Here is a 72,089-nt window from a genome sequence, read left to right as displayed (position 1 = left end):
TATTACTTATATAGGCAAGGGTTCATTTTCGTAAATTTAACATTAATTTCCAAAATAAAATTTTCAACCGAACCATACAGCACCAAGATTAAAAATGGCACCTACCTTGATCTCTTGGAGCACTTGGATGGAATAAATGAGTTTCTTCTGGCGGGCCCGCACTTATATTCGGCACAAACACATTAGACTTGGTATTAGTGGTGTGTAATGAAAATTAGATTATATTGTAGAAACTTTTCCCATATGTTTGGGGAAATTATAGAAGCACTTTTTAGACGAAGTCTGGAGCCTCGATCATGGCAACGGCAAAAGCTGAAATTGCCGGTTTGCTTCTTTGTACGCAAACTCTTGATAGACCATTCGACGTCGGCGCCAAGCTTGACTTTGTATGGTTTATGTAAATTTGAAATTACGTAGTTAAAAGACGAAAAATAATTTAATATGTGCAAAAGTTGCGTATACATTTTCCGCCCACTAAAACGCTTGTTTTAAGAAGAAATACTATTCCTACGGAAATTTCCAAAATTCACAAAAAATAAGTGTGAGAAAAAAAAAATAATACTTGAAAGGAAAAAATGTACTAGCGGAGCAAAAAAAAAACTTAAACAAAACTATTCGATTCGCGCAAATGTAATCCTAATTATTTCCCAGTTCCCTTAAGACGCAAACAAGCTTAATTCTGCTATGTACTAATAATGCTATGAACTCCGTATCGGTAGAGGACATAGTTTAACAATTGATCTCTTATAGAGCCCATTTGCAGTTTTTACTGTAACAACCCTTACATGGCCGTCTGGGCCAGGGTGTAACATTACAATTCGTCCCAATAACCAATGAATAGGAGGATGATTTTCATTTTTAATTATGACTAACGTATTTAGCTCAATCTTAGTGGTGGGATTAGTCCACTTTGACCTTTGTTGCAAGGTATTAAGATACTCTAATTGCCATCTTTTCCAAAAATCAACATTTAATCTTTGTATCAATTGCCAGCGGGACAAAGTATTGAGCTTTAAATGGGACAGATCAGGATCAGGAACCGTATTTAGCGGTTCTAGTTTCAAAAAATGACCAGGAGTAAGTGGGGCTAAATCGTTCGGATCGGAACTTTGTGCCCACATAGGCCTGCTATTCAGCAGAGCTTCAATTTGGGTAAGTAAAGTGTAGAGCTCCTCATAAGTTAAAACTTGGTCTCCTACCACTCGAACTAAGTGCGTCTTGACAGATTTGACGCCAGCCTCTGCTAGACCATTAAGGTGAGGCCCAGCAGGTACATTAAAAAACCACGATATTTTTAAATGCTCCGCTGCATGCTTCGAGAGTTCACGAATTTGTTTGTAGGCACCTACATAAGTGGTGGCCGAATCAGAGTAAATATTGAGACAGCTTCCGCATCTGGATACAAAACGCCGAAAAGCGGCTATGAAACTTTCAGAAGTTAGGTCGGAGACTAGTTCGATGTGAATAGCTCGAGAAACAACACACACTATAATTAAAATATATGCCTTGAATATTTTTGCACCGCGATATTTACCCATTGCGATGTTTAAAGGGCCTGCATAGTCGATGCAAACATGCGAAAAGCACTTAAGTTGCGAGATGCGAAATGACGGTAAGTCTCCCATATACGGGGTATAGGGTTTTGGGTTCACGCGAAAGCATTTTAGGCATTTTGAAAGGACCCTTTGTATCACTCTACGAGCGGAAAGTATCCAAAATTGTTGGCGAACAAGATATAAAACTGTATTTAAACCAGGATGCAAGTTAATTTTGTGTATATGGTCAATAATAAGTTCGGTTAGTCTGTTATCTTTTGGCAAGAGAAGAGGGTGTTTCACATCATACGGAAGTGATGAATTTCTTAGTCGTCCGCCCACTCTGACAAAACCCTGTTCGTCCAGAAATGGAGCTAGTTTACGAAATGGTTTAGGTAAAAGTTCATTTGACTTTATTTGAGCAATTATCTCTGAAAAATAAAATTACTGAATGTGTTTCACAAGAATTAGATTTTTGTAGTTCAAAATTCATTATTGGGCCGACTCGTTTTTCATGTTTTGTTTGAGTGTTATTTGAAAATCGAATTAGGTAGGCAATTATTCTTTGAATTTTTGGGAGGAAGGAATAATGGTTCAGAATTTGGTCTAAGATATTTGATGAAATGGTAGCAGCTAGAGTTTAAACTTTTTGCTCTCGAAAAACATCTTGGCTTTTTATATCGGTATCTGAAACAGTCGACAATGCCCAGTCAGAACGAGGCAAATAAATCCATGGAGGACCTGTAAACCATAGGGGATGATTTACCAGATTCTCAGGAGTGAGACCTCGGCTGGCACAATCTGCTGGATTTTCTAGTGAAGGTATATAATACCGTAAAACTTGTGGAATGGTTTCTTGAATGTGACTCACTCGATTTGCCACGAACGTTTTCCATCGGTGTGGAGGGTCAGCAATCCAACTTAGAACCACCTTTGAATCAGAAAAGGCCAAAACTTCATCAATAATGATTAATGGCGAATAAGTATCGAGAACAAATTTCAATAAATCTGCAAGAAGTGTAGCACCAAGTAATTCCATTCGAGGTATTGAGACGGTTTTTAAGGGTGCCACCTTTCCTTTTGCAATAATAAGTGAGGATTTAATTGCGTCCGGTAACTCAATTCGTAAATATATGGCACATGCATAACCACGCTCAGAAGCGTCACAGAATGCAAGAATTTGACAACGTTGTATATTGGCAGCAAAAATGCATCTCGGAAGAGATAGCTTAGAGAGCTCTGAGAAACTAGATTTAAAATAAAACCACTTCTCACAAATATGTTGAGGAGGCTCTGAATCCCAATCTAACTTTTCCTTCCATAACTCCTGCATAAGAGATTTTGCCTTTAGAGTTACCGGAGATAAAAACCCACATGGGTCCCATATTTTGGCAATCATTGAAAGTATTTTTCGTTTGGTAAATTTACAATTTTTATCAGGGTTGCAACAATATGAAAAAGTATCTGATAAAGGAAACCACTGCAAGACCAAAATTTTAATACTAGCGGGAGTTTCTTTATCGAAGGATATAGGAATCTGACAGTCTTCTGGAGATAACGTGGAAAGAAGTGCGGGGTCATTGCTTGCCCACTTCCGAAGTTCAAACCCGCCTGATTTTAGCAGTAAGATCAGTTCCTTTTGAAGAGCTAGTGCTGACTCTAAATCGCAACTTCCCGAGCAGATATCATCCATAAAGGAATCTTCCAAAATAACCTGTGCAGCTCTGGGAAACTTATTTTTCTCTTGTACAGCTAATTCCCTTAATGTTCTGATAGCCAAGTATGGACTGGAAGTTACCCCAAAAGTGACTGTATTCAAGCGATATTCCTGAAGAGGCTCCTCTGGGCTGAAACGCCATAATAAACGTTGGTAATCTCTATGCTCATGAATTAGATTTATTTGTAAAAACATCTTTTGTTTATCACTAATCATTGCGATGGCGTGGAAACGAAATCGCAGTAGAATAGTGACTATGTCAGCATGAAGTTTTGGACCAGGTAGAAGAGTGGAGTTGAGACTGTGGTTTTTTGAATCCTTTGCAGAAGCATTGAACACAACTCTCACCTTGGTAGTGCTGCTGTCTGGTTTAATGACTCCGTGATGGGGAAGATAGCAAACACTCTCTGGCCTGGGTTCAGTGCTTAATACAAGGCTCATATATTTATTGGAAATATATTCGCGCATGAAATCGGAATAAAGTTTATAAAGTTCAGGATTTTTAAGAAGTCTAGCTTCTAAAGACATAAAACAACGATAAGCCAATGAAAAGGTGTCACCAAATATAGGCGAATTTTGTTTAAACGGTAGAGCAACCGTAAAGCGCCCTGTGCAATCACGAGATACTGTGTTTTGATAAATTTCTTCAGCCCGCTTCTCATCAGGAGACAAGAATTTCCTTTGAGGTACGGACTCTAGTTCCCAGAATTTCCGCAAGGTTACATCTAATGGGTTATCAAAGGCAGTAAAGTAGCATCCGAGTTTCGGAGATGACATTGAAAAAGTCGAATTTTGATGAATTCTTCCTAATAAGACCCAGCCAAATTCTGTATCTAATGCAACTGGTTGACCTGGATCTCCGTAAATTCGACCCGATTTCAAAACCTGTGCATAGATTTCTGCGCCAAGAAGCAATTCTACGGAAGCAGGTTTATCAAATTGTGGATCGCTAAGAGGCAAATTTGAAATATGGCTCCAAGTACTGGGATTAATTTGTATAGAGGGCATATTCGAACAAAGGTTTTTCACAACTAACCCATTAAATGAAAATGTAGGTTGTATTTTTCCCACGGGTCGTATAACACAACTGGTTATGCCCTTGGTATAGGAAGAAGACTGATTAACCCCAAAGATTGGAATTGAATAATGTTTACGTGCTAAGCCCAATCTCTGTAAGCAAGATTGACTGATCAAGCAGGCTTCACTTGTCCAAAAGTGCTCTGACAGTTTGGAAATTCCCTCTTGAATCTAAGATCTCCACCTTCGCTGTAGACAATAGGACTGTGGACTGAAGTTGAAAAGAATGTTCAGTTGAAAAGGACGTACAACAATTTAGCCCTGGATTTTCATTTACAAGGTTTTGATGAACGCTAGTGTTCAAGGAAGTGGTAGGGTTGGAGGAAACTAAATTAGAGGGATTTTGCTGATTGGTTTGTAGAGGCAATGATGCGCTATTCTGGATTAAATTAGTTTGCAATGAGTGTTGTTGAAGATTCGATGAAGATGTTTGTAACTGTGTGTGAGAACTGATGACGTCACACAGCAGTGTGTGGTGTCGATTACCGCAGGATCGGCAGTTATGAGGGGATAAACAGTCCTTTAGCAGATAATGATTGGTGCGTAAGCAATTGATACAAACATAATTTTGCTTGACGTATGCAAGGCGTTCAGAGGATGACTTTTGAAGAAAAATGTTACATTGTGAAAGGGGATGTAGTGAAAAATTACATAGTTTGCAATGTCTTGAATTTAAATTTGTAGGTTGCGGAGAAAAAGTTTTAAAAGTTTTATTGTTGTTTTTTGTTTGAATTGAAGTATTAGCCATAAAAGAATTTGTGTGAAGGGATTTAGCCGCTATTTGAATAATTATTTGGTCTGGTAGTAGCATTAAATCCTGCTCCAGAATTTTTTGAAGATTTGTTTAAATTTAAACTTTGTGTTGGCATTAATTGCATTGATTCCAGGCCTCTGCACTGATTCTCTAGGAATGCTACTAGGTCTGAAAATAAGGGTATTTTCTTCTCAGTACGTTTAATTTCAAAGGCTGATCTGGTAGACATATCAATTTTTTGCAACAATATATTAAACAAGGGAAACGACCAATCAGTAGTATTAAATCCTAGAGCATCTAATGCATCAAGGTTTTCATTAAAAGTGTCCAGAATACATCTTAAATCTTTTGAATTATGGTTTGATTTCATACTTGGAACCTGGACTATTAAATTCCAATAAGTTGTGGCTAATAATCTTTTATTTTGATACCTTTTTACTAAATTTTGAAAGGCGATTGTATAATTGCTATCGGTTACTGGCAGAGATTTTATAAGATTTAATGGTTCCCCTTGCAACAAAGTTAATAAGTGTCGAAATTTAGATGCATTGGAAATTGAAGTACTGTTATGTACAAGTGATAAGTATAAATCGTAAAATGTGGGCCATTTAAGCATATTTCCATTAAAAATAGGAACATTTGGTTTTGGAATATCTGAGAATTGATTTACATGAGGCGTTACATAATTTGAAGGCCACTGAATACTATTGGGTTCTGGAAAAAGTTGAAAATAAATATCTTTTGAAGCAAAATAAAATTCTTTACATCCCTTTCTAATAGCATCCTCGCGTCCAAATTCCTCATCTGTAGTAGTTAGGCCGATAATTTCATTATGAAGATGCTTAAAATCATTATAGCATTCTTCCAATGTCTCATATTTAACTTTAAAGAGCGACTTATGCTCTGATCTCTCCACTGCCTTTTTTGCAAGAGTGTATATTTCGGTAATTCTAGCTGTAGCTACTTTTCGTTGTTGACTTAATTTATTCATTGTTAAAAAAAATTAATTTATCCACTGGTTTCTAAGAAAACCAAAATATTAACTATTTTCCTTTTAAATTTTTTCAAAACAAATTATTGATTTAAGTCCAATAACCATTTAAATAAGCCGTTACTTTGTTTTAGTTTTTGCGGATATTTAAATGAGAAAATGTTTAAAATACCTGAATTTATTTAAGTATTGTTTTTATTGGCAAAATGAAATTAATTTACCTTTTTCATTCGTTTATTCCTGAATAACCATCAAAGCTAAATTGCACTAGTACTACTATAATTACTAACACTGCAATATTCTTGTCTTAAAAGACACAAACCACTCTGTAAATTTGCAAAAAAAAGTAGAAATTTCGATATAAATAAGGAAAAAACTACACCGCATTGTTCACGTACCGCACAATAACAATCTTTCGTATTGCTTGTAGTTTTAGAAGAATTTCAACTTAAGAAAAAATTATAAGTAGTTTATTAAAATTTCCCTTTAATATAAATATACGTAAAAATGCAAAAATGAAGAATGTAAACAAGGTTGACAGTCGATGGACTGGTTTATTTTTAAATAGCAATTCGGTGAACCGCTGCGCTCTGATGGATGGCAGGGAATCCTGCGCTGCTGCTAATATGCATGCGCCAAGTAATGTCGCTTATGATTTGCTGAAATACACGGTACTATGGCGGCTGAAAATGGCGAAGAATCGAAGGATTTTATTTTTTAATATAATTTACTATGAATTTTGGAAACTTAAAATTTATTATCCGTGAAGAATGACCAAAAAATGTACGGTTGTTGTTATATTACGGCGATTGAGTGGACTGTATTACTTATATAGGCAAGGGTTCATTTTCGTAAATTTAACATTAATTTCCAAAATAAAATTTACAACCGAACCATACAGCACCAAGATTAAAAATGGCACCTACCTTGATCTCTTGGAGCACTTGGATGGAATAAATGAGTTTCTTCTGGCGGGCCCGCACTTATATTCGGCACAAACACATTAGACTTGGTATTAGTGGTGTGTAATGAAAATTAGATTATATTGTAGAAACTTTCTCCATATGTTTGGGGAAATTATAGAAGCACTTTTTAGACGAAGTCTGGAGCCTCGATCATGGCAACGGCAAAAGCTGAAATTGCCGGTTTGCTTCTTTGTACGCAAACTCTTGATAGACCATTCGACGTCGGCGCCAAGCTTGACTTTGTATGGTTTATGTAAATTTGAAATTACGTAGTTAAAAGACGAAAAATAATTTAATATGTGCAAAAGTTGCGTATACATATTGGAAATAATAATTAATAAATTATTAATAACAAAAAAAAAACATCTGTAATCCGTCACTTAAAGCTAAACTTTTTATTAGGTTAAATGTTAAATATAGGCGTTTTCTTGATTTAATGGCAGCAGATTCTTTTATAACTTCATCAAAATCGATTTTGTCAACCGTCTCTTGCTCTATAGCTAATATTGCTAGCCCAGATAGTCTCTCGTGATGCATAGTTCATCGAAGAAAGTTATTCATTATTTTTAATTTTGAAAATGACCTCTCCCCAGAAGCCGCAGATACCGGTAAAGTTCTCAAACATCTCATCAAACAATCAATATCAATCCCCATCTTTACCGCAGTAAGCTTCTGTTGTAGAGCTTGGCAGTTCTTTAGGAGATCATCGTCACATAATGTAAAAATATTACTAAAAAAACCAAAAACATTGTCATAATTACAGATCATATCCAGTGGCGGCTCGTCAGGGGAGGCAAGGGAGGCTTAGCCTCCCCATCAAATTGTAATGAAATAATAAAAATATTTAACAAAAATAAAAAAAGAAAATATTTTTTTTTTCAAATAATAAGTACCGACTCTATAACTTCTAATACACTAATATAGCGCGAACCATACGTCATACTGTAATTTCGCCGCGACTGGCATCCTTTTTTAAACAGTTGTAAGAAAAGAGAGAAAGCTAACCGGCTTCATCCACATCGACACAGAACTATTAAGACTTTGCCCCATTTAATTTCATTGCGATCTGCAGACAATCACAAAATCGCGGGTTTAATTTGACTTGATACAGCAAATATGATTGTTTGACCGGATCGGTTAAAAGAGAAAACCTTTTTTGCTGAGCTTGTCTGTTATTTTCTGTCCAAACTTAATATTCTACGTGATCGAAAACTGGATATTCTGATTTAAAAAATTTGCCTCGGTCCATTGAAAGACATTTAAAATCAAAGGAGCACATTTCTTCGCCTTGTAAATTAAGACTTTTTGGAAAACAAAATATTGCTTCTGCAATAGAAGCCATTATTTCTTTTAACAATCAAGTACGTGAAAACCAGTCAAATTTAAAGCGGCTTGTTGACATTACTCTTTATTTAGCTTCACAAGAACTAGCTTTTCACGGATCATCTGGGCGGACTGCAGACGATTTATTTAATCTCCTGGTTAATAAATGCGACAAATTTGATTTCAGGCGTAAGCTAATTGCGCAAACATATGATGGGACGGCAGTCATGGCGGGACATTTAAATGGCTTGCAAACTAAAATTAAATCGATAGCGCCCTATGCACTTTTTACGCATTGCCATGCCCATGCACTAAACTTAGTTTTAAGCAAGGCGTCCAATAATATTAAAGACGTCGTATTTTTTCTCCAACTTCTCAGGATTTTCTGCCTTTTTCTCCAAGTCCACCAAGAGAAGTCACATCCTAAATGAAATTTGCGGTAGCCGAATGCCTACTTTTGCTGCTACACGGTGGAATTCTACATCAAGATCTGTGTGTTTTCAGTGCATACACATAAGAAAAAATTAATAGATGTTTTTGATTTTATTCTAAACAGTGAGGATTTTAAAAATGACGACCAAAGTATCAGGGAGGCAAAAGGTTTCAAGTATATTTTAACAGACCATAAATTTTCTTTTTTGCTTGAAACATTTTAAACTAGTTTTTGAGCAAACTGACGTGGTTTTCTCAATTCTTCAAAATAAATCTTCAGACATTAATTTTTCAAAAAATCGATTAAATAATTTGACTCAAATTTTGCAAAAGTTTAGAAATGATGAGCAGTATTTTAATAGCATTTTTGAAAAACCTGATGTTAATGTTGAGCCGCCAGTAAAAAAACGAAAATCTAATTTTGACTTACCCGATTTGCGACAAAATTATAGACAAATCTATATTGAAATAATGGACACAATAATTGAACAAATTAAGGTTAGATTCAGCGATCTTAGTAAATTAAATTACTTTGATCTAATAATGTTCGAAAAATTTCCATCCTACTCCAAAGATTTTCCTCAAAAATTACTGGATAATTAAATTTAGTAAACCAGTATCCGTTTTTTGATCCCATTCAATTAAAAAATGAATTAATTGTAACCTACAGTGACCCTCAGATGTTTCAGAGTTGTAAGTCTCCATCTGAATTATTAAGTTTTATGTTTGAAAATAATTTAAATGAGTGCATGCCAGAGCTGTATAAATTTATTAACATTGCTGTGACTATACCCATAACATCGGCATCTGTAGAAAGAAATGTTTCAGCACTCAAAAGAATTAAAAGTTATAGCCGTAATTCCATGACCCAAATGCGACTAAGTAATATATTATCTCTTCTTTCAATCGAAAAATAGTATATAAAAGAAATGACAAAAAATTACAAATTTTATGACTTCTTTGCTAATATGAAAAACCGAAGAACTCCCTTAATTTTCAAACCAAAGTAGAGTCCACAGAAAAAAATTAAAAAAAAACAACAAAAAAATAACTGATGTATAATGACTATAATGTATACATATATATATGTACATTGTACATAATAAAGTATTATCTTATTCGCTTGGACATCAACATGTATATTATATTTTTATTTTAGAGTTTTAAAACCTATTCCTACTAAGTATTTGTAGTGTATTTAAAGCTTATTTATACTATTTACATTATAAGCTACTTAACCAAAGTTTTTAACAAGGAAAATATTGTTACGTTTTTGTTATATTTTGTATATAAAACCATTACATGGTTTTGCTAGAGTCGAGTTTTTTTTTATTTATAGAATAATTTTGTAAATATGTAATATTATTTTTTATAAACTTTTAGAGCATATTCTGCTATCTGCAATATAAGCAACTAACCAAAGTTTGTACCAAGGCAAATATTTTTACGTTTTGTTTTATTTTTGTATATAAAACCATTATATGGTTTCAGTTGATGATAGAATTCTTCTTTTTATTTATTATCCTATTTTTCTAGTCCCATATAATGTATACCTTATTTTTCTTTATTTCATAAACCATATCCCTATTTCCTTATCCCTTCCTATTCCTGGCAAGACTTAACTCTCACCTCCGCGCTGGTTCTTGCTGGACAATAAAATATACTTTTAGGTCCAATATTAAATATAACAATTTTTTTTAAATCTGCTAATTTTGTATGACCCAAAAAAAGTATGAATTGTTGACTGAGAAGAGTTTACTATATTTCTTGTTTTTTAAAAAAATATTTCAAAAATAATATATAAAAAGTACCTAATAAATAAATATTTAACAATATTAATTATATATATATATAATTATTATTACATTAGGATACCTAAAATAGGCAATATTAAAAGTAAAATCGAACACGACTTGTAAAACCATTTTCAAGACTAACTTTTAACGAGAATTGGGTAAAAAGTGGGCGTGGCATGCAAAATTTTTCGCCTTCGGCGGGGCGGGCTTTCTATCTGCACTTATCCTTTAGCCTCTCATTTCCAAAAACTCACGAGCCGCCACTGATGATATCAAATCTACAATTTAGAGTACTTAATACTTGATCAATTATTCTCAAAAAAAATTAACTTTAAACGCGGTTTTTGGATTTTGAGGTGCTTCATCCCTATGTTCATAATCATAATTATTGAATAATATTTGGAATTGCGTAGCATATTTTAAATATTATTTTTTACTTTAAAAGACATTAATTCTGCAATTTCGTTTTGAATTTGATAGCCTAAATAATGAGTTTTTTTTTAAAGAATTTTCATGGGAGTCCTGCACTATACTAAGATGTTCTTTTATCAAAGGGTCAAATGATGATTGTTTACAATAATAGATAATTTTAACGTTTTTTCGAATTCATCCATGTTTCATATGTATAATTGATGTTTTATGTCTTTTTATAGCCAACGATAAGTGTTGCCAATCAGAAAAACTAGCTCATGGAAATGGTACTGAAAAAGGGGTGCTACCTCGCATAAAATGAGGTAGTTCTTATTTTTTGATATGTTTTATCTAATCAAATGAAAATAAGAAATCCAATTTTTCGACCTCGAAAGCCCTCCGGATCATTGTTAAATATGCCAAAAACCGTTAAATGTTTGCACTTTTTTGCGGTTTTTGTCAATTTTAACCATCAAGGATTTATATTACGGTAAAACTCGTTATATACAATCTAAAAGCTAATAAAATTTGCAAAAAAATTAGACTATTTTGGCTAATGTAAGTAAAATAGTTTTTTAGGTATGGCATATCAAACTTCTGCAAAATTTTCAAAAAAAGAAAAATTTTAGATTTTTTTTTAGTTTTCGTCAATTTTAATTAATAAGAACCTATTCTACCAAAAACTTGTCAATATATTGTGAAGACTGGATTATTTTACTACAAAATGACACTAATTTTGTTTAATTAAACCTAAGATACACCTGAGATACAGCTGTTCAAAGCTGCAGTAGAATATAGATACTATACGTACTATGCACTATTATAAGATAATTTAATTTTGGCATAAATACATCGTCATAAAAAATCCAGATGTAATGGTTTTTTATTATAATAGTATCCCTAATAGTATAATTATAGTATATAGTACAATAGTATTTTTATTCCCAATTTAAGCAGCGAAAAACTGTCAACGGCTTTTTCTTTATATTTAATCAAAGAAATTCCGCCAAGCTTTACGGTTGCCGCAAAGGATATTTGACTTAATATGCCGCTGAATTTTTTTTTCGAATATTAGCGAATTCAGTTGAATGCATCGTACGTAATAATAAATTGTTTTGCTTCGCTACAGCTCAGTTCATCGCGTCGCGTCAGTTCAGTCGTATCGGTCACAACTATAATTTTGTCGAGTTAGATACGTTGTTAAGGTAACATTTTTTAATACTTGTGCGAGATTTCAGTGCACCGTGCTTGTCAAAAACGATACACTAATCCCAAATTAATAAAAGCAGCTGTGCAACGTGAGGAAAACGAAGTAAGATCAGCGAGACCAACAAGAAGCTCAACTCAGCAGTTCAACTTTGGAGAAAACTGTTTTTTATGTGGAGAGCAAATAACTGCTGAATTCATTGAAGCTCAGAAAAAAAACAAGCCCGAAAAAAGGAATAATGTGATTGCCGTGGAAAACTTGCAGTTGGTTTCATCCATATTAAAAGCAGCCAAGAAAAGAGGCGATGAATGGGCACTGAAAATAATCGAACGCATTTCAGAAGATACCGGTTTGCCTGCACTAGATGCCAGATATCATAATTTTTGCCAGAAGAAGCTCTACGGACCTGTTAGAATGGGGCTAGAAAGGGGAGAACACCATCGTAGAACTGTTGATGAAGCCATGGACAAAATTTTTGATTTCCTGGAAGAAAACTCGGAAGAGTGTCAGTTTTCTTTGACGAGGTTGACAGAGTTATTAGGTGAGAATACGCTTGATGTACGAACCATTAAAAGTCGCCTACTTAAAAAGTATGGAGATGACATAACAGTAATTACCACATCAAACAAAACTCCGCTTGTTTGCTTTAAATATACAGGATACAAAATCTTATATGATGCGTGGATACCTAAGGACATCCTAAGACCAGACCAAATGCAACTGGAGCAGAGGAGTTTTGTGCAATTTGCCTTTGACAATGCAGATTTTAATGTTAACACCCTGGATGGATTAGGCACCTTTTACGCTTTAGGAGGTATAATGATGGTTACTCCTAGTGAATCAATTATCCCAGAAGAAAGTTTCGCTCGAGTGGATAGATGCGGTGCATCCCAGCTCATTCGCCAAAGACCACCTATGCAGTTACAAATCTACCAACCAAAAAATAAACAAGGATGTGGATAATTCTCAAGAAAGGCCTGAAAACATTGTGCCATCTTCTTCGGATGTTGCATGGCTGTTTGGTAAGAGTATGAAAAAGCGGTGTATACCTGGATGGAATGGATATATGGAACAGGCCTCCGCTCACTTGCCTTTCGAAACAACAAAAGTTGTCTGCCTACCATTCTTAAATCATCCTTCAACACAGTATGACACTCTATTAACCGCTCTTCGGGCGGCCAATGAAAAATGTGATGCCTATGGTCAAAAAACATCAAACGCCTCGTGACGTTTGATCAACCACTATACAAAAAAGCTAAAGAAATAGTGGAAAACTGTGTAGATTCTGAATTTAATAACGTGGTTGTAAGGTAAGGAGGATTTCACTTACTAATGTCTTTTATGGGAACAATAGGCAAGATAATGGAAGGATCTGGATTAAAGGAAGTCTTTTCAACTATTTTTGCGCCAAACAGTATTGACAAGATAATGTCTGGGCAGCACGTGCTCTTATGCACGTGCTGTGAGGGCTCACACTCTTACTCAGCTAGCATTAGCAACAGAGGTCGTTAAAACTGTAGATCTAACTGACGAAGATAAAGGTTTATTCGATGATGTGTTCTGCAGCTTTGACCATTCTACCATCTTAACGATAGCCGAAAATGGGCAATTCTAACTTATCCAAAACAAATTTACTAGTGCGCTTGATAATCTTGAACTCAACGGTCCAACAGCAAAGCTTTGGGTTCAATATATCCAAATGGTAACTTTAATGAAACAATTTATCGGGGCAGAGAGAATGGGCAACTGGGATATGCATTTAAAACCATTCAAAAAATGCTGCCATTTTTCCATGCAGCTGGCCACTTTTTTTATGCCAAGTGTGCCCACATGTACCTCCAAGACATGTTAACACTGAGAGAAAGAATGGGTCCCGCCGAATACCAACTGTTTACAAAAAGTGGATACTTTACGATTCAACGAACCAACAAATTCTAGTGTGGTATATGGTCAGACATGACAATCGAACAGGTTCTTATGAGGTCAATGAAATCATACGGAGGTTTGACCCGGGGTCGCGGAATGATAGATAGTGTGCTAATCCGATGGACATTAGGAATGATCTACCTCCAAAACATATGCACAGATGTGAAAAGCTTCTGCGGTTTTATGAGTGGTACGTCTGAACATCATATTGATTTACGACAATCCAGAATGACTAGAGACGAAAAAGATGTAGAAAAACTGCTTGCCTTCTTTGATCTTCACGCACCATTTCCCAAGAATGATTCCATAATTTCATTGAGTAGTGGACTTGTTGGAAGTAAAGAGGGAAACTGCCACAATGCGGTAAAGATTGGAAGAGAGATGATGTCAAAAGTTATTGGTGAAAATTTCGAAAATGTAAAGTTTTCTAGAAAAAATACTGTCAACACGCTTGCCTCTGTTGCCTGCTCTGTTTTGATTGGAGAGAGAATGGTGACCGTTAATCCTCTTACTCTGTTCCACAGACTTTGTATTTTTAAAAAGACTGAAGAGGAACTGAAGGAATTTTTTGCACACGAATTGTCGCCATTTCCCATGGCACTTTTTACTGAAAGTGGAATTAGAAAAGGTACGAAGTCAACATTTTATGCAGCCTTTAATTCTGTGAGTCTAAATGAAAATGAGCAGAGAAAAAATACGTACGTATTTTTCCGTAGTGTTATTCATGTTTAAACAAAAATAAACTTAAAACCGAACTAATGGCTATTTATGAAAGACCAGATTTTAGGCAGTTTTCGCAGCAAGTCTTCTCTCACTATTAAATTTTATTTATGATAACAACTTAGATGATTCATTTAGTGAAGTAATGACCTTAGTTTTGATAATAGTTATAACACCAATATCCACTGCAGAAGCAGAACGTTGCTTCTCAACTTTGAAGCGGATAAAAACATTTCTGCGAAACACTATGTCACAAGACCGACTTAATGCTCTGGCAATGCTTTCAGTAGAAAAAGAGCTTCATTCTGTTGAAAAGTTATAGAAAAATTTGTTAGCAACAAAAATAGGCGAATGGAGTTTATATGTATATAAAAAATAATATTAAACGTTCTTTAATTGATTCATTTTAAATCCTTGTTTTGTTAATTATTTTTATTTTTTGCAATCTGCATATAGATTGACCCTATAAATACAGACCCAATTTGTGTATTTAGCTGTTATTGATCAACATTTATTTATTTGTCAAAATTGACTCTCTAAAGTTTCTGTGTTTTAACCAAGAAATTTTATTTTGCCAGCCATCTTCTCCTGTTGTTGGGCTCTAACTTGTTTTCACTTCCAAAATTTTGTGCCAGAAGGTTTTCTCTTCTGTGGTTCCTAGAATTAAGCAAGTGTAAGCTAATATAAGTTAATATGCTAGATCAATATAAAATGTAATAAGATGTACTAGGCTCAAAAAAAATATAAAAAAAAAAAAAATGTGGTGAGATCGTTGGATGATGGACAAATAAAATATTTTGACAGTTTTGGCACTACCGGCGGACGCTGGTAAGAGATGTCAACTTCGGTAATTTGAATGAAACGCCCTGTATATTATTACATATAAAGTACCACGTAAAAGTCTAATTACCTGGATTTTTGTATATTTAATATCCTTAAATATTTAAAAAAAATATTTCAAAAATTACATTTGCATTTTTTTTCCTATAATCAAGACATTTATTATTTTAACTTAAATTATTATAGGCAATGATTTGGCATAACAAAATTTCTATAATATTTTACTTTAACTTTTAATAGTTACAAGCTATATTAGTTGAAGTAATGAAAATTAAAATATCCCAAAAGCCATTAAATCTTAAGAGATTATCCTCGAGTTTTACGTAGTATTTAACTATTGTAATAAAACTAATTGGATTTTATTACTTTATTCGAATATGTCAAATTATAAATATTATTTTTTGTATGATATAATAATAATATATATAATACTTAGCATTTCACTCTGAATTTAATTTCCACACTAAACACAATAACAAAAAATATAAAACACACACGATTTATGAATACTGCATATTATTAGAATTTGGTTTAAAAAATTGAATTTTTCAATTAATTTTTTTTTTAAGTATTAACAACAATTTAAAATAAGCATTTAATTGTTAATAAATGATTTTATTTAATATCGCTCGATCTGTATAGTTGTTTACTGTTTGTTTTTAATTTTGCAATAGTATTTTGAAGTACTTATACTCAATCGATTCTTACAAAACTTTCCGCACATATTTAGTAGGTTTCGGTGAAAATATTATATTATGATTTTTATGTTTATCCCCACAGTATCAACCCCTGAGCTAGGGTGAGAGCTGCCTTCAAATTTTTAAATTAGGAGATCAAGTGATACCTCGTTTTAAAGGTCTTTTTATCCTGAATTTAATGTTGTAATCGTAGAGTAGAGGTAATTCTAGTCAAGTGAAAAACTAAGAACCAAAAAATAGAAAGTATAGGTAAAAATGTGCTTGAGATATCCTGTGAAACATTTAACAATTAAAAATAAAAACATGAGGGCGCAAAATTAAATTAGTTGTTAGTTTTTAAAGAGATAAGAATCTTAAGAAAGTCTCATAATGTGTCCTAATAATTATTTTCACATTTTTAGTGCACCAGATTTTATTTAAAGTAGTAGTTTAACTTCAACCTGCGCGTTATAATTTTTTTTTGGCGCCCCTTTCTAGTGGCGCCCGCGTGCGTTGCACGCCCGGTTACGGGGGCCCTGAGTCTGCCAACCTACAATTTTTTGTTCAGCCTTTCTCAAAAAAGATGACAGATTGGCAATTACTTCCTCATTTAATATTGGTGCTTGGAGACTTTCACAATTTGTTGATAATAGTTCGTACTTTTTCAAAACCTTTATGTAAACTAAAAAGGCACATAGTGGCTACTTCCATCATGTACAAGAAAGTTCTTCTTTGACTCACCTTCGGGAGCCTCACTTAAGCAATCAAAATGACCAAAATTCTGGGGGACAGATGGTCTGGTATTTTCATTATGGGAATTTCGAGACCTGGACTTATAAAGCGGGCTCGTGGATCAATATCTTGCTTGTGTGGAACGTTCACGTCGTCGCCATTCTTGAGTTAGAGCTTGAGGCTCTTAGAGCTTTTACTATCGCTCGAAAACTTTTGATCCCCAGCATGGCCTCTACTTGATCTAGACCGAGTTGAGCTTCTGCTTTTAAAAATTGCTCTGTCTGATAACGCCTGCTTAATACGAGCCTCCAAATCTCAATCTTTCCTTCCCGCATCATTTTTTCTAAAAACTTACCAAGATGCCATAAATAATTTCAGATCAATAAAGTAATACAAAATATACGTAATATGACTGACAAATGATATGCAATAATACAGGGACTTGGAAGATTACTTCTTTAAAATGTTTAGCCCAACGCGCAAGGAGCACTACTACAAGTATAAAGCCGATTTTTAGCATTGAATTGGTAACAACCGCGGTTACTCTATTGGTTGAAATCTTTGACAGGTAAGTGTGACGTATTGTTCCCCCACCACTTAAACATTCTGATCTAAAGAAACCGTTGCTGAAATGAATTGGTTATTAAGATTCAGAGTTTATGTTTTTGTTTTTTCTTTTCTGTTTGATTAAAAAATGAAGTCGCATTTTTTGATTTTTCAGAGCCTTAGCCACTCTTTTCTTTCGAATAAACTATTGTGTTTTTATTGGATCTAAATGGTCATGTAACTTTGCATGGATGAAGCCATAAACACCTTATTGCCGGAATGAATTTTAAATGTTCTTTCCTTTAATTTAACTTATTTTTTTTACTAAGTAGCGTAATAATACTTTGCTATGAAATATTTGAAAAGAATATAAAATATGTCTGCGTAACAAATATAACATAATATAAAATTTCTAAAATAGGTATCAGCAAGCAAATTCCTTGTCGTGTCCAGGTCCTCAACCGTCTACCGAACTACTACCTGTTCTCCTTGATAATTTAAAACTGATTGGTATTTATTTTTCTCAATTTATAAAGGGCGCACACCATATCGTAATCCTCAATCAATTTTTTGCAATTTAAGCATAGCCTTCTTCTGGCCTGTATAACCGAAAGAGTAGCCCAGGTCCAAAACTGGGTAATAATTGGTAAATACGAAACGTCAAACAGCTGATCCGTGACGTCACGTTTCCCCCTATTTACCAAATTAACCATAAAACCAGAATCGCAGAAACGCATTGGTAAATACCGATTAATAACCGTTCCACGCTAAAAATCAGCTTAAGTCATCTCAAGGCCGGGGCGCTGAAATATAATTTTGGTTGTCAATTGTTTATATTTCTTACAGTGTAGTTGTTCGTTGACTAAGTTAATTTATTTTATATTCTATTTCATTTATCGCCGTGTTATGTTCCGTTGGTTTAGCAACAGTTTACTTCGAGTTACTGTGAATGCGACTTTATTTTCACATTTCTGTGTGTCAGACATGACAGGCATCTTTGACAATTTGACATTGGCTTTCTTTCAACCGCGTGGTAGGGCACCCTAGTCGCTTTCCTTCTGATTGCCGGTGGTTGAGTGCCTCCACATTTTCATAACCCGATTTTGGAGGCTCACCACATTTCCACAGGACTGTTATTTTGTTCCTTCGGGTGTACCATTACAGCCCTGTAGAGAACCGCCTTGTGGGATTTATTAGGCAACTATATTAGAGGTAAGTGTTCCTTTGTAAGCCTTTTTTGCACCACGTGCAGTTTTTTTATTGTCATTGTGGACCCTCACAGAAGGCCCCTCCAGAAGGTTTCACTAAAGCCACTGTTGCCAAACACCAGTGCAGACTACTAATTAAAATTTACATTAGGTTATTAAGGAATTAAAACTTCCATGAATAGATTTTTTAAAACATTCCGAACATTTCAGCTACTGATACAACATAATTAAAAATGTTTTTGTCTCAGAAAGAAAGAAAGAAAATGTGCTATATTACCTATGAATAATCTTGTGTACAAGCATCCTACAAGCTAAAAACAACAAAACAAAATTACAATTTCAAAAATTGACAAAACAATGAACAAAATTAAACACAAGAGACAAAACTTTTTGAACATACTTGAATTAAAGATAACTAAATAAAACAATCAATTACTAAATAAAGGTAAACTTGTTGACAAAACCAGAAAAAAAAAACTTTCCAACATGTCCAAGGTTAAAACCTATTATCAAAGAAGTCATCCAGGTTATAATATGCCTTAGCCAATAAAAGCGTCTTTAATTCTCTTTTAAATTTCTTAACATACGATATATATCTAACACATAGAGGAACATGATTGTAAATTTTTTTACTTAAGAAAGAAAGAAAGAAAATGTGCTATATTACGTAAGACAACAAAATCTTGTGTACAAGCATCCTAAAAACTAAAAAATTTCAAATTCACTTTAAATTTCAAATTTCAAACAAACATAACATCTAAAACACTTTACCATAAAATTTACACACATTACCAAAATTAATCATAACAAAACAGATTGAGAAAAAAAAAGCATCTTTTTGATAAATTTCTTCATTTCAAGTTCTAAAATTTGTCTGATACATAGAGGAAAATGGTTGTAAATTTTTTTGCTAAGGTATATAAGTGAGTTCTTGGTGAGGGAGGATGTAGGGATTGGTAAGGGAAAATCGTTAACCTGGCGAGTCATATGACCAGTGTTATAGGGAGGTTTAGGTCATTTACGAATAAGAGTAGCTGTTTCTAAGATAAAAAGAGTTAGGATTTTTTGAGATATAAAGAGAGGTTTACAAGAATCTCTTAACCCAGCGGAACATAGGTATCTAACTGCCTTTTTTTGAATCACAAAAATTATGTTTAATAATCCCTTGTTGCTTAAACCCCAAAAAGGCAAGCCATAACGAAGGTGGGACTCAATAAGAGAAAAGTACACTGAATGTGCAACTACCCTTCCCAGCTCATGCCCCGCCATTCTTACTGCAAAGCATCCAGAGGATAATTTTGATGCAAGATTTAGGATATGATCTTTGAAGCGAAGGCGACCATCAATGGTAATACCAAGGAACTTACAGCTTTCTTTGTTTTGCAAGGGGGAGTTTTCACAACAAACATAAGGCCCTGAATGTCACACTTAAATCCCATAATAAAGGTTTTGCCCACATTAAATACAAGCCTGTTTGCAGCACACCACTCCGATAAAATCTTAAGATCCTTAAAAACCTGGGCTCTAACATTATCAGAACCTCTATGATTCCATAAAATGGTGGTATCATCAGCAAACTGAACCACTTTGCCCTGCAGTTTTAATGAACCCAAATCATTTACATAGAGCAAAAATAATAGTGGTCCTAACACTGAACCCTGAGGTACTCCAGTTTTAAGGGATCTGGAATCGGATAAACATCCAGATACTGTAACTCTTTGGGTACGATTAGACAGATAGGATTCCAGCCATTGCAATGCCACACCTCTAAAGCCATAATTATTGAGCCTAGACAGCAGTATTTCATGATCTACACAATCAAATGCCTTGGATAAATCGCAAAACACTGCCGCCGCGGACTCTCCAGAATTTAAGGACACATAGACACTCTCCAAAAAGCCGAAAACAGCGTCATGAGTCCCTTTTCCCGTTTGAAATCCAAACTGATTTGCAGATAAAATGCAATTATGTTGCAAAAAGACAAAATTCTGATTTTTGCAAGTTTTTCAACTATCTTGAAGAGAGTAGACAATATAGAAATTGCACGGGAATTACAAGGCTCACTCAAATCTCCACCCTTATAAAGAGGGATAACCACTGCCTCTTTCAAACATGCTGGAAAGATGCCATTATGAAAGGAATTGTTCATGGCAGAAGCTAAGGCATTCAATGCTGTGTCAGGCAAAAGGAGTAGTAATTTTGATGATATTCCATCAGCTCCCGCTGAATTACGGTTTTTTAAGCTTTTAATTGCATCTTCAACGTCAGTAAGGCTAACAGGATAAAAGAAAAAAGAATTTTGAACTCACATTTGTTGAATATAATGCAAAGGATCAATATTAGTATTCACATCCTTGAGCAATAAATGAGGAATATTACAGTAATAATCATTTAAACTATTTGGTCTTACTTCTGGTTCTAAAACTTTCTTGTGAGAATGCCTGAAGGCATTTATAATTGACCAACAATCTCTCTGCCTATATCAGGACACATTCAAGCGGTCACTATAATATTTAACCTTTGTTGCTTTTATCATCTTTCTGTATAGACTACGATACTTCTGATGATAAAGAATAATGTTTGCATTAGTTGTATACTTGCACAACTTAGCCAAAAAACTGAGGTTTTTAGCTGAAGTTCTGAGGCCTGCTGTGACCCATGGTTTTCTATTTTTCATTTTAAGCCTCTTTTTAGGAAAACACTGTTTGATCTTGTCACATAGCATGCATACCATGCATCTTTAAGTCATAAGATTCCAATATACTTAAAAGGGATGTATGATATGATAGCAAGTTTACATCAGTGAAGTTAATATTAAAGTCAACAGCCAATATAACTATGGAGTGTAGAGACAATTGGGATAATAGAGAATCAAGTTTGTCCAGGAACATACCAATATCTCCTGTATGGATGAATAGTACAGGTCCAAGCACTGTATCTTGGGGAACACCAAATTGCACAATGCTTGGAGCACTTAGGGAATTGTTGTTTTCTCTCTTAAAGATAGTTTTTAAAGAGCCCTAACACTGCATCCTGAATTCCATTCCACTCATGAATATGTGCTGTTCTGAATCAATCACAGTGTGACAAAGACTGAAACCAGGAATGTGGCCATTCTCATAGAAAGCATATGGACTCGTCTGTTTGGATGTAAAGAGTATGAAAACATCTTTTCAAAGGTCATTTGATGATTTAAAATTAGAAATTTTGTTGATAAAAACTTCTGTCAATGTGCAGCAATCCAATCCTGTCAAGGGTGTTGGTCATAAAAACATGGATGCTATTGTCACAGAGGTCAATGAGAGAAACCTGAGGGCCAACAATATTATTTATTTATTTATTTATTTATTTACTTATTTATTTATTTATACTCTTACAAACACATTTCAAATGTAATTATATGTGGGAGTGCTTACTGGCTTGCAGAAAGAAAAAGGAACACCAATAATAATGATGAAACTAAACCTACACTAAAACTAATAACATTTAATAAAATACACCAACTTACAATTAAAAATCAAAAATCAAAAGAACAGATTAACAAGTAAATGATTAATCAGATAAGGATACAAAATCAGTCTTAATTTGGCGAATACTAATATTAAAGAGATCTATATCATATTTTTGTATATAATTATTATATTCTTGCATCATTCTATTAAATGGCGAACAACTTGAGGGTGAACACTGGAAAAGATTGTTATTTCTTATTCTCAAATTGATTTTAGGAACAGCAAATGATAGATGATTAATTAAAGAACAGTTCTTATATTCCTAGTTAACAATAAATTATGAATTTTGTAATAAAAATTTATAAATTGCATTTTTCTTGTGAAGGTTAGTTCAGAAAAATTAGAAATAAGAGAGGCCCAAGGTTACTGCCCTGAGGCACCCCAGATGTTACTATATATATTTTTGACAATTTTTTACCAACTTTAACTTGCTGAGGCCTTCTGGTAAGATAAGATACCATAAACCTACATGCTTTCAGTGAGAAACCAAATTTACCTAACTTATTCACCAACAGCCCATGGTCAACCCAACCAAAAGCCTTTGCACAATATGTCAAGACAACATCTAGCTGCTCTTGGCTATCTACTGCATTGGCAGCTGCCTCAGTCAAAGTGCTGAGGTTGGTGACAGTTGAGGCATCTGGTAGAAATCCATGTTGTTGCTGAGAGAATTTATTCATGAAAGAGCTCAAAATATCTTGGTATAAAATGTTTTCAAAAATTTTTGTGAGAGAATTAAGAACTCTAATTGGTCTGTAGTTGTCAACCAAAGAATTATCTCCTGATTTGAGGATTGGAGTAACCAAAGCATATTTAAGCACTTCTGGAAATGTGTTTGTTTTTAGACACAAATTAAAAATGGTTTTTAATGGAGTGCACAAGATATCAGAACAACCTTTATAAATGTATAAGGGGATACTATCATTGCCAGTGGCCTTTTTTGATTTTAATCTCTTAATGGCTGCTTGAATTTGCATTTCAGAGATCTTGGAGAATGAAAAGTTGCCACTAGATTTATCAAAGTTAGGTTTTTCAGACTGTTGAAATACTGAGCTAAAATATAATGCATATGTGTCAGCTATTTCCTGAGCACCGCTAACAGTACACTCCCCATAGCATGCCTCAGCCGGAACACCAGGTCTTGAACGCCCAGACCTGACAAAATCCCAAAAGCTATTTGGGTTAGTTTTGACATTTCTCTCGATATTCTCATGATAAGTTTGAAGCTTATGTGCAGTTTGATATTTCACTGTACTTCTAATTTTGCTATATTCATTCCTAATTTGAAAATTGGCAGTGCCTTTTTTAATTTGTTTATGCAGATGTGTCTTTAACTTAATATTTTTCTTTAGTTCTTGAGAGAAGTATTTTGGAATGACCAGCAGAAGAACGGAGATTTGTTGGACATATTAAACAAGAAATCTGCTGCTGAAAAATTGATTAAAGAAATTTGATTGGGTACACATACAAAATTAAAAATGATTTAACCATTAAGCAGAGAGAATGCATAAATATTATTATTAGATTATATGAACTTTGAGGCGAAGTTGTGGCGCATTTCAGGTTTGGATGCCATCAACAGAGTCTCATTCAAATCAGATAGAGAAAGTACAAAAACGGTTTTTACGTTACCTTTATGTCAAAAGTAACAATGCATACCCATATTTGGTCTCATATATGTCAATGCAAAAAATCTTTAATTTCATAAAACTCAAAGAAAGAAGAAATATACAAGCTGTGTTATTTATATATTTTATTGTCAACAAGCTTAAGTATGAAAATTGTTTGCTGATTAATCACATTAGATTTAAAGTTCCTAAAGTGTATTTAAGACATTTACACCAAAACTTCTTTAGGGTAAATCCTGGAAACTTTTCTCCTGTTAACAGAATGATGGATAATTGTAACCAGTATCTAAATAAACTTAATATAGATATTTTAAGTGTCCAGGGCACAGTTTAGGCTGTTACTAAAAACTAGCAATTTAGGTTGTAAATAATTAATTCTTTTTGTTTCTGTTTGATTTTTTATTTTTAATGATGATTTGTCTTTGTATTAATTTTATTGTTCCTTTTCTCCTTTACATGTCCAATCAACCAATCTCCTTTACAACCAATCTAGTGTCTTTGGTGTTTGTAAAGTGTATCATTAAATAAATAAATAAATAACTTAAGAGTGTGGTGAATTAATTAAATAGGAGAAAAGAGGCCAGTGAGGTGAACTAACAAGTTTAAACTTTCGAAACAATGTGCCCTATATTATTGATGCTGGCAATGATAGGGCTAGAAATAGTATAGAATTAAAAAATAGAAATTGACCCCATTACATTTTTGTCATAATATTGATAGTATAAGAACTAGGATTAGTGATCTTCATAAAACAATTTTGTGTTCTGGCTATGATGTTTTAGTGTTTGTTGAAAGTTGGCTCTCAGAGGAGTATTTTGATGCTGAGTTAGGAGTGAAATCTTTTAATTTGTTCCGTTGTGACAGGACATCACAAGCAACAAGAGTTGTGAAGGTGGAGTTTTAATTTATATCACAGACTTTTGCATATGATTCTGTTGAACAGTAATTTTTATTATGTAAATTAGGTGCTAGTAATTTTGTCCTTGGTGGGGTATATATTCCACCAAATTCACAGGGGAGTTTGTATGAAGGACACTCCCACTCAGTTGACATCCTTAGACATCCTTATTCAGGTACTGATTTTCATATTTTGGGCAATTTTACTATACCTGAAGCCAGCTGGAGGAATGGTGAGTCAGGGGTAGCTGTTTGTTGCCCTTTGAATTCACATGGGTTGATATTAGGTCAATGTTACTCATTCCTAAATTTTTATCAGCAGATTACAATTCCTAACAATAGACTGGTCTTTTTAGATTTGATTTTCTCTAATATATCGAATCTCTTGGTTAATGAGGCAACTGATTATCTGTTTAATGAGTCTATTCATCATAAAGCATATTGTTTTTCAATAGTCCCTGGTGGTGCTGATAGGAAGTACATTAAATTTGTTGATTTTTACTATGACTTTAAAATGGCCGCTTATAATGATATCAATAATTAATTAAATTAAAAAAAAACATAATTCACGTAAAAACAACAAATAACTTGCAGGAAGTATCTGATTTTGTAAATGTATTGAATGATGATAGTGTGCTTTTAACTACAGATGTTCGAAAAGACATTGAAAAAATAATTATTTTCATCCTTTGGAACAAAAGTACCCCCTAACTAGATATTCTTTGGTACATCTTAATATCCAATCTATAAGAAAAAAAATGGATGAACTTCTGATATTCTTCGAAGGGCTTAAACATCCAGGTTTTGTTTTATTATGTGAACACTGGATAAAACCTGATGAACTTGTAAATTTAGAGAATTATGTTGTTATTGATAAGTACTGTCGTTCAAATATGTTGCATGGAGGGTCATTAATTTTTTTGCATTCTGAATTGGTTAAGGAAATTAGTTTTGTAAAAGTAAGTAAGTTTGATTATTTAGCTGATGACAGGGTATTTGAATTGTCAATTATATATAGTAGCTCTATTGATCTGTATGTTATATGTTTATATAGAGCTCCTGCGGCCGCTGTAGGTGACTTTTTATTTAGACTAGAAGTGTTATTGTCTGGTTTAAATGTTTTTTCGAAAGTAATTTTGTGCGGAGATTTTAATATTGACTTGTCAAATCTGTCTAATAATTTTACAAACCAATTGACTTACCTTTTAAGGTCTTATAGTTTAAATGTTGTAGTTAATAATCCAACTAGAATAACTTCTAACTCTACCACTCAAATTGACTATGTGTGCACCAACATAGATGCAAATGATTTTAATTGTAATGTTATAAATTCAGGGCTCCCTGACCATGAGGCTATTGCATGTGATTTTGCATAGGTCACAAGAGTCAAATGAGGGGAAAGAGAAGGGGCAGAATTTATAGCAAAAAAAACTATAGTAGCTTCTTGCAACTGGGTAGATCAGAGGATTGGCAGCGCGTTTTGTCTACCGCAAGCCCTTTAGAGTCATTTCACGCAATTATTTGTCAAAATTTTAATAAATATTTTCCGATAAAAACCTTAAAAACGAAAACAAAAAAAAATTGGATTGCCAAGGGTCTTAAGGTGTCTGCTAGAAATCTTAAATCACTGCACTATATTTGGAAATTTTATATAAATAACATTGCTTTTATTAACTATTTTAACAAATAGAGCACTGTACAGACTAACAATTAAGACTGCAAAGCAAAAATACTTTAAAAGTCGCTTAGGTAATTCAAATAATGTTCAGGGGAAGGCTTGGAAGATAGTAAATGAACTAAGAGGTAAACGGGGCAATATTGTAAAGGTAAATATTGAACCTGATAGGCTGAATAACTTCTACTGTATCATAGTAGTCACTGTATCACTGTAGAGTAGTAACATAGCAAGTCAAATTCAGGGTTTTTCTAACTATGAACAGTTTTTTGAGTATAGGGCTGGACCAGATTCTTTCTTCTTTTTGCCAACTGATCTAGTTAAGCTTAAGTCTACTCTAAAGGAGATAAAGAAGAAAAATACGTCTGGCTATGATGAACTTAATGTATGGTTATTTTTCAATTTACCTGATTCAGCACTGGAGGTACTTGTATCTGCAATTAATCATTCTTTCAATAATGGCCAATTTCCCAATTGTCTTAAAGTAGCCAGAATCATGCCTTTATTTAAGGGGGGGAGCTTGAGAATCACCCTCTTCTTACAGACCATTGCTTTTTACCCTCTCAAAAATCATCGAGAAATTGGTTAAAAAGTGACTTATGTCATATTTAGCTGAAAAGCAAATTATAAGATCTGAGCAATTTGGGTTTGAAAGTGCCAAGGGAACATCAGATGCAATCTTTTCATTCTTTGAGTCCTTATTTTTGAGCTTGAACAGTGGTGATATTGCTGCAGCAGTGTTTTGTGACTTGACCAAAGCATTTGACTGTGTTAGTCATGAAATACTGCTGTGGAAGCTTGAGCGGTGTGGATTCAGAGGTCTGGCTCTTCAGTGGTTTCAGTCTTATTTGCATACTAGAATGCAGAGTGTTGTGTGGATGGTGCCCTTTTAAGGGAGCAGCTTGTGACTCATGGTGTTCCTCAGGGTTCAGTTCTTGGGCCACTTCTATTCCTCATTTATATTAATGACATGGCCAATCTTGGGATCTCAGGTAAATTCATTCAGTTTGCGGATGATTCAACAATTTTATGGCATGACATGATTGCGATGAATCTAAATACCACAGTTAACAGAGATATTGTTGAAATCAAGAAATGGTGTTATTCCAACAAACTGTGTTTAAATATTTCAAAAACTAGTGTTATGAATTTTAAATGCAATTTAAATAATGTGTTTTTGGAGAATCACATTCTAAACAACTTAGACGAAAATAAATTTTTAGGTTTATTTATTGATAATAAACTAAAATTTGAGGGTCATATCACGCAATTGTGTAGAAAAATATCAGCAAATTGTTATGCTCTTAAAGTGGTCACAGGAGAGGTTGACTTTGACATGGGGAGAAATGTTTATTTTTCTTTAATTGAGTCCCATTTAAGGTATGGTTTGTGTTTCTGGGGTGCATGTACACATTACTTATTTAATAGTGTTTTTGTTTTGCAAAAGAGCGATCCGATGTCTATGTAATGTGAGTATGAGAGAGTCTTGCAAACAGCTATTTATCACTCATAAAATCCTAACCCTTCCTGCCTTATTTATATTGGAATCTGTTTGCCTCGTTCATAAGAAATTTAGAAATGTGAACACAACTAATAGGCATGCATATAGCAGTCAACGAGCTAATGATGTGCTCTTGCCTATGCCTACAAGTTCACTGATCAAAAGAACTTTTATATTTGATGGTAAAAAACTCTTTATTCATCTTCCTGCAGATTTGAAAGGTATAGGTAGTTGGAAACTCTTTAGAAAATGTGTTAGAAAACTCTTAGTTGCAAAGGGTTATTATGAAATAGCTGAATTTTTGTCAGATAGATTTTAGTAATTTTTACCTTTTTCTTGCAGGACTTTAGGTATATTCTTTTTATTTTTTACACCATATCATTTCGCCTAATTTATTTCTGAGATTCATTTTTTTTCAAGTTTTACATTTAATAAAATTTTATATTTCGGGAGTGAATAATATCTGTTTGTGTTATACATATTGATACTCTTGACATTACATTAGCTTTGTATGTTTTGGTTCAGAGTCTTGGAGGAGTATTTCTGAAGAATGGGGATATTGTTGGTTTTACCGGTATAGGTAAACCATATTCATGGAAGCAGAATGCCTTTAGGATGATGGACCATAGTATGCTAAATAACCTTTTTACATGTTTGTGTATATGTTTTTCTTTTTTACAGCTTTGTCAACAAATTTACATTTATGACAATAAAGCATATATTGATTGATTGATTGATTGATAGGTGCAGTTAATTGGGATACTTTATTGGTGTCAAATGATATTAATGTCTCTTAATTTTACCATATTTTAGGAATGGCTATAGCACTCTTTGTCATTAAAAAGGTATAAAACATCCCAGTTTCCTTATTGGTTTTCAGCAGAATTGAGATCATTGGTTAAAGAAAGGGGCTCATAAGTGTTACAAGGCCAATAAGACATGTAAAACTTTGAGTGATATTTGCTATCAAAATCACCTTTTGAAGTTGGATCAGCAGCTTTATACGGACCTTAAAAGTTAGTAAAAGTAAATAAAGTAAAGGATAGGGCGGTAAACAGAATACCTAATTTATTGAAATAATGAATTCTTGGGATGTAACGAAATTGCAGAGGGGTTTGTTCAATTTTTGTCCACTGTATAAGAACAGAATAGTTCAAATAATCTTAGTGCTTGCGATCGGACTAGGGTAAATAATAGTCATTCCCAATGTAAATTTGTCACTTGAATTGGTATTTGATAACATTTTTAAGCTAAAGCCAAAGCTAAGTTCAGGTCCGGATGGTGTTCCCAATTATTTTGTGTCTAAATGTATTTGTACTATTTCTTACCCTCTTTTTATTATATTTAAAAGATCTTTGGATACAACAGCTTTTCCAACTCTATGGAAACACAGCTTTGTGGTACCAATATTTCAGGCTGGTGATATCAGTGCATTAACGAACTATAGAAGTGTGAGTATACAGTCTGCAATCTCAAAGTTTTTGGATGGGCTTATTTATGATCAGTTGCATTTTCATTGTAAGGAGTTATTGGTGGGTGAGCAGCATGGGTTCACATCTGGAAAATCAACATTGACAAATTTGCTGATATTTTATCAGGATTTACTAACTGCCTTGGGGAAGAAGTGTCAGGTGGATGTCATCCACATTACTTGTCCAAGGCTTTTGATAGAGTTAATCATGGTATATTACTAAGAAAGTTGGAACTAGGAGATTAGTGGCTTGGTTTTCTGATTTCTTGCCGAGTTAATATCTTACTTTAAGACTGTATGTGTAAAATCATTTTAAGTTTGTAGATTTTTGTCAACCTTTTAACCATGTCACATAAGTTTGTTTGTTTGTTCTTTGTACTCGGTATAGTTTAGGCGGTATTTTAGCCGTACGCCTTGCTGACGCACTCTGTATATTAAAAATAGCAATGATGGTCCTAATACACTACCCTATGGAACGCGATATTTATTTATAAACGGTTCTGATAAAACATCATTAATTTTTAATACCTGTTTTCTATTTTTTAAATACATACTAAATCACTGCAAAACAACCCCCTCTAAGCCTATACTTTTTAATTTTGTTATTACTCACTTTCTATTGATGGTTTCAAATGCTCTTCTTAAATCCAGAGAAATTGCACCAGTAGCTAGATTACAGTCTATATTTTTTTCCAATCACAACACACTCTGAACAGCCGTTTCGCAGTTAAACTTTTCTCTAAAGCCAGATTGAAAGAGAGATTGAAACAGAGCAGCTGGAATATGTTTATTTCTGAAGCATTTTATTACCCTTATGATTTTTGTCAATAAATGAAGAAAATGAGCCAAACATATTGAAGGATATTGATTTCACCCATAAGATTACTGCACATTTTTTGGACATTGGCAGCATTGTCCATCACAAAATTTTTAAGTTTTACTTGAAAATCCTTTTCTGCAAGGTCTATTGATGCTATCGCAATATCCTTCAGATTTTCAGAGGTGTGTGAAGTAACACCTATATCTAATAATAGTATTGATTAAAATTGATTCTCCATTGGGGGTGACAATACTGCAGCATATAATGGGTTTGTTATGGACATTGCTCCAACCATCTAACGACATGCACAAAACCAGATCCTTTAATTTTAAATATTATTTATTACTTAATAAGCATTATAACATTTAAGGCCTAATGTCAATTAAATCCACCTTTACTGGTTGACGGTAAAGATTCTGTAATTTATTTTTATATCGCTGCACACATCTAGTATATAAGCCTATAGAATAGTAGTTTGCTGTCAGTTTACACTTGATAGCGGTTGGAGATACTTACCGACCGAAACGCCGTGTTACATTAAATAAATAAGACAATGCAAGTTCGACAAGATGTTTTCACTGTACCATTGTCTATTACCTTCAAAAAACAAAATTGTTGTTTGTTAAGTATGTTGACTTTTAAGGAAATTACATAATGTTCTTTGAAGCACTTTTTGATAATTTTGTCAAACTTGTTTTTTAAGCTTAATGGCCTAAAACTTCATTATTTCTTATGTTATCCCATTTGAACCTGGAGAACCATTCTTTTTTTTAAGAATTGATTAGATTTTCATTTAGATTCTTTTGAAGCATTAACATGTTATACAACTTTTTGATGTTATGTCTCTAAGTTTGCTTGCATAGTAGTTGTTTCCCCCAAGGCTCAGTCTTACGTCTCATATTTTTTTTAATCTATATAAACCTAGTTACCTTTAATGTAGCAAAATGGTAAATTCACACTTTTTGCTAATGACAGTACTGCACCATATGCACCTGACTCTGGAGGATGCAGAGACGGGAATTAATGCGATAAACGAATGGTTTGACCTGCACTGCTTTCAATTAAATTCAGACAAAACAAATAGGGTCACTGTCGACAGGCAGAAATATCCAGGGATGCAAGGGCTAAGTTTTTAAAAGTCCAACTGGACTCTTTCTAGTGGTATGCGCTAATGATATTGACGGTGTTGCAGGAAAACTTAGTGTACAGTCTGTCTATGCTCTTCATTGTTTTGCTGGTTTACAGTTTATTTTGATACTTCCATCCTGTATTAACATATGCCATGGGGGTATGCCCCTCATTCAAAAAGACTTTTCACCCTGCAGAGAAGAGCAAGTAGAATTCTTGGTGGACTGAGTTTTAGGGAAGATTGCAGACGTATCTTTGCCAATATGGACATAATTAAGCTTCCATTGGTTTATATACTCGAAAATTTTCTATCGGTACAAAACAATAAACACCAAGATAAAGTACATGCAAAGGTCCATAGATACAAGACCAGGAACATAGGACCAGTAAGAAATTCATTGTCTGATGTACTAGGCTAGGGGTTCTGTAACATGCTCTGAGTGAAAAATGTAATATGTAAAACATATTGAATTAACAGAGAATAAAAGCTGACTTAGCCTTACATTCGAAGTAGGGAGAATAGTGTGTTTAATTTCGTATTGAATACACTCTCTTATGTATATCATTAACCCATAACATTCATTAATATTACTATTTTTCTAGTTGGTTGTAAAGCCTGGAAAAGAAAAGTTTCTCCAGTTTTGAATAAATTGAGTCTCACTTAGTATAATTATATTGAGTTTATCTAGACAAAAAGTATCTATAAATGTTAAAAGGTTGTAAAATTTTTTTTTAATACTTATTATAATTTTAATTCTGATGTTTTAATGAACAATGCTATTACTTATTGAAGCAGAGTGTTTGTGGTTTTTAATATTAACTTCATTTGCCACATAGTTGAATTTGGTCTTGTTCTAATTAATTCAATATAATAATGTCATCACTAGCCATTGCAAAATAACTAATTATTTACTAAAATATTATTAAATGTTTGGCTTTTGTATAAGAGAGGAGAGAAAAGCAAAAAAAAGAGATGATGTATGAGTTAGTACTTGTTCTGTAGTTTTTATTTTATATTTATCATGACTGGAAAATATAAGTTTGTCGTTGGGTTTTAAAAGAATTTGTGAAATTGGTTTTGTTTTTAATTATAGTTTTTCTTCTTCATTAAAGTGTTCTGACCTTATTAGAGAGAAATTATTAGTTAGTGATCATTTAAAGTTTAATTCAAGACCATCATTTTTTTGCTCTTTTTAGTGTCTAAATATTGTTTAAATTTGCTGGCCACCTAGTTTTTAACAACCTAAAATAATTTTAGACAATGATTGTTAGATTTCTGGAATCTATTAAGTAATCTGATGGTTTAGTAAATTTCTTTATGTATAGATAATGCTACTTTATTGTAAGCTTTGTTTATTTATGGGTTTAGTTATTTAGGTATACCATCATAGGATTGTGGAAGGAAAAGAAAAAGGCTATTTTAGAAAAGCAAAATCATTAATTCATCAAATGCTTAGAAATGTTTTGTCAACTCTTCAGCATTACCATTGAACTTTGAGCTTAGCAATTTATTTTGGCCTGATAATTGGTTTTCTAGGCTTTTTCTTATATAGTTGCATTCTAGTTTTTTTGATAATTTTATGAGCTCTTGCTTGTTCTGCAGCAATACCTATTATCATGTCACTAAAGCATTTAATGGTAATACTCTTGCTACACTCTCCAGTTTCTCCCACTTTTTATCAATTGCCTGTGGAGCCTCCTCATCGATTACCTTTAAAGTGTCTTCTCCTGCCAGTATAGTTCACTTAATTATGTACACTATATCAAAGTGATTTCGCGCTTTCATTTTCATACATTTATATTTTATATACATATCTTACGTAGATATTTTTAGGTATATATAATTTTGCTCTTTATATATATTTTATTTGTAACAGAACCTGTTCCCCGAAATTTTGGTACTAACTCGCGAACAATTTTGCCAGAAAGGTGTTTGTCATGATGGCGTTCATTAAATATCTGCGTAACCCGATTTTCACATTCATAATTTTTAAAATAAATTTCGATTACTTACTATTGTACTCTTTCTGCAATTGAGTACACCATAATTATTAAAAAGTTTAATTAGCAATTTTAACGCACAAGTCACAGAACAGCTATCTAGCCACTAGAGTACCTGATTGTTAAACCTTAATTAACACTAAAATTAGCCAAAAACATTTAGTACGCAAAAACAGCAATTGGTCAAAAGAATTTGTCCTTATCATTTTAATTTAATACGACGATACATTTTTAAATAAAATTGATTAATTTATTTGCATTTTTGACAAAAACGCTTTGTTGGTATTTTAGAGTTCAATATTTTCTAAATGAGTTGACTGCGAAGACGAATTATTGGTGTTCGCGTCGCGAAGTGACCTTGCTAGTTCTTCAGGATCTTCTAGAACGGTTTGAAGATAATTTGTATTACTTTATGGAGGATTTATTACTGTTGGCGGGCAACATTTTCAGCATTTGCTTGATTAATGCGTAAGTTTTTTTTAAATTGATTTAATTTATGCGTTTCTTAAAAAAATATTTTTCGAATTTCAATCCATATTTTCTAAACGAGTTTACCCATTTTCAAAAAATAAACAGGAACGTATAGGGAATTAAAAGCACTTTTTAATAAGGTACCATTAACCCCAATTCCTATTTGAAAAAAATTAGGGGGTTGAAGATTTTGCAATAATTTTTGGGGCAAAAGTCGTCAGTTGAAGTGTTTTTATATATCTGTTATCACTTAAAAATCGCCTATTACTTTTTAAAAATTTTATTTTACGATATAAAAGCTTAAAATGATGATAAATAATAATACTTATATAAGACTGTGGCGTGAACTTAAAGTACTTATACAGAACTAACTATTTTATTTCAAAAAGTTATTATTTATTAGTAAAATGTTTAATTATTATTAGTTAAAATTTATTAGAAAAAATCAATGAAAACTAACTTATTTGCAAGATTTCGTTTAAATTTTCTGCGATTAAATTAAACACAAAAAATATTCAATCAGAATAAAATAGATATTGTATTACGAGTACTCTTGTTTTAGAAATTTTACATTTGATGATTTTAAATGATTGTACTGAAATAAACTTTCATAATCAGTAACTTAATTACTGCTGATATTAGTTATTAAATGTTTTTAAAATGATAATTTCATGTGTAAAACATAAAAATATCTAAAAAGCTGCCGAAAACCTATTAATTTAACTCAATTTACTTATTTTTATATTAAAATAATAGTAAAAAAGGTCACTATTGTTTGAAATGTTTGCATTTTAAGTAATAGCCAGGATTTAGAGCAATTAATGTTCTACTCAAACAACACATTTTTGAATTATGGAATTTTATTTGAAGTTTAATTGAAGTTGAGTCAATTGAAGAAGTATTTTGTCACGATTTTGATGACGTCACAGAATGCAATTTGAGATTATCGACTTGTGTATTTCCAGTCCGGTCGAGTCGAGATTAATATAGTGCATAAGGTTTTGGGAATTGTGTAGCCAGCACCTTATGCACTCTCTTCTTAGTTTTTCAAGTGTGTTATTACGTTTGTGTTACATTAATTGAAAGGAGAAGACTTTCGGTTTTCCTAGGGTTGGCAAGTTTTTTATTAGGCAAGAAAGGATTCTTGTTTCTGACCTAGCAAAATGGAGATTGTTACTTTTAATTAAATTAGAAAAACATTAATTGCATTGCTATTGTTACTTTTAATTACACATTAATTACATTGCTACTGACTTAGAGATTCTCTATTTGGATATTTATAGTTCAAGATTATTCGAATTTCGTAGTGTGTTCTAGATTTGAACTTAAGTGACAGGATCCACTCGGCAAGAGACCCAAATTGTCCAGCTTTTTGCAAAAATTAAACAAAATGCGACAACAAGTAAACTATTCAAGTGACAATCAACATTTTTTGGACCAAAAATAGGCTCAACTAAAACTATCTCAGGTAAAACAATAAATATTAAAGGATCAGCTATTATACACCAAAATGTTCAATCAATTGGAAATTCTCTGGATAGATTAAACCACCTAATTGAGGAAAACCCCGATTGCAAATTCATCTGTATAACAGAACATTGGAAGAGAAGGGATTAGCTTCAAATTTTCCAGATTAGAAACTTTCATATAGCTTCTTCCTTCTGCCGAGAGAAGGGATATGGTGGAGTAGCAGTGTATGTGGAAAAAACATGTACTCTCAAAGGTTCTATAAACTACAAACAGGTTGGCAGTGGAAGAGCAGTTTGAATGTACTTGCGTCGAGTGTATTCTGGCAGGTAAACAATTTTATGTGTGTTCAGTATACAGTGCTTTCATTTCAAAACGATCCACCCTTAATAACTTTCTTAAAAAAAAAAAAAAAAAACACGTCAAATTAGATATACAGGGGGACGTTTAATTATGAATTTACTGAAGTTCTGTCATCACCTCCAGCTAACCTCACTTTAATATGTCAAATGGGAACCCCCATCGTGTGATACATCATAGTAAGCAGCGTAAAATTCTCTATTCAACGGTACCAAAAAAAATTAAATCGGTAAATGCGTAAGCAAATAGTTAGCGAAAATGTCTAGAAATAATGAATTAATGCATGAATGAATGAAATAATGAATGAAGAAAGTTATTAAGGGTGGATCGTTTTGAAATGAAAGCACTGTATAGACCTCCAAAAGAAGATGTAAAAATATTTAAAAAAAAATAGAAGAGTTACTTTTTTGTTATACAGCCAGTCAAAGGAAGGTATTTATAGCAGGTGACTTTAATATTGAACTTTTGAAACCTAATAGAGATAAACAAGAAGTCTTCTCAATCATGAACTCATTTAATTTCTATCCAACAATTACAGAAAAAACTAGGTTAAATAGTTGCATCGATAATATATTTACCAATATTGATATTGTTTGTGTTCTAGGCATGACTTTGCAAACTCATATTTCAGATCATAAAGGGCAAAAAACAATTTTCTTAACCAAATACCAGTATACATTCCCAAAACAATATAAACGATTTTTGTTTGAAGCAAGTTAACTATTCGAATATGCCAAACTCCTTTTTATAAAATACAATATTTATTTCGTACAAACTTAGCGCAGCTACAATTTCAACTGACTAACTAAAAATTACAAATGGTGGATATTTATATGAGTAAAAAAACAAGTTAAGCATAAGCAATGATCAGCATTCTCCATAAGGGACTGTGACATAACTAGCAAACAAAACTTTTTTTATTCAACAGTTAAAAGAAGAAAACTGGGCTGACGTTTTTGGTAAGGAAGATTGTGATGTAAATAGCCAATGGAGAGCTTTTATGAATATATTTGTACCAATTTTTAATCAAAGTTTTCCAAAGAAACGAATATGTAAGAAAAATAATAAAGAAGATCTCTATAAATATAATGAGGAAGTTAGGGAAGTGAAGGCTAGATTAGATACTCTTTTTATATTAAAGCAACGTTTTCCTATGTATGCAGATAGATACAAAATTGTAAAAAAAGAGTATGATGATATGTTGATAAAATGTAAATATAAAAAATATCAAAATAAGATAAAGACATCAGATAATATAAATAAATGTATGTGGACTATATACAAAGAAGTTTCTGGGAAAGTCATAAATCAAAAACAGTCTGTCACTGGGCAAGCTGATCAAGCTGCCAATGATTACAACAACAATGAAACAACATGGCAAACGAATATAGCAGCCAACCCTAGAGGCTTCTTGTTAAAGCCCAAGTGAACTTTTAAGTATTCTTAAAAAAGTAAAAAATAAATTAAGCTGCGGAAATGATGATATACCAGCGAGTATTGTCAAGGTTTGCATTCCAACCATATCTGAAGTTTTTTGCCACATTTTGAACAATTCATTAAAGCATGGAATTTTCCCAGATCAATTAAAAAGTCCACTCATTAAGCCAATCTACAAAAAAAGGGCGATCCTAATGAATTTGACAACTTACTTCCAAGTTTTTCAAACCTGTTTGAGTTGACAGTTTGCAATCAGCTTCTCAGTTTTCTAAAAGAGTGCAATATTTTATCTGACAATCAACATGGATACCTTGAGGGTAGATCTACACAAACTGCCATATTTCAGTTCACTTGTGCAGTTTTGAGAAATTTGGAGGAAGGAAAGCTTTCATTGGGAAAAAAGGAGGTTTCGGAAGAAAGGTTTCATATTTTTAGACATAAGGCATATGATTGTTTAGATAGAAATTTTAGCATGATTTTTAGAAGAGTGCAACAGGTAGTGGTAGAAAGCAGCGGAAATTCAGGCTAATGAAATAGGTAAACCACAAGGGAGTATTTTGGGGCCTTTTTTGTTCATTGTCTTTATAAAAGACTTGCCTTTTGAAATTATTAATAATAGTCATACAGTATGCAATACCCTAACAATATTTGCAGATGACACAAATTTATTAGTGGCGTCTTCAAACATCTCTGAGCTATGCCTGAATGGAGATCTTCTGTTTAAAAAAACCAAAGATTGGTTTAATAAAAATAAGCTTATATTGAATGAACAAAAAACGCACGTTGTAATTTTTAAAACAAAACAAGGAAGTAAGCCCAAAAGAAGTAAACTTCAACAATATTGAGGTTAAAGTGCAGGCATCAACTAAATTTCTGGGTGTATATATTGATGAATTCTTAGACTTTTCAGATCACATTGAATATTTACAAATTAAGCTGAATAGAGTTTGTTTTTGTTTCCGTACAGTTCTAAAATATCTAAATGAATGGGCTAGAAGAGCCTTGTATTTTGCCAACTTTGAGTCTTCAGCTAGGTATGGCATTATTTTCTGGGCGGCCAACTCTAAGATTCAAAGTGTATTTGTCATTCAAAAAAGGGTAATTAGAATAATGTTTGGGATGCAATACTTGGAATCATATAGAGGTATTTTTAGATTTAAGAGAATACTAACTGTATATGCATTGTATATATTTGAAGCAGTGATGTTTTTATTTAGGAATAGAGATAAGTTTCCTACTTCTGTTGATCATAGGTTTAATACTCGCACATGTAATATTAACTACCCTATACATAGGCTTTCATTGTTTGAAAAGAGTCCCTACTATATGTGCATAAAGTTATTTAATAAACTTCCGCATGAAATAAAAACTATAGGAAATCAAAACAGATTTAAACAAAAGGTGAAAAACTTACTACTTACTTTAGAACCGTATAGTCTGAATGATTACTTAAGTATGTAAAGTTATATATAGTTATCTCAGGGAGACGTTTATATTTCTAAATAATCCTTTTTTTGTGAGGTCATTTCATTTTATTGAAGTTTTCATGTATAATGTGACTTTGTAATATGAAATAAAGAAATATTATTATTATTATTATTATTATTATTATTATTATTATTATTATTATTTCTCACCACAGCCAAGGATAATTATTTTTGTTCAGATTCTCTGAGTCTGACTTTAGTGTATTGTAAATATTTTCAATTAACAATCGAGTTGAAACTTTTAAATAATTAACACTTATATTATATATACAAATATTCACAGAGATACAGTTGGCAATGACTGATTAGACAGTGCATTCACAATGAAAGGAAATTTAAAATTAAGATATTTTTTTTCTTTTATTAATTTGATACATCGATTAGTATTGCCACTATTGTTGTGCATTTTTGAAATTAAAAAATTTTATACATGGCGCCTCAAGTAGAAAATATGGCGCCAACTTTCATTTTTTTTAATGGAAAATCCTTTATATATTTTACAATTCTATGATATATTCTGAATACTTTTTATTTCGCATACCATGTCTAAAGGCAGCAGTTTGTGAAATTTTATGTAATAGACTAATAACACGTACGACATTAAAAAAAATAAAAATTGATTCTAGATTTATTGCAACTAATCGTTAACTTATCCATTTGCATCGAGTCATTTGCAGTGAAAATTTTGGTTACAGGTTGTCTCAAATTGAAACTATGGCGCCAACATTATTTTTTATGTGATTTCTTAGAAAGTGAGAAAAACTTATTTACACAAAGGTCTGTAATCTATTTAATGCAACTCATAATGATCTTCCTGCAATTACCAGATCCAACGTTAGCAAAATTGAAACAAAATTTAGGTAACAGGGCCATGTAAGAAATTTATCTAAAGCAAAACCTCCAAAAGTATCTGAAGATGCTACACTGAATGTTGTATTAGAAACGGAGATCAATACCGTTGTTGTGATTAGTACAATTTATTTAAAGACGACGTAGATCGAGGAATGTTGCGAAGAACGATCATTAATTACCATTTCACAGAAAAGACGGTTCCGACATTAAAAGCAGTACATAAAAAATTCGTACAAGATACTGAATATCAAGGATGTAGAGACTTTGCGAAAGGAAGTCCATAAAATTGGTTTTCGTTCGAAGAAATTTAGCAACAATAAAACAATATTAATGGAACGTCAACCTATAAGACTGCCGAGAATTGAGTTTCTTAGAAGGATGCGTCAATACAGGGAAGAAGGGTTTCATGGACAGGACATACATTCACTCATCACATACTCATTTAAAAGGATGAAGCAATGACTCTTTGGAAAGCTTTAAAAAACCAACAGGCAAGGGACCACGCCTTATTATAGTGCATTCAGGTGGCAAAAATGGGTTGGTTCCTAATGCCTATATTAGATGGAAATCGAACAGCACAAGTAGCGACTACCATCATGACATAAATTATGAGAACTACAAAATGTGGGTTTCTGAGAATCTCATTTCTAATTTAAAGTCTGTTGTGGTAATTGATAACGCACCGTACCATAATAAACAACTCGAAAAATCACCCACATCGTTAACAAAGAAAGCGGAAATGCAACAATGGTTACGGGTAAGAGGTATATCTTACCCGTGATGATACTTTGTGATGATTTCTTTAAAGAATTCTCTGCTGAGAAATGGAAATCTCGGTGTTTACGAGCTGAGTCGTTTGAAAAAGAATTCATTTCAAAGGAACCAACAATAGATATGGCTATAGAAAATATGATAATCAACTTGCACAGCGACGATAATGAAACAGAAAGTGACACTGATGAGTCCGAGGATGAGTCAGAAGTACAAGAGAGTGACTTATATGGAATAGATGAATTAGACGAGGATGTTGGGGCACAAACTGTAGAAAGTCATAACATTACTGTTGAAGATAATAAAGCGTGTTAGCGTGTTGAAGATAATAAGCGCGTTTAAAAATGTTAAATTGTAATTTTTTTTAAATAGATTTATTGTAAATATTATATTGCGTCTTGTTTACCATTTCTTAATTCTAAAATTTAATAAGTACCTAGGATATGTATGTACATATATAGAAAATAATAATTGTATATAAATATGTTTTCTATAAAAATTCTATTGCGTCTTATTTACAGTTAAGAATAAAAGCAATAATACTGGGTTTTAAAATTAAAGGCATAAAATAATAAGTATTATACTTACCTTCATTCGTAAGTTTTATTATGTAGCAAAAAGTGTGCAATAATAATAATTATATTATAATATATTTTAGAATAATTATTATTCTCTTACCGTTTCTTAGATCCAAAAATGAAAATAATGAAGATGGTATTATAATAAATCACTTTTTAATAATATTTCGATTCGTTTTATTCAAACTGTCGTGGTAATAGTTTTGAAAATTCTGAGCCAAATTGTGCAAAAAAAAGTTAATATTAAAATGGAAAAAAACAATTTCAACTTTATTACATTTTTTAAATTTAGCAAAAATTTTTTAGTAAGAAGACTAAATTAGTTATCATAATTAGATGTTAGATATCAACTTTTATTTATATATCTAGTCCTGGGAAGACACGGCTGATTATAATATTACAGATACACGGCCGTAATATTATAGATACACGGCTGCAGTATAATATTGGGACTTCATTTTTGGGACATCCTGTATACTGGTAAATATAATATTGGTTTTCAGTCAACCATTTATAATATTATCTAACTAAAAACATAAATAAGAAAACGCGTGAAATACGCGGAATGTAAACGCAGTACATGTACCCCGATTTATTGATTTTTTCGTTTCTTATCTTTGTCTTTCACGGACTCTTTCACTTCTTCCTTAGCGTCGCTTAGAGGCCAAGACAGTTTGGTTGACTAGTAGTATGTGGTATGGAGTTTCCTCCCCTGTACCGCAATTCGGACAGAGTGGGCTTTCTCTTATACTAAGAAGGTGTAGATGCCTGTTTAGATTGTCGTGCAGGATTCCCATCAAGTCTTTGATATTCTGTCGGGTCTTTGTTAGCAGTCGCCGGTTGCTTTAGAGCCGTCGTGGTTTGGTATCATTTTTTGGCCTGTCTACATCCTTCTGTCCTCCAATTCTTCCTTGTTTTTTCCCAGGCCCAATTATTAAGTGCCGGGAGATTTGCTAAGACCGAGACAATGTTCGAGGCCTACGAAGGGGTTACTTGTCTTGCTAGTTCGTCGGCTTGTTCATTGCCCTCGACACCCTGGTGTCCTGGGACTCATCTCACTCTCACTTCCCTGTGTGCTGTAAGCTTTTACAATGCGTCTTTGCATTCCTGGACTAGCGCTGAGCTCGCCCTGGGTTTGTTTCTGAATCGCCTTGAGGGCAGCTTTATCAGAGTAGATGCTCGCTACTTTGGTAGGTGTTTGCTAGTTTGAGTATAGCAAACACCTCCGCTTGGAAAACTGTGGTGTGTTTCCCTAGCGGGAAGGATTCCCCTGTGTTCGTTTCCATCCTGTATACTCCGGCTCCGGCTGAATTGGTGCTTTTCATCCATGATCCATCTTTGTGCCAGGCCTGTAAAGCACTTTAATTTGGTTCGCCGACCATTCTTCCCTCTCGGGATTTCGACTTGAACCCCTTCTTTAACCTTAGTTTGCCACCATGGCCTTCCTCTCAATCCAGGCTGGGAGGTCCGGTAGTCCAACAAGAATATTTAGGCTACCCTAACTGTGGTATATTATTTTAAAGGGCATACACTCTCCTATCTAACCAAACTGAAAAAAACAAGTGATAATGAAGAAGATTCAACTTCACATTACTTTCAATTTCTAGTAAATAGAAAACAACTATTACCGCAAATTAGTCTTAAACATGTAATCTATATTGTCCTGAATTGGAAATTATTTAAAAGTAATTTGAATTCGGTTTTTGCATATTTTATTTGTAAAATTTAGTATAAGCATTAGTATATAAAAGCAGAGTTTAAAAATAAACAAATATATTGAGTGCCAGGATAACGAGGATATTCCGTAATATGGCATATTTACGTCATTTCTGTCAGAGCCTTTCTAATGGTAAATTGTATTTATTTTATTTAAAATTTTCTAATTTTAAACATACCATAAAAAATTACATTTTAAATTTTGGAAAAGAGTTAAATTTTGGTCAGTACCTACACTCAATTTGACATTAAAAATTTTGTTATTTTCTTTCTGTGCAGTTATTTGTTGGCGAATTCTAATAAAAGCTGCGGCATATAAGTCAAAAATGTTTTAACAGTTAATTGTTTTGACGTTATGAATTAATATATATACAGTCCAACTTTGATAAGTCAAATTTTGATATGTCAAATTTTTAATAACTTGCCATAAATTCTTTGGAAATAGCATCAAAACTAAACTTTATGTGTAACTTTTACCTAATAACGCCAACTGTATTAAGTCGATTTTTTCGGGGAAGTCTTTAGTTTCGCGTGTTTAGAAAAGAATCATCGTTTCACAGAATCACAAGCCGACCCGCTGCGCTGACAGGTTAGTTTCGCTGTTTTGTCGTTCAAATTTGTCATAATACATACCTGTATTTTTATTTGTTGCATATATATAAATATAAATAAATATATATAAAATTTATGTGAACTTGTTTAATGCAGATTTTTTCTCTCTTGCAGTATGAATTCAAAATATGGTGGTCCATCGAAGCAGTCCAGCAACGTTTACGGCTTTGAATGGTCACCCTGTAGATAAAATATATAGTATACAGGGTGCTTCCGATTAAGTCGGGACTATTAGTATTTTGCTAACATTTAAGATAAAGGGTCGATTAGTTAGCAAACTAGTAGAATTTGTTCTGTTCATTAAAATGGTGAAAACAGAAAAAAATTGAACATCACGATTTCGAGAAAATGTGAAAAACATACCCCGACCCTCTATCTTAAATATTCACAAATATACCAATAGTGCCGACTCAATAAGAGGCACCCTCTCTATGCCTTAAAATCTTCGTACGAACATACCTCGTATGCTAAAATTGGAAAATGAAGTTGTAAGTATAGTTGCGGAGAGTGATAATCTATCTTGAGGTTTCTTTCATAAGGTTCCTCTAGCAGAGCCTTTCAATAGGTGTAGCATTACAACAACATAATTAAATTATTGGATATTACATCATTTGTGAGGTTACAATATTTAGTTGTAGTCAACGACAGTTGACAAATGTTTATGTTATCGACAACATTTATAACCACTATTTCAACAATTCTTTTTCTGTAATATATCCATTTTTTTTTTCTTAAGGTCCATTAGATGCAGTGGCTTTATCTGAGGAAGAAAATTCTAAAATAATATTGCTAGTTTCTATACTTTTTAAATGTTTTGAAATATCACCAAAACGCAATATGTAGTCCGTCAAACCAACCTGTTTCAGCTGACGGAGCCTGACGCAGTTGTAAATAAAACATGGCTGATTTTATTCATAAAGCGCTCAGTGGCGTGTGCAATTTGATATAATCATGATTGAAGAATACTAAACATTCAAACCTAAAAGAACACACTGAACGAAACAGGAAACCCTTGCCATTGAGTACTAATATTACTCAATATTTTTAGATACAATAAAATATCAGGTGGGGTTACGTGGAGTCTAGGTGCAATTGCGAGTCGAATTATTTCATAGCAACGCCATTAGACCGCCTTCTTCGTTCTAGCAGAGAGGCTACAGCTTAGTAAGCATTTTAGTTACATTAAAAAGAATATGGAAAATAGGTATGCTTTGAAAAGAAAAATGGTTATATATTTTATTATTTTAATTTCAAGAAAAAATCTTATTTTACTATTATTATTATTTTTGAGAAAAGAGTTTTTGTTATAATGAATTAATACTGAGAGGGGATTTTTATCTTTATAAAAGAAAAATCTAGTTTTCGTACCTTGCGTATTAGGGTTTATTAATTTAAATTTTTCTATTAAATTTTCCGCACCTGCTTTTTTAGCGTTGCTAGTTTAATAAAAAAGTTAACTTTAAATTATATCCAATAATAGTAAGGAATAATAAAACTTAAACTTATTAAATACAAAAATCTAGTTCCCTTCACCAAAATATTTAAATGCTTATTTTTATGCAATATTTTATTCATTCAACAAGTTCATTCAACATTTTACGCTTGTCAGTTATTGATAGGGTAAACCAATTAAAGGTTCGTTACTCCTGTGTTTTGTCTTTTAATTTTCCAACCCAGCCGTTATAGGTTTATTACTCTTACAACGAATGTGGATCCAAGATTATCTAATGTATTTGTATCAATATTTTTGGGATACTGTTCTAAGGGAGAAGAAAATCAATAGGGAAGATATACATATAAATAGTGTGGCCGATAGTTTTCTACACCGATACCTTGTTAAGAGAATATAATAGAAAATCAAAGGTTCTAAATTACCAAAACATTTCATATATTAATATGTAACGGTTTTAGAATTTGTGTCTATTTTAAATCATACCAATATTCGAATAACTGTTATTTGTCGTTATCTTAGTGAGGAATGTATGGGGCGTGACAAATTTTTCAACAAAATTGTCAAATCAACCCGCTACAGACGCAATTATTTGTTTTTGTCTATTCCGGAACGATAAAAAAAAAAATTAATGTTTGCCCCTTATGCTGCTGCTCTCTCTAAAATGGACGCTTGAAAATTCAAACAAACTTGAGATAGTTAGCCTAATATTATGAACAAGGTACTGCTGTTTAAGAGATAATATTATGTTTATTAGTTTATACCATGTCAAAACACTAGCTTCCATAGTGCCAGAACCTGAATTGAGTAAGGCATCTGTTCAGAAGCACTATGTGAGACGTGAGTGATTTTCATTTTTGTTAACTGTAAAAAACTACATTGAAAATTTTAGGAAATGGAATACCAATAATTGAACCTAACCTAATAATTTTATATTATTCTGTAGCATATTTATATTATCCTGTACTTTTCAGGTAGTATAAAAGGACCAGTAACACTAGCCTTTGAAGTGTAGAGCCTGAATTGAGTAGGGCATCTGTAAAGTAACACTTTGTAGGACGTGTTGTACATTTTTTGGGATTCGTTTATCTCAAAACCTTATAATTTGTCTGTAATAGAATTATTGTTATAGTAATTTAATGTTCTAATCGAACCGGAGCATAATGTTATATTTAAATAAATTCTCGATTCCGCTTTGATATATATGATTTACAATTTGTGATTAAATAAAACAATACTGTTACAGTCAAACAGAACCACCTTACTGAGGGTTAAATATAATAATCTCATCTGCAAAATAATTCTGTTCAAAATTCACACAACGATAAGTATATAAGTTAGTAAACTTCAATACTACAAATTCAATTTGAATCTCTATTTTTTCTCAAATATTGAGCAGAATCTAGATATAAGTGTATTTCTAAGTGACAGAAAATTAACCCACATTAGTTAATTCCTTGTAAACTAACTTACTTGCTTTGCTCTAACAAGATTTACGTTAAGCTCGTTAAATGTTCAGGATGTAATAGCCTGGGTATTGGATATCTTAGAAATCACTTCAATGCATTGAAGGAGAGAAAATATGGTGAACGTGGAAAATGTTTATTTGGTTTATTTAAGTCATTATACAACCATTGTCGACTTACTACCGCACTCTCTTCCCCGGTTCAATTAATTACTTATTTCTCTAATGCTATGATGTATACATCTATAGACCAAACATGCAGAATAACCCAAATACCATACTACTTTGAATTCATATTATTTAATAACAATTAATAAGTATAAAATCTTAAGGTTACCTAATAACAAAAGATACGCTAAATATTTAGCAATAATTATATATTAGTTCTATCTATCTAATCTATAAAATATCCATTACAACTATAAAGAATTTGACTTCACGGCTAACCTGACTAAGCATCAATTCCTATTAAATAAATTTCTTTACATATAACACATTTTATTTTTAGTGGTAGTGATCGAATTATTGCCAATGGTACCTTTAATCTGCGGCTTTCCAGCGCTTTGGTTATTATTATCTTCAATAGTTAGAGCCCGTTTTGCAGACTTAACATTTTTCTTGGGGTCTGTGGTCTGTGATGCCTCTAACTAATTTTTGTAAGGCGATTCTGCCAGTATAGTGCATTTCAATTAACGTTTGGAGGATATCTCACCTTATTTTTTATTTGCTTTTGGTAGGGGACTTATGACGGTTTTTTTACATTGGCCGGCAAAAGCTGGTTAGGATTTATTTGGGTCTTCCACTTCGCTACAAGTGTTGATATCGGTGGGACATCTTCGCCATCGCTGAAGCCACCCTCTGAAATAGACGGTGATTGTTTTGACGCTGAAGGAATGGGATATCATGTTGCACCCTGGTCATCAACTCTTCTTTGAAGTGTTGTAGTAGTCACCTTTGCGACCAAGAAGCCACCCACTATCCTGTCAAAACACCAGGGGAATCCACCGACCTTCGTGACAGAACTACATAGTCTGCCCGAAGCGGTCAGCGCGTATCTGCCTCCCAATTAAATTCCTAAGGAAAGCGTTCCCTTTTTTCTTTATTTAAAAGCTTCCATAACCTGTTGCGAGTTGTATTGCATGTGAAAGTTCGATTAAGTCATTTTCTACATGATTGCATAATGGATGTGTACCCTTTCCTTTATTCTTTATTTATACCGTCTAATATTGTCTAGTAATTTTCTGTTTGTCTCGTTTCTAGTCTGTCGTCTCTCGGTCCTTCCAAGTCTCCAGTTACCTCTTGTTCTCTTGCACTTCTTTTTGCTTCTAAGTGTGCTGCTTTTATATTTACGTTATTTCTTGTTTTCCATTTTTATGTCTATTTCTAATAATTTTTTAAGAGTCTTTTCTTATGCCCGTCTATTCTTATTATGCCGTTCTATTTATTATTACCTTTTTCTAGATCTTATCAATCATCACTTGTTTTATTCTTCACCAGACCACTATTTTTTCTGGTTGTCGAACCAAATTTATTTTTACTTGTTTCACCGATTATTATTTGTTTGGTGTCTTTATCAATACTCCATACTTTCTGTGTTTTTGTCCTTCCTTTTATCCCTGTATATAATTAGGGAGATTTAGATTTAACGCACAACAAAAGAACGACGCACATAGGGGTATTTCATTAATCTATGCGGCCAAAATTATTTTTTTGTTTTTATCTATGCCAAAGGATATTTTAAAGTAAATAACATCTTATTTTAATAAGTCAAGTATATTTAATATAAAAAAAATTAATAATAATAAAATTAATAATGATAAAAAAACTAACATTCGTCAAATAAAATATCATCTTCGCTGTCTGATGGATCTGCAGTAGTTACGCTGTCTGGAGGACTGGCAGGCATCAAGTGTTATGGTTTCTGGTAGAAAAGATCCCAATTTTCTTCTGTTTACTTTCCTTATGCCGCTTAATACCGGATCGGAACTTAAAAGAAGCCGATTAAAAATGTCCCTGTTGCAGTCCTTCCTGGAGAATTTTCGGGCAAAATCTTGACGGTATGCTCGGAAATGTTTATTTCGGGCTTCTGCAGCCTCTTCGGAGAGCTGTCCAATGGGCAATAATGCATTTTTTATTATAACTGCACCATGAATAAGTACTTTATGCATAGTTGGATTCATTGGGTGCCAAGGGTACAAACTAACATATAACCTAGCAGTTTCCAATGCATATATGTTGTATTTTTCATGATTAATTATATAACCACTTGAAATTACTTTTAGTCTATAGATTAGCTCATAGCTAATGCCAGTTATTTCTGATGACAGTTTTGGGTCCTCGAAAAACCTCCTGCTCGTGTTGCCGTCATTTGTATTGCCTAAATTAGCCTTTGGCATATCGACTAAGAGTCCAGTGTCTCGGCGAAATCTTTCCTGAATTTCCAGCTTTCTCTCCTTTTCCATACTTTTTTCTGTTTCGGTCTTTCGTTCTCCGTATTTTTTCACCGGCAATTTATATGCCAAGTGGAGGATAGTTTCGAAAAAGCGAATTCTCGCATGTAAAATTGAGCGTCCAAACTCTAAAGCTTCAGAACAGACTGGCTTTTCTAGATTTAACTGGTTAAATTCTTTGGAGGTTGCACCACATATATAGCACTTGCTGGTTGATTTAGTGCCTGTAGCTGCATTGCAGACCTTTCCATCCACCATTGTCATGATAAAGACATGCCTGACTAACAATTCTTTTTCTTGTAAATTAACACGTGTTGGTTGAAGTCCCTGTATAGACTTATTTATATACTCAATTTCTTCCTGCGTAACATCTGTACTTTCTTTTACGAATCGAAACCTTATTGGTCTACAGTACCTGGGAGATGAGGGAGTAGGATTTTCCCAGACTATATTTTTACCTTCTTTACCACAAACTAGTCTTAGAGGTACAAAACAGCTTTGAAATATGTTAGCGTCTGAGTCGGCGTCATTTTCAAATTTTTGTTTGAATTGACATTGTTGTGAGCCATCACAGCCCCATTTGCAAATAACCTTTAAACTGTCTTTTTCTTCCTCTCTCAGCGTTATTAGGACTTCGTTCAGGTAGGTAGATAAACGCATTACGGTGAGATCAACCAAAGCTTGCAAATTACTTTCGGCACTGGTATTGGTTACGTTGCATTCTTCTGTTGGTGGGTAACATTTTTGTTTTTCTTTTTGTAAAAGACTGTAACAAGGAAAAAACTTTTTGTTCGTATTTCGGATTACCTCATATTGTCTTCGAGTTAAATCTGCTTCCACAAACATTGATAGCGCCTCCAATGGAGCAAGTTGGGTAGGCTCTTTGGTTTTTGTTTCTGAAAACGCCTTCTTATATTTCGTAGCACGTAACGGGCTACTTGTGGTTATTTCCTTTAGTATGTCGGAAGCATCGCGTTTTCCGCTTTTTCGCAACTCAACCTGAGCAGCATGAATGATAACTTCCTTGGCTAATGAAGCCCGTATTTCTTCGGTTTTTCTTCTTTTAGTCCTTTCACTTGATTCTTCAAACATCTTAGGTGGTCGGCCTGGCCTTTTTTGAATAACCACGGGAATTTCAATAGTTCCTTCTAACCATGATTGATTGTATTTTAAAAACACGTCTTCCTTCTTATGGGCCTTTACCCACCTTTGCTTCGTTTGTGATTTAAAACGTGCAAAACTGTCTTTAAAACTTTCAATTTGATCTTCTGTAAAATTGTCACAGGACAAAATTTGATCCTTCAAAGCATTTAGTTTTTCTTCCAAACTTGGTAGACCCAGGGCCTGCATACGGTCGAACATGTTTCTACGGGTCACTAGTTTTACTCCCGAGGGACCTTGGCAATCTATAACAAAAAAATGTTCGCCTGTTATTACTCTTACAATAACAATGTTTTTATTTTATTTTTATTCAGATAAAAACAAATCAATTCAATGTGCCCTAGTAGTACTTATCCGCGCTTTTCCGCGACTAATTATAAAAACATTTACTTCTACAGGACTAAAACCTTTAATCGTAATAGAAATAATAGCTGGATCTAGGTGGAAAGTATATCAAATCCATTAGTAAGCAAAAATAATACCCAAAAAAATCTTCATAATACTTGTTACGGTTTAAATTTTATTAACTAAATAAAAATATTTTAGAACAATTTAAATTATATCGAAATTAGTGGATTCTTACCTGGTCTATCCAAATCCATCACTACCGCGTCCAAAATAAAGGCACAACTATTATTAATATTCACTGAAAGCGTAGCGAATTGAGAAAAATGCGAGAAACAAAAGTAACAGCACGAGCGACGGTCGACTTCAAACTAACGCTGGACGAATGGTGCGCACGGGAGAAAGGCGTGAAAGGTGGTGGGGTGTTATTCTTGGATTAGTTGCTTATCCTATGCCGTCGTTTTTTTTACCTAGTTTGATAGTTTGAAAAACTAACTTTTGGCCGCGCAGATCTCGCAAATACCCGTATGTGCGACGGTTAAGTCAACCTAGTTTTATAAAAAGTTGGCCTCTGAGTAATACTCAGTTGTGAGTATCATCCCTTCAGTAATAACTCGTACTCATACACAGCTGCCTTTTCAGAGCTGTCGTAGAAGCCTTGAATTTCATAAAATTTGAAACGAGGAAGTACAATTTTACGAGGTAGCAAAAAATCTGCCAATCTGAAAAATAATCTCTAACAGATTCGGGGGCTGCTTCATCTAAACCTAAGCTCGGGGATCATAAATTTTGTGTAGTAAGTCTTAAAGAGACGGTTACAGGGGAGAGGAAACTTAGAGGATGAAAGATACGCGCCAAATTTGACAAAATATTTCTTTTGAGCAATGTTTTAATTCTGAATCGATTTTAAAAATAAGAATCACTAAGTGTGTGTTTCAGTGTAAACCTAGAATTTTTATAGTAGACTCTGTCTTTATCGAAAGAAAGACGATCACATTGTGTAAGAGGATTATCTAAATGTCGGAGTAACAAAGGAGTGTTACTTATCTTTTTTCTTAGTTCAAAATTGCCAAGAGAAGTCACTTAATAAGTTGCCCCTGAAGACAAAGAGCAAATTCAACAGAACCGCTTCCACTGAATACATCTTGAATACGAAATGTCATTTTCCAACACTTTACAGGCCCATGGAAACTAAACTTTGTGATCCCTAGCCAGCTGAATAAGAGTTCCTGTGGCCTGATAAGGCGAGGATGGCACTCCGTAGATTCCAGTATTTTATTGATAATTTCAAACAGGGTCTAGTTTAGTTAGTTGTAGAATTTCTTGGAATTAATTTATCGAAATATCTGCTTAATGTCAGCAGTAAAGGCATTTGTATGAGTTCTAAACCTCAATAAAAGTTGAAAAATATCTTGCTGTAGTTTGAGATCGACCAATAAAGCATCATTAAGGAAAACATTATTAGCATCTTTTGCAAGGGCGTTGAAGACAACCCTTAGTTTTGTAGCTGAACTTTCAGGTCGGAGAATCCAGTGATGAGGAATGTAATATGAATTTTGGGTGTCAAAGTTAACTGCTAAAATTGCCAGATGCCCGGTATCGAAAAAGTCCTGTATAAAGGCACTATATTCCTTATAGAGTTCAGGGTTAGCTACTACGCCTTTCAACGGCATGGAATCGTAGAGTTTCCAAGTCATTAAATGGAAGTTAAAGAATATATCTTTCCGAAGAATCTCGTGTGTAATTTTGTACTTTACAGTTCCTTGACGGGTGGTACGTCAACCACAAGTAAAAGAATTGTGTTTTAAATCTATACAATTAGTACACTATTTATGAGATTTATTTATAAAATCTGGACACTTATATATTGTGTAGCAATGTTTTTGACAAAAAGAGCAATAGGCAGAAGTGTGAATAACAAAAGTTCTTTTAGGAGAAGCAATTTTTTATCTTTAGCCAAATTAAACTTAAATGAAGAATTTGACACTGTGTCCAATGCAATACACTGTTTTCTAAGGAAATCTAATACAATTTGAAAATGTTTGTTTTCAACTTCATCAAGTGATTCGCCACATATAAGTTCAAATCTGATAGCAGTATTTGAATCAAGTCAATCAAATAACATATAAAATAAAGTCCCACTGTGTGTGCTATGTTGGGAGTTTGGGGAAAGTTGGAAATGAAACATGCTACCTTAAGAACGGCTAAAAAAGTAGGGGAAACTGGCCTAAAATGACATACCCTAAACAAAAGCTTCCACCAAACTTAGGAATATTTATTGATGACCATTCATTTCCAGTTCAGTGAGTTCGTTAGTTTATGCCAGTTCCCATGGAAGGCATAAAGCTTTTTCACTTTAAAATATTGATGCCAAATTTAAAAAAAAAAGTGCAGTATGTCATTTTAGGCTTATACTTGGGCAAACTGACATACACCTTTTTATAGAAAATGTTGCAAATAAAAAAGGTAGAAATATTGAAAAAACCTTTATTATGAAATACAAAAATATAATGCTTTGGTCACTTACGAAAAAACAAATGCCTATTCAGTTACAAAGTTCGCAAGTAAAAAACTTAGTGCGACGGGAGACCCCTGCGCATTCTGCGTGACTCCACTTTTTACATTTTTGACACCGCAACCAAAGCTCGCCTGATTTCGGCTGGGAATAAAGGCTGTTGCAATAGATACACGCAGCATCTTCATCATCGTCGTCAACCTCAGCAAATGGATCTTGATTTTTTTCTTCATCATCGGTTCACAATTTGACTTTAACCTGGTTACGTTTTGCACGCTCCAAGACTAAACGTTTCTCTTCTTCTTTCGCCTTGAGCTCTTCCATGTTAGGTGTAGATGTTAGCACAACCGTTCCCTGTCTTTTCCGATTTGTTCGTTTAAAAGATGCTGATACCTTGGGTATTGGAATGATGCTTTTCACGGAAACCCGGCTACTGTCTAGTATATTATCTTCTATTTCATTTGGAGTTATATGGGATGGTCCAGGTCTGTCCGTGTCGGCTTGTGATGGTGGAGGGGATGTGTTTGGATGAGGTCCTTGGTGGTCTCATGTTTGTAATTCGGGATCATTTTGTTCAGGGATGGCGGTTGTTAATCACGCAGCGAACATCCAGTCCGGAAAAACATTGGCATTAAACGGATGGATTCCTGTTTTTTTTGACCCACTTACGGCATTTTCCATAGTTGCACTGCGTTCATAGGCTTCAGAAAATAGCTTTCCTACTTGAAAAGGAGATACAGTGCGACCTGGATTATTCTTGAGCCACTTTGTTATCGCTTGATTATAATAGGCAGATAGAGGACCAAAAAATTACATATCCAGGGGTTGTAATTGGTGTGTGCAGTGCGGAGGAAAGCAAATCATTAGGACACCATTTTCTTTAGCCAACGTAATAACTTTCAATTGTTTGTGGCTAACGTGACCATCAAACAGTAAGAGGGTAGAAAGCGCAGACTCGTCAACATTGTAGATACGGTCAAAGGTTATGTTATGTTCCGCTACTGTATGTTTCAATAAATTGAAAAATTTTTCAACTTGCGGCTTATTGAAACCCTGCGCACGAGCCGCTGAAGTGGCTTCCGGTGTTCTGAGTGAAATGTCAGGATTGCGCCCCCTAAAGCCCACAAGCCAATTCCAGCCAGCCTTTTTCTTAATCCTGTTAAATCTGTGGGGTAACTTCGTCCTTTCAGCTAATTCAAATGCCAATTGCCTGACCTCTGTTGTGTTCAGGCCAAACATGCATGTTTCTAATTTCTCAATATGTTGCACCTCGCGTTCAAGAGAACCTTTTATTCTTTTATTTTTATCCTGTGCCCTTCGTCTAAGGGTTACTTGCGGTACACCATATCTTTTAGACGCCGCCAACCAGCCCAGATGACAGTTTTGGACTGCTTTAATAGCTTCGCTCATGCTTGCCTCACCCCAATTTTGACGCGTCGATTTACGCGTATACTTTCCAACCATATTATCTGAAATCATGAAAACATAGGTATAGGTTTCAGTCTAATGCCTATGTCGTTTTACACCAACACTGTGTATGTCATTTCACCCAAAGAATAAGTGTGTTAGAAATGACCCAAATACTTAACACAAAAAAAACCACTAAACACCAAAACACTAAAACACAAATAAAACCGGGGTTAAATCACATCAAAATAAAGAAAAAAGTCTATTTTTTTACCTGGACTAACCGTAGTTAGGCTTATTGTACCTCATCAAGTGATATTGAGAAATTAGGAACCACAGAACAATGTTTTCAGCACGTTATAATATACAGTATGTAATATTTATATTAATACCTATACTACAGTGCTCCTGGATAAGCCACATTTTCAATGGCTGTCAAATGATCAGTGAATGTGTTCAATAAACTTTGAGAGAGATTTTGCATAATTTTGGTTTTATGCAAAATCTCTCAGTTTGATGATTATTCTCTTGTTTTTTCTATTTCACACCAGAATACAAAGAGGGGGAGTATTGCGACTAGTTGCCCGTTCGCCGGCCTTATCTGTTTTTGTGACTGGCTACTTTTTGGATCTTAGAAAAATATAAGAAAAAAACCTCACATCAGATTGGGTTAAAAAGTTTTTATTTGTTAACTTTTATGTAAAAATTCTATTTAAACTATTCTTTTTGTTAACTACGCCAACGCCGCCCAATTTCATTTTGATAAGCGCCACCAGAGGTCGCAATGTAAAAAGGTCAGTGTTTGTCCTTCTGGCGCGACTCTCTCTGTAACCATATTATCGAAACCACAAAAACACGTTTAATTTTATATACAACTCATGTTAGAGCTGTTTTGAACCAGCAGTGTTTATTTATATTAAATAATAGCTAAGCTATCGAAGTGCTTTCTTCGCCTACCAAAATACACGACCTGGCGGGCAGAGACTTTATACATGGTCCTTCTCCACGGATACAACACGATCTAGCAAGGGAGCCATTATCTGATCACGTTAGGAAAATCGAACAAGGTGGATCGACAGTACAGGTCAGTCCTTTCCATTGCCACTAAATAGTTATATCCATTGCCTAAATCCTTCTCGTCTCGTATTTTTAGCAATCTCATTTTACCTTATTTAACTCGACATTTTTTTGTAAACAAGCACAATTTCACGGAGAGTTTTCGCAACTATCATTTTCGGCAAAATAAGGGTTTACATTTGATTCTCGATTTTTATAAGCATAAAGTATTTTCTCGATACATAATACTCGATGGGATTAGCACAAGGCTTTCTGGAAGCCGCCACTGCTCGGGAAGATAACGCTCTCATGCACAGTACAGCTGACGTCACAAATAATCGCGTCAACGACACCACAGCACTGTTGCCAAGTATTACAGCCAAACTACCATAATTGCGTTTACCGGAATTCATAGGTTCTTACGGGGATTGGCAGGGATCTTCAGACGCGTTTCGTGCGCTTGTTCACGACAGCAAAACATTATCAAGTGTTGAAAAGTTTTATTACTTAAAGGGGTCGTTAAAGGGAGAACCGGCTAATATTTTAGCATCATTATCGATATCGGTTTCTATATCGATAATGATGTGGGAGTTGTTAATCAATCGTTATGAAAATAAAAAAATCATCAATTCGCACATTCGTAAAATTTTTAATCTTTAATGCTCATCAAAAGAATCGCATGCGTCATTACGACAATTTCTAAACACATTCTTAAAAAATTATCGTTCTTTGGAATCGATAGGAGAAAATGTAGGTGAATGGGACACAATCTTAATATTTTTATCAACCGAAAAATTAGATTTTAACTCGCGTAAGGAGTGGGAAATATTTAGTAAAGATATAACCTCTCCAAAAATAAATCATTTTAATGAATTTCTCTTACAGCGATGTCACACAAGCAGTTCACACAAAAGCATCGTCAACTCAGTCTTTTAAAAAAGATTATTTATATTCAAGCTCATTTCTCACTTGTTGCAATACTGAATATAAAAGGTCCATCACATGTCCTTTTGCAAAGACCCTCACTTTATTTATTATTGCGATAAATTAAAAAAATTATCGATCGATAAACGAATCTCGGAGATTAAAAGAATGGCTTTGTTCTAATTGTTTAAGATTTGGGCATAGACTCTCGGATTGCCGTTCTGGTGGATGTAAGATATGTCAAAATAAACACACAAGTTTTCTCCACAATGCAGTGTCTCAGCGAAATTAATGAAAAGCTGAAAACGCAAATTAGAGTAATGAAACAAAAAGTAATGATAACGAAAACTTACAGTCACATCATACAGTACTTTCAACTATGTGTGATGATTCTTCTAGTAACTTCGTTTTATCAACCGCTCTTATTAACGCATTTAATAAAAACGAAAAGCCTGTTTCATGCAGAGTACTTCTTGATAGTGGTTCTCAGTCAAATTTAAAACGGAACGGTTTCTTAATATTCTAGATTTGGAAGCTATTTACATCAATATTTCTGTATACGGCATAAATCAAGTAAAATTAAATATTAGTAAACGCACTCATATCACGATTTCTTCGCAGAACACAAATTACAAAACAAAATTAAATTTTCTTGTTTTGCCCTCCATTTCTTGTTATATACCACAGGAAACATTCAATGCTTCAAACTTTAATATAATAAAATTGGGAAAGGGCCTTCCTATCTCACAAAAAAACTTGCTAGGTTGGATTGTGTCTGGCGACGTTGCCATTCGTTCCAAAAATCAAAAACCATATGTCATGTTGTCAAATTGTTTTTTCTCGTCCAAAAATCAAGATATAAATCTCGACAAATTTTGGTCCATAGAAGAAATCGCACCTAATCCTCAAACTAGTATGTCAAAGGAGGAACTCGAATGCGAAAAACATTTTACTGACACATTTTCGAGGGACAACTCAGGACGATTTATTGTTCAACTTCCTCTAAAGGATAACTTTTCCGACTTGGGTCAGTCTGAAGAGGCTGCACTCAGTAGACTATGCTATAGAACGTCGACTATCCAGATCATCTTAACTCGATAAGTATTACAAATCCTTCATGCAGGAGTATCAGGATCTAGGTCATATGTCCACCATTTCTCGAAATCTTGAATCAAAATATCCTAATTACTCCCACACAAATCTCCCACACGTCGAGAAGCCCGACAGTAGTACTACTACAGTCGGATTACCGAACAGATGGAGTAAATGATGTGCGCGAAATATAGGCCCGCCCATCGATGCAACCTTAGCAGATTTAGACGAGCAGAATTATGCCTACTTATTTTAAATTATTTTGCCGTACAGCTTTGCTTTGTAAGCAGCTTTTTTTAAAATATAATACGGTCGCCTGTAAAATGGGTCCAAACCGATTTTGAGGTTGTGCTAGGTAATGATATAATAATCCCTTTTAAGTATTTTGTTATGCAAAGTTATGTTAATATATTGGGGTTTACCGAAAAGTAACCCTTGTAAGTAATCGTGCCAGGTCAAACATTTAGGGTGTAATTGGCCAGGTTCATTAGAACCGAGCGCTGGAAGTTTTGCCTATAATAGTAAGGACCAATAAAATTGTCATACCTGAGCAAGAATCGAGCGCTCAGGGAGCACTTTTTACTGATTAACACGGCCATTATAAAATATAATTTTATGATCATAATCTGGTTTTAAGAATTACTTAAGTAGCTTTTATCTTTTTTTAAATATGTGTTTTAAAATGAAAGCAAAATTATGCTCTAATACCGAATTTCATAACCATAGGCACACTTTGATTTTTACAAATTTCAATCTTTAATAATTAAATATGAATAAAAAAATCCATTGGTACACAAAACGTAAAAATTAAAGTAGGTCTATGGTTATGAAATGCGGTATTCGGACATAATTTTGCATTCTAAACACCCTTTTCTTATAAACCGTAGCGCCGCGCCGTCCTGCTGGAACCACATGTCGTCTATGTCCATAATGTTCAATTCGGGCCAAAAGAAATTGGTTATCATTGATCGGAACCGCTCCCCGTTGACAGTGATGGCCTCACCGACATTGTTTTGAAAGAAATACGGACCAATGACGCCGCCGGCCCAAAATCCGCACCAAACCGTAACTTTTTGTGGATGCATTGCCACCTGGTGAATCTCGCATGGGTTGGTGTCGTCCCATATACGGCAATTTTGTTTGTTAACGAAGCCATTCATCCAAAAATGTGCCTCGTCACTAAAGATGATTTTTGGCCAAAATTAGGGTCAACTTCCAAACATTCTGAAGCCCAGTCAGCGAACAAACGGTGTTCTCTATGGTCATTAACTTTAAGCTCCTGGGTCAGTTGGATCTTGTATGGGTGCAGGCCCAAGTCCCGACGCAAAATTCGCCAAGTTGAAGTCTGCGAAAGGCCAAGTTCTTGTGCACGGCGAGGAATTGACTGCCTCGGGTTCTCCTGAACACTGTCACGGACAGCGGCGATGTTCTGGACTGATCTGGCGTTCCTTTGACGTATGGGACTTGGTTGATTGTTTAGCGAACCAGTCATCTCAAATTTGGCCACCAAACGTTGAAGAGTTGACTTTGAAGGGCCACCGCGCCTACCGTATACTGGACGCAAGGCACGCAATGTTTGCACTAATGAACACTCGTTTTGATAATAAACTTTTATCATTTGGACGTGCTGCTCAATCGTGTAACTTGTCATGATGATTTGGCATCAGTAACTGAATAATAAACAACAGATTTGACAGATGCCACCAAAACAACATGGCCGCCACAAACAGTCAACATCGGCGCGCCTTATTTGAAAAACCCTTTATGTTCATAATCACTTCCTTTTCAGCAATGGTCAAATGTTTTCGTACTCTTTTCTTGGGGGGTGACAATGGGGGTGTACGTGGCGCGTCAGCCATTATTTGTTAACAAAAAAATAAACACAATCTCAACTTTTCAATATTGCGAAGATTCAAATATTCGAATAGCAGAAAAGTCAACCAAAACGATCTAAAGCCGCTCGACCAATAAATTAAATAAAACCCCAAGTCATGAACCCTATCGAGGCTCTAGGCCACACCTCCGGCGCAGAACGATCACGTGACTACTCCATCTGTTCGGTAACCCAAGTATAAGGCCAGAATAGCTTCTGCTTCCTTCTTATCAACTCGTTGCTTGCAGCAAATAGCTTTCGATAACTCGAAATCTCACCCAATCGAAAGTCAAACTATTCTTTCAGACTTTTACGTCGATGACCTTTTAACGTGTGCCTACACTCCAGATTCACTGATCAAATTACGAAAATCTATTTGTCAGCTTTTAGATCAATATGGGTTTCAACTTAGAAAATTCCAATCAAATAATCCTCAAGTATTACAAGATCTATCTGAAGAATTTCACGACAATAATAACTCGCATTATATTATTTCCGGTAATACTGGTAATAAAGCTTTAGGTGTTTCTTCGTCTGATACTTTCGAATATAATTCAGAAAACATCTCGCAAAATTTTGAAATAATTACCAAAAGGGCTATTCTGTCAATAATAGCAAAAATCTTCGATCCTCGGTCTGCTAGGACCTCTTTCTATACGTGCAAAGATCATTATTCAAAGACTTTGGCAATTAAATATAGGTAGGCATGAACGACTACCTTGTGACTTATTTCATGATTGGTTAGCTCTACGTGAAGAAATATCCAAGGTAGGATTAATACGCATTTCTCGACATGCCTTGACAAAACAATTTCGCAACGTTTATCTGCACGGGTTTGCAGACGCTAGCGAGAAAGCTTATGCATGTTGCATTTATCTTTGTTCAATGGATGCAACTGATAACATTGAATCGCACTTGTTGTGTGCTAAATCCCGAGTACCACCTCTCAAGACAGTCTTACTAGCCCGTCTCGAACATTGTGGTTGTTTATTACTCGCTCAACTTGTCTCCAAATGTTTAAAAACATTTTCCATCCAAATCGATATTTTTTTGCGGACGGACTCTACAATTGTTCTTGCTTGGCTAAATAGCGAGTCTCGTAACTGGAAGACATTTGTGTCAAATAGAGTCGTAGTAACAATCCCGCGGATATCATTTCCCGAGGTGCAAGACTTGCTGATTTATCTAAATCCAATCTATGGTGGCATGGTCCTAAGTTTCTTTGTTCCTCCTCTAAACATTGGCCTGAAACTATAGATTTTTCAAAACTTAATGCACAGCCTCCTGAAGCTAAGACAAAATCCATCTCGTTAAACGTTATAATTAATCTTGACTTTGATATATTTTCTCTTTTCTCGTCCTTCTCTCGACTAACTCGAGTTTTCAGTTGTTGTATGAGATTCATTCACAACTTAAAAGGCAAAAAGAATTATGGAAATTTAACGATTTCCGAAATAAACAATGGTACTAATCGATTGATAAAATTAGCTCAGCTTCAATGTTTTCAAAGGAAAATCCAGTCCCTAAGCTGCGGCAAATCAGTCTCACCAAAAAGAAAATTAAAATCCTTAGATCACTTTCTGGATTCTGAGGGAATTCTTAGAGTAGGTGGCCAATTAAGACATTCACAATTATCTCTTCAAGTAAAACATATTACACCTATTCTCCTACCTGGTAAACATCCATTTACAAGGCTCATCATCGAGCATGAACATTTAAGATGTTTGCAGGTATTCAAACAACCCTTTTTCACGTTCGTCAAACGTATTGGCCTATAAATGGCAAACAAATCGTGAGATCCGTTGTCAGAAAGTGCGTTCCTTGTTTTAAGGCTAAGCCTCAACTCTTGGAACCGAAAATGGCTGATTTGCCGGACGGAAGACTAACGCCAACTACAAATAGAATAGTTATTGAACTTTAGGTTTAACTACTTACATAGGTACCTGATATTATGCTTAGAGAGTTACGAAAAAATATTAAATATAATAGTTTTAAGGATATTAAGGTGCATCGTTTAAAATTATTTTTTAATATATGGTGCAAAAAAAAAGTGGCGAATATAACTTAAGTTTTCTTAAATGAAAAACCCTACTTTTTATTTTATTTTTAGATTCTACATGAAATTTTTTAACTTTTATGTTAATAATGTCATATACTTACCGAAACTTTAGTAGTTTTTCCAATATTTTTATTTAAAAAAATAGTTTTTACTCTTATAAAAAACTAACAGTACCGGCATTGTTTTTGATGGTGGGATACTCATTATTTCGTACAAACGTCCTGAAGGGACGACAGAAAAGACACAGGGCGTTTTTTTAAAGTTAAATTAGTCGAAACTTACAAATTTCATTTGAACGCCCTGTAACATGTAAGTCAAATTTTTTTACATAATAATATGTCTTTTTTGTCATCCTTTCAGGACGTTTATACCAAATATGAGTATTCCACCTTCAAAAACAATGGCGGTACTGTTAGTTTTATATAACTAACATTTTTTTTAAATTAACTTTCAAATTGCACCATCCTATTTGTCATTTATTTTAAATTTAAAGTCTCATTGAGTGGTATTCATCTACACAAGAAAGGCTTTGTACTCAGTGAGACCTTTAAAGGTATGGAAGTTATGGTGGTTGCATTTCGGGGGTGACTTACTCCTAGTGAAAGATATAATAAAATGGCATATTAAGAAATCTATAGAAGTGCAAATAGAATGTTTATTGCGTTTTAGATACAAAGAAAGAAAAAAACAAAATATCAAAATTAAGGCTGTAAATGAAAGAAAATAAACATATTAAACAGGTTCACAAAAAAATTATACATTCTAATATTATTATAATCAATCAGTCAAAAGTAATATTAACTTGGATAGATTAATGTATTTTGGCACTTGGCTTGTTATCTTCAATATTTTGAGCTAAATTATGCATTCGTTTTTTCTTTTTCGCCTTCTTTCCATTATTTAAATTATTTTCGGAGTTAGATGGACACCCTGCTTGTATCCTATTGCCACCTTTTAGTAAACCTCTATTTTTCCTTCTTGAAATAGAGGTGGGTTGAACTTTGATTTTTTTGGACTTTTTTGATGTCGCCTTTTGAATTATAAAACTTATTGCCTGTGTAGGCGTTTGGATATTCTTAAGAGTTGAAGCGAAACGCATTATTGTAGAGGTAGAAGAATAGTCAGGATTTTCTTTCAAAATATCGACAATTCTTAAAAATTATGTTTTTATTGTTTCCACTGCATTTTCGTGGAATGTATTATTTTCGTTCACATGAATTATTTCTACACTATTTTTTATATTTGTTTGATCTTCGAAATTGTCATTTGAAAATTTTTGTTTTTCTGTAATATTCACTTCATGTCCTTTATCAGTACCATTTTCTACTTCTACGTCCAGTATGTCATCAAAAAAATTCTCAGGAGTAGAATTGTCTCCCAAAGCTAAAGCAGCTAGTTTTATTTTATCATTTTCCAACAAACGCGGCGACGAAGAACATATAATATGAAAGTTTTGCTCTATAACACATAAATGTTTACAAAAACGACCACCTCTGCCTGAAGGACAGTCGCAACAAGAAATATCAGTATCTACTGTGTAAAGTGTATCTCCAGAGTCTTCTTGAAATACGGTTTCAGTCAACTGATATATTTTAGATATGTTTTGAGATTTTTGATAAAACTTTAAATATGTAATTTCTAATCTACGGCGTCTAGAATTAGAAAATTCTAACAGTCTTCTTTTGTGGTATTCTTCAAAAGTTTTTGCAATAAAATCTACTAACGCACAAGCGTTAAAAACTTTACACCTTTGTAGCACGACATCTTTAAAAATCCGTATTGATGCCTCACAATAGTTATTTGTGTCGTTTCCTCTTGTTATTGCGTCATGCCTATATGATAAACACCATTCTGATCGTCTATCCCAAAGCTGTTTAAAGTGTTGTACTAGCTGATTATTCGAGCTTACTCTATCATCTAAAAGCAGATCATTCATAAAATCTTCCGCCTCTTCTTTTGTAGGTGCATATAATATACGACGGAACAAGTTCATTACATTTTTTCTATGTTCATTTAGAATTTTATGGTCACTTTTCCACAGCAATCTCCACATTGTTTGGCAAACGTGAAAAATACACAGCAATAATCGAGCATCAGGAAAAATGGTTCCAAGACCTCTTCTTTCAGCAACACTATCATCTGTCATAATTACTTTTGGATTTAAATTGCTAAAAAAGCCATAGTATAATTTGATTCTGTCTGAGCCATATGTAGAACTGTAGCTAGAGGAACAGCGCCAGCTTTGGTAACTACGAACATAAAAGTAACACATGTACTTGTCTCATCACAAGAATCACTAGAATCCACGAAAATAATTTCCTCAGCATATCCGTCAAGAAATACACGCTCCATAATAGGGCTAATTATAACAATTATCATAGGTTTCTCTGTAATATATATTTAAACACCCGAGTGAAGTAGTTCTTGTTGATTTTGCTTTAAAACTTCTATGACACTAATTTCATCGTGATTCCCATACTGACATCTGCGCCAATTTTCATATAAATGATAAATTTGTCTATCAGTAGGATTTATTTACGAATTAGCCAAAGTAGTCGCAATATGTGAGATAGAGCAACTCTCAGTTAAATGCATTTCGTGGTAAGTTTTTGCAGAAGCTGGTGTCATTCCCGATTTAAAATAGGAAACAAATTGTTGCTTTGTGTGATCACTACAACGAAGTAAACGGAATGCTTGTGCTACATTAACACGATGTAAATGTCTATAGTCTATTTTAACTACAACATTAAGGCCAGTTTTTAGAAAAGGGTCATTTTTCATTGTGTTTCTGTTAGTTTTCTTAAATTTGAAGTCAATATTTGCATGGCACTTTAAGTTTCGCGAACTATTACGGTTTTTTGTATTGTCACTTTTATTACACAAAAGTTTACATTGCACAATAACTTCAAAGTTTTCGTTTTCACTTTTTATTTTTAGCACTTTATAGTCATCGCATAAAGTATTTAGTAATTCAACTACTTCTTCTTCCCTCATTTTGTTTATTAGCATTAAAATATACTGCTAAACACTGCTACTAAAAACAACAATTTATCTAACATAACCTTTAGTGTTGGGCGATATATCGATAACCGCGATATTTCACCGGTGAATCGAAAATCACTGCCGCTACCGGTGATTGACTTTTTGCAAATACGGTGATCAGTGATCGAAGCGAATACTGCAATCGACACGACACGCATTGGATGACCGCGCTGCTCGAAATATGATATACATTATTATTTAAAATAAAAAATATTATGTGAAGGAAAACGGTAATTTAGCAGATATGGTATTTATATCGGTTATATTGTTTATACGTGGCGGGCACTGCCAAGTCAAAGAGAACATACACAAACATTGGACTGATACCGACAAAGGGCGCCGCTTTTTTCTGCGAATGTTATGTTGTCGTTTTTTTTCTTTCGGCAGTCGGCGTAATAGGCCAGAAAAGTAAATTTGGTCAACACAGATAAAATAAAATAAAAGCGTTGATTGATAATAGGGAAGTATATTCAATATTCAACCAATATTCAATCAACCAACTATCAATTCAACATCAACATCAACTATCAATTCAATCAACCCAATATTCAATCAACGATAAAAGCTTTTAATTTTAGTTTATCTCTGCTGTTTGCGTCGTAAACAAATAAGGAAGCGTGTATTTTTATCATTTTTCCTGTACATTTTTTAATTTAGAATTTAGTTAGTTTAGTACCAATTTCTGTTATCGTAAGAATAATACTGTATAGGTTTTAATATTAACCGATTTAATATTAAATAACCGGTTTAATATTAACTGAGCGTAGAAATAAGTTAAGTTCTAACAAAGCTGAAAAACTTATTTTTCTTAATGCTAATTTTTCATTAGGAAAAAAGTAAGCTATCTTTTGTTTTATTAATTTTATTTATTTAAAGAGTTTAATTTTATGTTTTTTCATTATGCGTTTTGGTTTTGCTTTAAAAAAGTTTTTTTATATTGTTTTTGTAATTATTTACAAATTACAAATAATGTTATGTGGTCGATTAATAAAAAATGTTTATTTTTGAATGTAGGTGATTCATAAACCCGATACTTGATTTTATTTTTGCAGAAAATAATATGGCAATATACATATATTCATTAAAAGTAATTCATTAGAATTAAATCACATTAAGCTGAGAGCAATTTATGTGGTGATAGTGGTGATAGTGAAATCAAATATGACGGTTTTACCATCTTCAGGTGAGATAATGAAATCAATAAATATTAATAATATTATGACGATTGTCAATGAAAAAAAAACCGTTAAGAGCTGCATAATTCGTATTCGTTGCCAGATACCCAGCTGTTCTTATTTTTATTTTCATTTTGGGTTTAACTTTAATATGTATGTATACTCAAGTCACTGCAGTGATTCAAATCACTGTTTAAAATCACGGTGATTTAAAATTCACTGTCGCCGTTTCACCGGTTATCGAAAAATCACTGTATTTCCCAACACTAATAACCTTTAAACCATGCATGCAATTTGAAGAAACTGTCTGCACGAACAATGTTTGTTCTACAGTGCGAACGTAAAGGTTGGAATAAATTCATTTAAAATTCAGGGGTATGTTTAAAAAAAAAACGCTCGGACATGTCGATTTTTATTTTTAACTGCGGGTTTTCTTACTATAATTTTATGTATACAGGGTGGCCCAAAAATAAGTTACGGTCATCAACGTAATTTTTTTAAATGTAAACACCTATTTTTTATTTAGATTTAGGTTCTACATTAAATTCTAAGTACATTTCATGTACCATGTCCTATACCTAAACTCGACCGTTGACGATTGAACACAATAAAAGGCTATTTTTGGAAGAGTTATTTATATCAAGCAACCTATCAGTTATTGTTTGGTTATTTACATTTGTGGTTGGTGTTTTTGATTGTTAACTTGTCACAATTTGTTGACATCAAATAATTTTGAGTGAATTTAGTTTGATTTAGATGCCTAAGCAAAGTTTTGCTTGTATTAAGTTGATCAAAAGATAAAATTAAAATTTCAAAAAATGGTACGTCTTAGTGAGCGAGAGCGAATAGAGATTTTGATGATTGGTTATGGAAACAGGATGCGCACTTAGATGGAAGTCTGTGAAATTTATCATGCCAAGTATCCTGATCAAGATCCTGATCCAAGATCCTGCCACGTATATCTCAAAGTACTGTCAGTAAAATAGAACAGAAATATCGGGATTTGGGTCATGTCAGGGATAATTATACGAAAGGTCGGTCAAGTATATCAGAAGAGAAGCAACTAAATGTTTTGCTGGCATGCCATAAAACGACTCGCAATATTGCGTTAGAAAATCAGATATCCCAGACATCCGTCGTTAAGTATTTAGGTATAAATAAATGGCACCCTTACAAAGTTCAATTGGTTCATGAACTAAATGAAGATGACCCAGATAGGCGTTTAGAATTTTGTGAGAGACTTATGGACTTGTGCCATGCTAATCCACAATTTTCAAAAAAAATTGTATTTTCTGATGAGGCAACGTTTTGTCTTCATGGTAGTCTAAACCGGCAAAACTGCCGATATTTGGCTACTGAAAATCCGCACTGGATGATGGAGTGCCACAGCCAAGTCCCTCAAAAAGTAAATGTTTGGGAGGGGGTGATTGAAAACAGGGTTATAGGGCCCTTTTTCTTTAAAGGATACTTGAATGGTGAGAGGTATTTAGAGTTTTTAGAAAATGACTTGGTTCCATGCCTTGCCACTTTATACCCCGATCCAGAAGACCCGGATATATTAGATAATTCCTTATGGTATCAGCAAGATGGAGCTCCAGCCCATTACACTCGTCCCGTGCGCCAGTACCTGGATACCGTTTTCCCTGGACGTTGGATTGGTCGGAGGGGTGCAATTGAATGGCCGGCCAGATCGCCGGATCTGACTCCTTTAGATTTTTTTTTGTGGGGGTATCTTAAGTCCAAAGTTTATGTTAATCGGCCAAACAACATTGAAGACTTAAAAATTAGAATAACGGAAGAAATAAGATTGATAGAACCTTCTGTTATCGATAACGTTTTACAAGAATTTCAGCATCGACTGGGATATTGCCAAGAGGTTCGTGGCAGCCATTTTCAACACTTAATAAATTAATTAAAATATTTTTATGTATTCTTGCTTGATATAAATAATTCTTCCAAAAATAGCCTTTTATTGTGTTCAATCGTCAACGGTCGAGTTTAGGTATAGGACATGGTACATGAAATGTACTTAGAATTTGATGTAGAACCTAAATCTAAAATAAAAAATAGGTGTTTACATTTAAAAAAATTACGTTGATGACCGTATCTTATTTTTGGGCCACCCTGTATACATAAAATTATAGTAAGAAAACCCGCAGTTAAAAATAAAAATCGACATGTCCGAGCGTTTTTTTTTTGAACATACCCCTGAATTTTAAATGAATTTATTCCAACCTTTACGTTCTCTACCCAATCTGAGAAGGTAATCGCATTAAACCAACCTGATGGACTTCTATTAAATCTGACGTCCTTTGGTCCTCCAACTGTCCAAGATGTATACAAATTTTTAGCTTTGTAAACCACGTACGGTGGGAACAATTTTCCATTAGCTGAAGCAGCGTACATAATAGAAACGGCTGACTTCGACGTATTGCAAATACGTTCTGGATAGCGACAGCCCCTTTTCGAGATTACTTTTCTTTCTACCCGGATCGTCAGTTAAATTTGTTTCGTCTTAATTTATTATGTTTGATGGCGGTACATTTTTCAACTCCGTGGCTAAATTGTCAAAATAAGCATTGATAGTATTGGGAGAAACAGCAGCTCTTGAGCGCTTGATGTTTTGACAGATTCTAAATCTTAATTCATTTTTGTGACGTTTTAAAAAAGAATAGACAAAGTCTCTGCCAGGGATATTATCTTTAAATCTCGTTATTGTTTTACCTCTACTGTCTAGGTAATTTTTTATCATCCTGAAGTCCAAATGGTCAAGTGGATACCACCCCCAATCGGAACAAACTATTAGTTGATGGACTAAAATATCTTCTTCTTGTTTGGTTAGGGCTGTTGCCCTCCATGACACTTTAGATTTCGGTTTTTGTGGTGCCGATAAAGCACAGAATAATGAATGTTGTATGTTTTGTGAGCCACTCTATAAAGGTAAGTTGACACTGGTAGTGAAACTGGCTCGTGTTTCACGCTTTCGTTAAAGACGAAAGGTGCCAAATAAACCTTTGTGAAATACGAAAATAGTTTAACGATAGCATACTGTTTACAAGGAGGGTGTGCCAGTCTTCAATATGGCTTCGTCCGTAGAAGAAAGTTGTGCAGTGCTGTGTGAAATATTAGAACATTATATCGTATCAGAACTTGTTAATCGTGCAAAATTTATTAAAAAAAAGAGGAGACCGCGAAGATGGTGGGTGAGAGAATGGATAAAAAACAGAAATCGGTCCGGAGCAACGCATTTTGTTGAGAATGAGTTACAGTACAAATACCCAGAAGATTTTAAAAATGTACTGAGGATGTTTGAAGACGATTTTGCCTTTCTTCTGGAACGGGTATCAACATCTGTACAAAAAGATACAAACATGAGGGAAGCCAGCCAAAACAAAACTTATGATAACGCTACGGTACAAGTTCCAAAATCAACCATCAGCAAATTCTTAGTTGAAGTTCTGGATGCTATAATAGTTTCGTTGGAAGAGTTTATTAAAGTAAGTACTAATAATGTTAAGGACACAAATAAAACAAATACATTAGTGGTTTATATATTTATTGAGAAATATATAAGAAACAAAAATCCCTTACAGGTCTGCCTGTTGTAAAAAATATAAAATTTAGCAAACATTTTTTAAACGTATTAAGTCCTTTTGGGAGTAACTGTCCATCGCAGCAGATAGTTCGTCAATCCAATTTTCACTTTGGGGAGAAAAAACATTACTCTGTGTTGGATCGTTGGGAGGAGAAAAAACATCACTCTGTGTTTGATCGTTGGAACGAGAAAAAGCATGATCACTCTGGATCTGATCGGTCAATGTCGATGGCGATAAAGTTGACATTGTGTGGGCATTTAGTGCACGGCTAATCATTTCTTGTTGCAGCGTTATAGCCTGTGCAGTAGGAAGAGTCCGCAAAAGAAAAGCTAAATATTTTCCAAAATGATCAAAATTGTCCTCTTTTTTTAGCTGTGACTCTCTCCGAAATTTTGTCTAATTTATCCATTGCGGACAAGAGTATCTCAGGTTTTTCATTTTCTACATGACGCTTTTTTTGTACTGTGCGATCTCCCGTTTTCAAAGGTCTTTTTGTTGGCGTTTCAGGAACAGCGTGTGCAGAACTTGATGACTGAGGCCCAGCAAAATAATTAGTTCGCTGTGTTGATGAAGCTACCTGATGTTCAGTTGAAGGTTTCTGTTGCGAGAAAGAACCTGTAGAAACATCGCGTGCTGAATTTGGAGGCTTAAGCTCGGTAAAGTGTTTAGCTTGATGGGATCTAGGTTGCTCTAAGGCTTCGGTTGGGCGGGAGGATCTGTACCATTTACCTCTTGGGATTCAGTATCACTTGGTAGGTCCATGGCTTCTTCGTCATTTGGCTCTATAGACTCTTCTAAGATTCTGGCCTCTAAACAAAGAAACAAATAATTAAACTTAAATATTTGAAAGTTATGATTTTTTAAACGAATTTAAGCTATATTAAACAAAAACATTTTAACACAACTCTGCCATTAAAAATTAATGAATGTTAATAAATAATAGGTAAATTAAAAAAAAAAATATTGCTCCAAAGGTTATATTTTTTTTCAGGTTCCGGCTAGTGATGTATAAAAAATCCCACCTAAAAGTGGCTCCGATTATTTTAACTACAAAAAAGATCACAGTATCATTTTGCTCGCCTTGGTAGACCACGGCTATTGCTTCACATATGTGGATATAGGAGCAAAAGGCAGAGCTTCTGATGGTGGCGTTTTTGCCAACACTTCCTTATTTAAAGTTCTAGAACAAAACTTATTGGGTATACCTCGAGATGCGGTCATAGTTGGTGACGATGCCATCCCTCTAAAACCATATAGTAAACGCAATTACACTTAAGAAGAAAAGATATTTAATTATCGTCTGTCAAGGGCGAGGCGAATTTCAGAAGGAAGATGCCTTTGGTATTTTAGTAAGCAAATTTGAAGTATTTAAGGGACCTATCGAACTTAAGCCAGAAAAAGTTGACAAGGTTATTATGGCTTGCTGCTACTTGCATAACTGGTTACGGAATAAATAATGCCTACATTAATCCTGGCCTTGTAGACGATGAGGATCTCAATCATTTCCATGTTCCGGGCAGCTGGAGAACTGCACAATCCGCTGGTCTTTTACCAATACACGAAAGATCACAGAATAGAAATCCGACACGAGTGGCATCCCAGAAACGTGACAAATTTTGTTCGTATTTCAATGGTGAAGGAGCCATTTCATGGCAATGGCAAATGATAGAATAGGCTATGCACATATTATTTTGTAATATAAAGATTGTTGTATTTGAATAAATTTGTTTCTTACCAAAACTCAGAAGATTTTTAGGATATACTCCGTGACAATATAATACATATACTTTACAATTATATCACCTACTAACTATCACCTATAAAATCAAAGAAAATGTTTGTCCTAATGAAATTATCATGTAACAAAAAAGCAAACAACTGAATTAAAATTCATTGTATTTAAATTACTACTTCCCGGTTTAAACAGCAACCCACCAAATATATACATTTATTTTAACAGTATTTATATATATTTTATACTTACCAAATTGGACAGGGAAGGTCGCGACTTTACATAAGGCCTTAGAAAAGCATCCATTTTTTTAAACCATACTACTTTTGGCACATATATATCATCTGTTGAAGTACCACTTTTCGTACTTTTTGCAATTTTTTTAATTCTTGAGAATACGAGCTGCGTAAATTTTTAAGTTTAGTTAATACTAGAGGAGCTGTAAAACCCGGCAAATTTAGCGCATCTACAATTCTTTGGGCAGCTGCATCGCGCGAATCCCTTTTTCTATATCGTTAGTTGGTAGTGTCCCATAGCGCAGGTTCATTTCTGTAATACTCTATGAATTTTAACGTTTCTGCATCACTCATTCGCAAATATTTGTTAGACATTTTAAAAACACACATTGCGCAGAACTCGAGGCGTAGTGAATTAAGTAGTGAATAAGCTGTAATTCACTACTTAATTCACTAAAAATGGTTCGTGAAATATCAAACCGGTTTGATGTGCTTGATCACGATCGTGACGCCGTCGTTTCCATTCTTCTCTCACGACTCGGCTGTTGACATTACGCGTGATCCACGAAGGCGTGAAAGACGAACGTTCTTCACTATCCGTGTCAACTTAGCTTAATTCATCCCGTTGTCAATTAAAGCAAGGGCTATTTTTAGAGTTTTTTCATCAATTTTCTTATATGTTTTACCTCGAGGATCTGGTTTATAAATGCGAGGCATTTTCCTACAAAAGAAAAAACAATTATGGGGTGGATAGAAACAGCGTGTTTCTATTCACCCCAAAATTAAGTAAGACAAGCAATTTCTGAAATAGGCAATGTAACCCAGACACCTTACAGCTACTTTAACCAAAAACTCAATGTCTTACCTGTTTTTATCTAACCACTGTGAATAAAGTTTTACTAGTGATGAAAAAAAGCACTCCGACGGGTGGTTGGTACTGCAATCAGGGCTGCCAACATAAACCATCTTTGGCCTGTTAAAGTAGTCGTTTGAGAACAAATTTGAAGCGTTGGGAGGTTTAATTCCGATGTTTCCAAGTATCCCGTTTTTGTTTGCTATTCACCCAGCAGTTTCTATTCATCCCATTTCACGGTACTTTTGAAAAATAAAGGGATGCATATTATTGTCCAGAATTTTTTTCACAGAATAATAAGTTAGGCCTAAATTAGGTCATCTGCTGCGCTCCGGATGGAAGCTTGTGGATATGCCGGATATGCGTGAAAGTAGGTTAAAACATTCACGATGTTGTTCTTATCAGACGTTACAGGCT

The 72,089-nt window shown here is 33.9% G+C and overlaps 1 long non-coding RNA gene across 4 annotated transcripts; it reads left to right on the top strand.

The window, feature by feature from the left end:
- Nucleotides 1–18,691: 18,691 nt before the first annotated feature.
- On the top strand, nucleotides 18,692–44,650 carry LOC126748313 (uncharacterized). 4 transcript variants are annotated; one of them, XR_007664693.1, is made up of 4 exons: nucleotides 18,692–18,861; nucleotides 33,782–33,958; nucleotides 35,269–35,757; nucleotides 43,356–44,650. It is a non-coding gene; the product is annotated as an uncharacterized LOC126748313 (long non-coding RNA). The 4 variants fall into 4 exon arrangements; XR_007664695.1 differs by lacking the exon at nucleotides 43,356–44,650 and having other exon boundaries at nucleotides 35,269–35,429; nucleotides 35,503–38,864; XR_007664694.1 differs by lacking the exon at nucleotides 43,356–44,650 and having other exon boundaries at nucleotides 35,279–38,864.
- The last annotated feature ends 27,439 nt before the right edge of the window (nucleotides 44,651–72,089 follow it).

The sequence above is a fragment of the Anthonomus grandis genome, chromosome 22 (assembly GCF_022605725.1).
Source record: "Anthonomus grandis grandis chromosome 22, icAntGran1.3, whole genome shotgun sequence".
NCBI classification, from domain to species: Eukaryota; Metazoa; Arthropoda; class Insecta; order Coleoptera; family Curculionidae; genus Anthonomus; species Anthonomus grandis.
Note: the sequence above shows the minus strand (reverse complement) of the source record. Positions and strands in the feature narration are given on the sequence as shown.